Here is a 72,089-nt window from a genome sequence, read left to right on the forward strand (position 1 = left end):
AAAATCTTCAAACTAGAAACGAGGTATGCCCAGGAATTATACAGATAGTCCTTGCTTATTGACCACTCAATCAGTGACCTTCGCTGTTACCATGGAAATAAAATACCAGTTAAAAATAATAATTGTATGACTAATTTACAACCATAGCAACCTTCATAGTATCCCTGTCACAATATTGGCATTACAGGGAGTATGTGCTGTCCTGTATATGACCTGTATTTTTATTTTATTTTATTCCCCTTTGCAAAACAGGGATATCAGAGAGGAAGGGATTGCAAGACAATAAGCTGTTTGCTCTTCCATACACTGAAAGCAATGTAATCACACTGGCAGCCTGGGGCTGGGAGCCACAAACGTGCTACACAGTTTACAGTACTCTCTTGAAATCCCTTTCTCTCCAATCTCTCTTGGGAGGAGGGAGGGGAAACAAAGCAAGGTAGGGTATCTCTCCTAGAGAAGAGATTGGAGAGATTTCAAGAGAGTAAGCTCTCTTGAGCTTACTTGTAGGAAAGAGTGCCTACAAAAATCACTTGGTTCTTTTTCTCTCCATTCTCCTCACAAAGCGGAGAGATTAGAGAGATTTCAAGAGAGTACTGTAAGCTGTTTCCATAGCTCCCCGCCCCAGGCTGTGCCACAATCGCATTGCTTTCTATGTGTACAAAACAGTAAGCAGGCAGTGGAGCATTCCAAAGGGCAGGGGAGTGGTTAGGAGGCAAGCGACAGTTGAAGGTGTGAAACTGCATTTTACTATGTAGTCCTGTCTGTTTCCAGCCAGAAAACACAACCGTGGTCATCCGGCTTCGCACTTAGCAACTGCTTTGCTTAACGGCAGAGTTGCTGGCCCCAATTAAGGTTGTTAAGTGAGCACAACGTATATTTTTTATTAAAGAAAATCTATAGGCTGCCTCTTCTACCACATCCACCCTACCACCTTCCATCCACAATATAGAGTACAAGCCTACATGAGACTGAATTAACTTTTGTTTTACGAGTCTGCATCGTTTTACAAACCTCTGTAGTTTTATTCATCTTTATTACAGTTTAATTTTTCTGGTTTTGAGCAGATGTGTTTTTAATGACTCTACATTGAAGAAGTAAAGACTAGTTTTGTTCTCAGATGCAAGTAAACCTTTTGGGCTACAAACCTGAAATACTCATTGATCTAGTATCCATACTGCTGCCTGTTTGTTACCTTTGGATAATGAGAGTCTCTCCATTTCCAGTGGATGGGGGGGAGGAAGTGAGGGGGGGGAATAGAAAGGCTGCTTCCACAGGAACATTTCTGTTTTGCCTGCACTATATAGCAATAGCTGTACACTATAGTGTACAATAGCTGTACACTATTTTAAGAGTATGAACAGAGAAAGGGGGTGGGAAAAAATGGCAGCATGCTCTGAATTCTAAAACAGCACAAACCTTGCAGCTAAAACTTACTTAGCTTCTGTTCTCCTTCTAAAGAAAAGCCTTTGCTTTTTCCAGTGTTATGGAAGCAGACCAATTCCATTAGGTAGGAGAAACTAGTGAAGCCATGTCTGAAAAGATCTCATAGACAATGGTCTTGCATGACAGCTGTTGGAGCAGGAAACTCCACTGAGCCAACATCCTTCCTTTTTGGGTTATTTGCGGAAGGGATGTCAGATATGGAAGGACAGTGGAGTAGAAGAGAGGCTGCTTCAATAACTGGACAGTCCTGGGCCTTGTGAAAATTTCCTGAAGGGAAACTCTTGACTGTAAAATTAATCCTATCTCAGGCAAGAATTTCCCAGCTCCTCCTCATTCTTCATATACAAAGATCATCCATCACTAATTTTCCTCCCTTTAAACCTTAGTTGATATTTTGCAACTCCACCCAATATTCAATTTACTCCCCTTCTTGTCTTAGCCCAGTATTTTATTTTATTAAAAATCTCACAACAGCTGGAGCCCCTCAAGTCTCTTCCTGCCAGGCATTCCTGAGTACATTAGCTTCTAAATTATATCTCCAGCATCTAGAGTACATTTTATGCATTTATTGCCTTTATTTCATCAGATTTGTATTCCGCTTTTGGTAACAGCAGCTCAAGAGGGTATACGTAGTGTGCTCTCCATTTTTCCTCACAATGCCACCTTATGATGTTTTGGCTGAGAGAAAAATCAGCCACACACTACCAGATTCCTTCTGCTTTTGGGCTACAACCTCTGAGCCAGCATATTAAATGTGGGAAGGGCTTGATTCAAAAAAGCTGCTCCTAGAAACAAAAGTAATCTGGGAAATACAGGGTATATTAAGTGAACTGCAGGCCTTGGCTGGAAACTGGCAAGAGCAGAGGATAGGAATGTCCTGGGCCTATTGCTACTTAGCTTTAAAGGGGCAGATTTTAAGGGCCAAATAACTACAAATAATAGCCTTTATTATGTTGAGAATTGGGAGCACACCTATCCTGTGTCTTCAGTTATTGCATCCAGTTAGAAGGAGCTGACTTTCCACATTTGGAAAGAATCCTGAAACTATCCTGTCTCCTCTGTTTTGCATACCCACGTTTTCTGGAATGTTGACATACCTATATCAGATGCCTTTTAAGGTCTGATACTTCTTGGAGGAAAAAAACACAAGGATGCCCTAGGGATACTGGAAGGGAAATACAACCTCTGTAACTTAGTCTGACATAGCACAATAACCTCCTCCTAGGAGCCTTATTAGTGTGTCACTTCTAAACTTAGGCAAGGAAGACCGAAACAAAACAAAACAAAAGCCCTAGGGGTGAGGGGTGTCAAACTGCCGGCCCGTCGGGCAGGTGCATCATGCCGAAACTGCGCCCACCCCATTGCCGGCAACGGGGAAAAAAGTCACGATACGTCGCGGCACGTCACACGACGTTGCAAGTTTGACACCCCTGTCCTAGGTGAAGAGGTTCCTCTATCCTGATCCACCTTTTTCCTTGCAGGGTATGGAAGTGTAAGGCCCCTTGAGTCCAGGTGCCAGAACTCACCTTCCCCTCTCATCTACCACTCAGTGTCTAGGCTTGGGTACCAGGCTGGGCCCTGGAGTATCTCAAGCCCTGTGGGGAGGGGCTCAGTATTCCCAAAACGTTGCACAGTTTAGGGTATCGGCATCAGCTCGCAGGGTTCCAGCTGGGTCTCCTCGTAGGTATTTGCCATTCTTCCCTTTAATGGCCACTCGGCTGCACTCACGAAACTCAAAGAAGAAGTCCTCAGATGTCTCGCCATCACTGCACACGGTGCCATTGCTGGCCACGTACCAGAACCTGTCACTGAGGCCTAGGAGCACCAAAGAGGCACAAGTCATTGGAGGGCGCATACACTATGGAGCCACATTCATCCTAAACACTTGCCTGGATGTTTCCCTGATAAACACACACAAGTCAGAAGCCATAATGCTGCCGGCATCAACTTCCGTTCGTCCAGTGCGCTCCCACAGAGAGGGCCTCCTTAGGGTGCCGTCGGTCAAAGAGTGTCGACTGGCGGCCCCCAGGGGGAGGGCGTTCTCTGTGGGCGCGCCAGACCTTTGGAACCGTTTACCGGTGGAGCTCCGGACGGCTCCCGACCTTCGCTCCTTCCGACGTGACCTAAAAACATATTTATTTGAACAAGCCGGCCTGGTCTGATGGGTTTAGGGGTATTTTAACGCTTTGTATTAATTTATTGAATTGGGCTGTTGTATTTAATATTTTTTAATTTTTATATATTGTATTTTATTGTATTGCCCTGTATACCACCCTGAGTCCTTCGGGAGAAGGGCGGTATAAAAATTAAATTAAATAAATAAAAATAAATAATGGGCCAGCATGTTCAAACTTCGTAACGTGATGATTGAAATATGAAAAGGAGCACTTGTGCCAGGACGATGAGTGGTTCTTTAGAGTGGGGGAAAACTCTAAAAGAGACAACATTTGTCCAGTTTGCTCATTCAACAACCAACACACTCAAGATCACTGCACAGAATCTAGAATGCAGAGAGTTCCACCATAGGCAAGGCCATGTTAGGAAAAAGAGAAAACAAAAGCCCGTGTTAAAAAGTAACATGAAGCCCCAGGCTCCCTAATTAAAACACTGGCATACGCATCCTTTGCCAGGGCTAGTCCTCTCTTTAAATGTCTTCTAGTTGGACCTCTGCCCATAGCTGGTTATGGTAGAGGAACAGAGAGCAAGGAGTTGCCCATCCCAGTTGGTACCTGGAAGACAGAACACACAAGACACTCTCACTTGGTCACCATCTTCCTCAATACAGGGCAATTTGATTCCCATCACCATAATTATTTCCCAATAAGCATCCAGAATCAGGGACGCGGTGGCTCAGTGGGTTAGGATGCTGAACTTGTCGATCGGAAGGTCGGCAGTTTGGTGAGTCGAATCCCGAGTGCCGCGTAGCAGAGTGAGCGCCTGTTACTCGTCCCAGCTTCTGCCCACCTAGCAGTTCGAAAGCACGTAAAAATGCAAGTAGAAAAATAGGGACCACTACGGTGGGAAGGTAACAGCGTTCCGTGCGCCTTGGCGTCTAGTCATGCCGGCCACATGACCACGGAGACGTCCTCGGACAAGCGCTGGCTCTTCGGCTTTGAAACGGAGATGAGCACCGGCCCCTAGAGTCGGAAACGACTAACACGCATGTGCGGGGGAACCTTTACCTTTACCTTTTAAGCATCCAGAAGGAAAAATGAGCATGTGCACTTTTGGGTTCTTTTGCGAAGCAGTATCTTCTTTTCCTCATATGGAGTAGAGGGTAGAGATGATGGAACAGTTGGAGCAAGGAGGAAATGTTCTAAATCTATTTCGTGTCTACCAACAGCAGCACAGCAACTAACCATGATAGCCCAGAGATAGCTCCATATGGCAAGTCAGACGTGAGGTTCCCTTGTGACTTGGATAACTTTCAATAATTTAATCTATTGTGTGAAATTAGCTGATGGATTCTAAAGATTCTATATAAGATTGTTCTATATTAATTTTTTTTTAAATGCTGTGAGGCTCTTAAGCTGTCCATTATAGCTGTTTCCCTTCCACTTTTAATTTTCTTTCTCCAACAGTCTGTACCCTTTGACTGTTGATCATATTCAGTTTTCATCAGACCTTTTTCTTAAAGTCTATTTCTCCGCTTGTATAAACCCTGGAATCAAAGGCAACAATACTTCTTTCTTGTGGATGGTACTACAGGTGGTCCTCGACTTACAACCACAATAGGCCCCAAAATTTCTGTTGCAAAGTGAGACATTTGTTAAGTCCATTTGTCCCATTTTTACAACTGTTCTTGCCATAGTTAAATGAACCACTGCAGTTATTGAATTACTAACGTGGTTGTTAAGTGAATCTGGCTTACCCATTGACTTTGCTTGTCAGAAGGTTGCAAAAAGGAATCACATGACCCCAGGACACTGCAACTGTCATAAATAGGAGTAAGTTGCCAAATGTCTGAATTTTGATCATATGCCGATGGGGATGCTGCAGTGGTCATAAGTGTGAAAAATGGTCACAAATCATTTTTTTCAGCGCTGTCACAACTTCAATCACTAAATGAATTGTTTTAAGTCAAGGGCTAGTGTGTTTTTGTTTACTGAACATACACTTAGGATATTTAATTAACTATTATTATATAGAATGGAAAAGGGACGCGGTGGCTCAGTGGGTTAGGACGCTGAGCGATCAGAAGGTCGGCAGTTTGGCGGGTCGAATCCTGAGTGCTGCGTAACAGAGTGAGCGCCTGTTACTCGTCCCAGCTTCTGCCAACCTAGCAGTTCGAAAGCACGTAAAAATGCAAGTAGAAAAATAGGGACCACTACGGTGGGAAGGTAACAGCATTCCGTGCGCCTTTGGCATCTAGTCATGCTGGCCACATGACCACGGAGACGTCCTCGGACAAGCGCTGGCTCTTTGGCTTTGAAACGGAGATGAGCACCGGCCCCTAGAGTCAGAAACGACTAGCACGCATGTGCGGGGGAACCTTTACCTTTACCTATATAGAATGGGGATGAACTGCAGTCGACAAAATGGATATGTTTGCATATGATTGCATATGGGAACTTCAAAGCATTAACACTAAGCAACCTTTGAGTACATACCAGTTTACACTCACATGCAGGAAGTGGCCCACTGTGTTTCGTGTAGTATAGCATTCCTCGGACATGTGATCCAAATTAATTCACTGTGTGAATGAAGAATGTTCCCCAGCTCCTTCTCTCTTCCAACCACCCAGTTTGCAGACAACTAATTACCTTTGATCTGGTAAGCACCATCACTGAAATTGAGGTGGAAGACATCGTAGATGGAACGGTTGGCATCCAGCAAGTTGGAGTTGCGATGGTAACAAACAAAGCCATGGGACCCACGAAGAACTAGAATGGGTCGGTTGATCAGCTTGAGAACAAATTCTTCATCTTTCCCTGTGGCAACAAACTGTAACTCAGTGCGTTCTGAGGTTAATGAGGCTACCATAACCCTGAAGAATTAGGAATCTAAAAATGAATTCAAGGTTGCTCCCTTAGAAATGCCTATTTCTAAGAACTTGTTCATGTAGATATTTGGCAAACAGAAGGGAAGATTTTAAGTAGGGCTTAAAATTGGGGGTCATTTTATAGTCATACCTCTACAAGTTCCCTGCATGTGCCAAAATTCTAGAAATGTTGAAGAATCCCGCTTCTTTCCATGCTTAGGTAATCCAAATATAATAGTCCCTTAATTCTAAGACTAAATAAGCGTTGCTTTAGTATTCTCGTTAGCTAAAATTGTTTTGCACATACAGGATATATAATTATTTACCAATTTAAGAGTTCAAGAGTGTTCTAGAGTCAGCTCAAGAATATAACAATGTCCTCTTGTCAGCCCGCATTGAGCAGATATGTCTCTTTTGGTTTTCCTGTTCCCTTAAACATCTGCTTTTCTAACTACGGCTTCAGAACTATCTGGCCAGGCTCCACCAACTCAATGATAAGGTTCCCATAATTGCTAAGCCCATGGTGCTTAACCATGCTTGGTTCACGATGCCACTATTACCCAGATCCACATAACATGTTTAACTCAAATAATGATATAACACAACATTCAGCATACTGCTGAACCCAGCCAGCATCTCTAGAAACAGAGTGGGTTTCTTCCAACTTCCTTGGAAACTTCAGTTTACACCAATTCTCTATCTAGCTCTCCTCTATTACACACCAAGACTTTTCAAGATTTATTCCAGCTGTCTCCAGTCTCTCCTGATTTCTATAAGCCCCAAAGCTTATTGCTTGCAGTGGGGGGGGGGGGGAGACAGAAAGACAGATAATGAGAAGGTAGTCCAACTATTTGGAGGGCTCCAGATTTATACTCTTTCTTTTGGCGACTAATTAGAGCTATATGGAAACTTCAGCCATACTTTCAAGATATTGCTACACTAGGTCCATCTGGCTTTATTTTGTTTCACCATCTTCTACATTCCACAAAGCAATGCAACTGTGTTAAATATTTGATGTCTGGATTTGGTTGGATTATTTGTCTTTCAAAGCCATACGAAAGCAGTAGAAAATGAATGAATTTGACTAACCCACCTTCTACTAAAAGTCCAGTCAGCATGACAATTGTCAGAGATGCTATGGTCCTTCAATAACCAAAAGAAAACAGATTTCTCATAGTGGCTTCCTATTTTTATTTTTATTTTATTTAAAGGGACTGAACTTTTGAAATAAAGCCCACGGGGAGTTTCCTCTTCAGGAACCAGAGATAAGACTTACCCACTCTGTCACTGACAGCTGCCAGTTGCCCATTCTTCTTGGTACAGATGTATTTGCCATTGTTAGCTTTAAGGGCAACACGGCGACCCCGCCATTCAAGGTCGAACATAATGCTGGCAGATCTGAGGAAACCAAAGCAGAAAGGAAGAGCAGAAAGGATTGATGGGAGAATCAGAAAGTAGGAACTATTCATTCCTTCCAAAGATTTTGTTCTTTCTGGCCTATTAGGCATTTATTACACATATAAATCCCACATACAATACACCCACAAAACTCCACAAAACATGGGAGGGAGATTTATGGAATCTTGATACAGTTGTAAAAATTGTATGTTGGATTGTATTGCCCATCTGCTAGTATTTACAAAGGTTCATCATGCTCTGTTGCAACTGTTTCCTGAAGGTTTGGAGGCATTATTACCCTGCCTTAACTCATTGGCTTTTCAAGTTGTTCCTGTGGAGAGCAAACGTGTCTTACTAATCCTTTGCATTACATATTCTGTTAAATAACTATTTTTTCCCAAAGCACCAGAAGGCAAGACAAGAAACAATGGATGGAAACTAATCAAGGAGAGAAGCAACCTAGAACTAAGGAGAAATTTCCATGACTGGAAGCTTTCAAGAAGAGACTGGAACAGCCACTTGTCTGGTATGGTATAAGGTCTTTTGCTCGAGCAGGGGGTTAGATTAGATGACCTCCGAGGTCCGTCTATTCTATTCTATTCTGTTCTGTTCTGTTCTGTTCTGGTCTGGTCTGGTCTGTTCTATTCCTATTCCTATTCCTATTCCTATTCCTATTCTGTTCTGTTCTGTTCTGTTCTGCTCTGCTCTGCTCTGCTCTGCTCTGTTCTATTCCTATTCCTATTCCTATTCCTATTCCTATTCCTATTCCTATTCCTATTCCTATTCCTATTCCTATTCCTATTCCATTCCACATTCTCCACTACACTACACAGTCCACAAATTGAAAGAAGGTATGTGGGATGGGGAATTTGCCTTACTAAATGAAAAATGAAGGTCAGGAAACACATTTGTAATGCACATTCCACCCAAACAGGGGCATGAGATGACACATATTGCTGAATATTTTCCTTTTTCTTTGGCATTGAATTGTAGCATAAAAGCATCCAGGCTATTTTCAGGGGCAGAAATAGGATTTTCCTAGATGTGACAAGTCTCTATAAGGAACCTCAGGGAATTTCAGTGCCTCATTTCATTGCCAAGTCTTTTTTTTTTATTGAAAAGTTTTAGAATACATTTTATCTTTAACAATCCCCCCTCCCCCCACCCCTACCTATCCCTCCCTACCCCTCCCCCCCTTTCCCCCTCCCCCCCCCCCCCCGACTTCCCAGAGCTAAGTACAAGGTATAAAAACAAAGAACAATCATAAACATCCATATGCTACCAACAATAAATTCTTAAATCTATCACTCTCTAGCTCAGATAAGATAACTACAAGCAATACTAATATTACATATAAAAGGGAAAAAAAAAAGAAAAAAGAAAGGAAGACTTATTCAAATGCTAAATGAAACTTTTTAGTCCCATATTTGTTCTGGATATATTCAATCCATTTTTTCCACTCCATAATATAACGTTCTTGCGAATGATCTTTCAAATAAGCCGAGATCTTTGCCATTTCCGCCAGGTCAGAAACCTTTAAAGTCCATTCTTCTATAGTCGGCAGTTCCTCCTTCTTCCAATATTGACCTATTAAAAGTCTTGCTGCTGTAATTAAATTCAACATCAGCTTAGTGTCCACAACAGTAGCATCTGTAATTATACCCAACAAAAACAATTGCGGACAAAACTTTATCCTTTGCTTGAAGATCTTCTGCATATTCCACCAAATTTTTATCCAAAAAGCCGTAACCTTTTTGCAGGTCCACCATATGTGAAAATATGTTGCATCTTCGCCACCACACCTCCAGCATTTTGGCTGATAATTCGGATACATACTTGCAAGCTTTTTAGGATCTAAATGCCATCTATAAAACATTTTATAAAAGTTCTCTCTTAGGTTTTGAGCTTGTGTAAATTTTACGTTCCTCACCCAGATCTTTTCCCACGTGTCCATTGTAATAACTTCTTGGATATTCTGGGCCCATTTTATCATACAATCTTTAACAAGTTCTGTTTCTGAGTCAATTTCTATCAATGCAAGATATATTCGTTTGATATGTGCTGGACCCTGATTTCTAATTTGCTTTATCAAATTTTCGTCAGTCATTTCATTGCCAAGTCTTATTCAGCCCTAGTCTTTGAATAAAGGTTCAAGTCATTGAAGAAGAATAGGGGGGGGGGACTTTAGCGTCTACATATATGTTTCCAACAGTTAATCCCACTAACTGTCAAATATTCTAATTTTAATCTAATCTACTTTTGTCCAGTTTTAGCCTGCAGCCTGGAGCTCATGCTTGCCTGGATTAGAAAGTTCTTAAATGTTCTTGCTTAGAAGTGTCACATGTTAAAGGGGAAGTAAGGGCGCAGTTGGAGACGGAGAAGGCAGAGAAGCTGTTGTTGGATCGCCCAGATTCTAAAATTAAAAACAGCTAAAAACAACCAAGAAGGTGGTGCTTGTTCTTTATTGTATTGAAACGAGGATGCTGAGAAAAGATGTTATTCTTTTCCCTCATGTTGTTTTCCCGAACTAAATTATCTTCCTGAAAATATTATTTGCCCCAGGGAATAGAGAAGTTAAGAGAAATATATTCAAATACCCACATGGATTTCTACTGAACAAACAGCCGCTTCTGAAAGGGATTTTTTTTAACCAGGAAATTATAAGGGGAAAGGCTGACCCCCTTCACTGCAACCCCCTCTTGAGGGTGCTTTTAATTTCTCAGCATCCCAGATCTTCCACAGATTTGGTTATGTGATCCAAAGATGCCATTGCCAGATTCTCCAATCCTACTATTAAAAGTTCTCAAGCTACTGAGAAAACATTTCAGTAAAATAATAACAATTTAAAAAAAACCCCAGACTTATCAATTGTTGACAAGACAGTCTAGATCAGACATGTCAAACACAAGGCCCGGGGGCCGGATGCGGCCCGCGAAGTGGTTTCATGTGGCCCGTGCAGCCATCCTGGAAACTGAGGGAACGGCCCCCACTGCCTTGGCTCTGGCCCAGAGACCCTCAGATTTGTCCCACTCCTGCCCAGGCCCCCCATAGGCAACCTTGATGAGAACAATGTAGAACTGGCCACGCCCACCCAGTAGGCCTTAGGCATTCTAGTCATGCCCACCCAGTAGGCCACGCCCACCCTGGCCATACCCACCCGGCCCCCTGAGAGCAACCGCAATGCTGATGCGGCCCTCAATGAAATTGAGTTTGACACCCCTGGTCTAGATAGTGGATGTGGCAGTACCTGGAGACAGCAGAAGAGAAAAGAAAGAACTGGAAAAAGTCACAAAATACCAAGACCCACAACCCCGTCCAGGTTTGGATGGGGAGAAACAGGCTTCGTCTCAATCCTGCCAAGACTGAGTGGCTGTGCATACCGGCATCTCAGACTAACCAATCTTTTCCATCGTTAACTATGGGGGGTGAGGTGTTACCCCCCATTGATAGGGCCCGCAACTTGGGCGTGCTCCTGGATTCACGGCTCAGTTTGGAAGATCATATAGGAGCCGTGGCCAGAGGGGCTTTTGCCCAGGTTCGCCTGGTGCGCCAGTTATGGCCCTATCTGGACCGAGATGCCCTACGCACAGTCACTCATGCGCTCGTGACCTCCCGGCTAGACTACTGCAATGCTCTCTACATGGGGCTGCCCCTGAGGACCACTCGGAGGCTTCAGCTGGTGCAGAATGCAGCCGCGCGAGTTGCGATGGGAGTCTCCCGATACTCCCATGTAACACCTCTTCTCCGCGAGCTGCATTGGCTTCCAGTTGCCCTCCGGGTGAGATTCAAGGTGCTGGTGATGACCTATAAAGCCCTAAATGGCATGGGCCCGGATTATCTAAGGGAGCACCTGCTGCCAGCGTCAATTTCCCATCGTCCTGTGCGCTCCCACAGGGAGGGCCTCCTCAGGGTACCGCCGGTTAAGGATTGCCGACGGGCGATCCACAGGGGGAGGGCATTCTCTGTGGGCGCGCCTACCCTATGGAATCAACTGCCAACGGAACTCCGGACTGCCCCCGACCTTCGTTCATTTCGCCGGGACCTAAAAACCTGGCTCTTTGAGCTATCTGGTCTGGACTGAGGGGTTTAATGTTTTTAAATTGTGATTTAATTTTTGTGGCTAGACTTAATTTAATTTATTTTAATTTTATATTGGATTGTTTTTAAATTTTGCCTTGTAAACCGCCCTGAGTCCTTTGGGAATAGGGCGGTATATAAACTGAATAAATAAAATAAATAAATAAATAAATAGAAATAGAACAACTGTGGCAAAAGAAAGCAATGATAATGCCAATAGTGATTGGTCCAAAACCACTGGACTAACACTTGAATGTAACCACCATTAACAAATTCACCATTACTCAAAAATTACACAAAAGGCAGCTTTCCTTGGAACAATTTAAATTCTGCTATATCTTTAACACCACCGAAACAGCAACACCTGCCTATCCCAGGTCCTTGGGAAGGACTCAATAGATGGATAAAAATGCCAAATCCAGTCTGAATATCTGGCTGACTGTGCAATAAACAAATTATAATAAATTTAATAATTTATTAAACTTATAAGATGCCCAACCTTCAATGGCTCTGTGGCTCACAACCATCGATTAATCAAGCAGACAAACAAAATGTAAAATCAATGTAGACCAATGCAGAATATATGAAATCAGATTCTGCAGAAGGGAATTATGAAATGAGTTCTGATCAAGCAGTTGAACTATTTTAACCTTCCACCAACCGACTGGCTGTTATTTGTGTAGAAGCAGATGAACGTTTCGTACAGGAATAACTTTTTAAAAACACCCACACCATCCAAATGTCCAACCCTGGATTCTCACATGAGGGGTGTGTGTGGGTGTGTGTGGGTGTGTGTTTTCAAAGAGAGGGAGTCATTTCCATAGGACATCTTTCAGCCTATTCCACTGTTACACGTTTGCCAAAGTTACTGGTTTGGGCAAGGGAAGGGAGGGAGAGAAGCACAGAGACTGTATCAGAACAGTTGCTGCCGGAGGAGGAAGGGAGATGTTCTTGAGAAACAGCAATTGTCTAAATGCAAACTCTGCAGAGGAAGATAAATGGGGCAGCAGATGCCAAAAGCAGCATCTTGCCATCATGGCACCAGCTTCCCTCCTTTTGCACAGGCACAGTTACTCTATAGGTCTGCAAAAAAGAGACAGAATCTGCTTTGTGGTGGTGCAGTGTTGTTTTTGTTGTTTTGATGAAAACCTACAGTAGCTCTTTGTTAAACCTGGTGCCCATTTCTTCATTATGATGTCTGGTACACGCAATGGACTCACTTCTGAAATCCTGATTACTTTAGGGCAAGACTATGCAATCTTCTTATGCTTAGGGGCTGGAGACCACATTACCACTGGTGCTTTGCTTGCTGTTGCCATCACCAAAATGGCTGCCTAAGGAGGTGGTGAGTAATCCATAGTGATGTCTGCCTGACAGACAGAGGTGGAAATATACATATTTCTTTTGAACCATATTCAGTCCACCGAGCATAGGTTATTGATCCCTGCTTTAGGGACCTACCAGCGAAATGAAGACACAGCACAACTCACATTTCAGTAGCCGTGGCTTGAATCCCTCCATGCGCCACCAAGGTCCAGTAGTTGCCTGTGTTGGAATAGAAAATGCACTTCTTGGTTTCTTTGTCAATTTGCATCTGGAAGGTTTCATGGTGTGTCTCTTCATCCTGATTGGCCGAGACATTAACACCTAGAAGAAAGAACGTATTTTCAAATCATTTAGTTACCAAATATCCCAATTCACCTCTGATCGAGCTTGTGAGAGAAGATGCCAAGATCCTTAGAAAAGCACTCAAGTAGTGGTACTAATTTGGATAACTGGAGCTTGTAAATAATTATTTAAATAATTAAATAGTATAATATGCTTTATTAACCACCCATTTTTAGCAGTAATCAATACAAATTTTATATACAATTTATAATCTCCTCTCAATGTGCAACAGGCTCAATTCTGCTCACCTTGAGAAAAGCCTTCAAGACTACCAGGCCAAGTTGGATGAAGGTTCCTGATTCATCGCTCTATTATGTTGTGGGGATACATTTACATTTGTTTGTTGTTTATTATAAAACATATTTATTTGTTTATTGTTATATGATGTCCTTTTCTGTCCCTTGGAGTATGTATTTATTTAACCAATTTATAGGGCCAGCCATCTAACAATGGGCAATGAAAAAAGGTAAAAAACATAATTGTTCAAACTAATTAAGAAAAAAAACTGAGTCGAGGCTCTTATAAACATCTAAATCAAGCATATCACCTACACCTATTCCCAAACTCTATTAACATCCTGGCCTTAATGCTTTGGAGAAAAGTCAGATCTTCATGGACCTCTGGAAAGCCAGCAGGTTTGAAGCTGTCTATAGTATCTTTGAGAGGATGATGTTCTATAAGATAGACACCATGACAGACAAGACACACTTCAAGGGCGCACCAGGTGACAATTTTACTACTTTACTGAAGGGACGTACACTACAGCATGCCTTTGCATTGCAGATAGGCAGTCCCACAAACAATAAGGACCCATGCTACATAGGTGACGACCAACACCTTGAATTGTGCCTGGAAGTCTACTGAGAACTAACATAGTTCACATAGCAAAGGTGTTATGTGGGTGTACCTTGGTATACCCAAAACTGAATTTATGGTTGCATTCTGGACCAGCTGAAGCTCTGAAAGATTTTCAACAGTAGCCTCATATACAGCGTGTTGTAGTATGTTGCAGTAACCCAACTGGGCGGTGACTAAGGTTTGAGTGACTGTGAGTAGTGCTTCATGATCTAAGAACAGGCATAACTATGTGCACATGAAATATTTATACAAAGGCTCTCCCAGCCACAACTGCCACCTGCTCCTCAAGATGCAAATCTAAGAGGAGTCCCAGAGTGTGCACCAACTTTGCCTGAGGCAAAGATGGAAAATCAGTAGATATGAGGGGCCCTAAAACCCTGAGCTGCACATTCTCTTTCAGCTAGTTCTTCCCCATCCAGATCCATACCCCATCCAGGCATTGGGAATTTACCTTGATGGGATCATTTGGATAACCGAGAGCGGAGATATGTAAGGTATAAGAGGCTATATTGATTATTTTGACCCCATGCCAATAGATTATCTTGCCCACTGGTTTCATGTAAATCTTACAGAGGAGTGGAAAGAGAATTGATCTCTGTGTGGTCCCACAAAGCAGAAGCCTAGGGCTGGACCTTTCCCAAACTACTAACACTGACTGAAATCTGGAGGTCAGAGAACCACTGAAGAATTATTCCCCCCTCCCCCTAGTCCTGGCGCCCTCAGCCAACACAGAAGGATACCCAAATCAAGTGAGGGATCAAGGAGGGCCAGGATGGATACACTATCTTCATCCTAGCAGCAGAGGTCATCCATATGTATAGTCAATACTGCCCTGCTACTACATCTTGGCCTTAAACCCAACTGTAAAGGGTCCAGTTTATTTACTTATTTAAACATTTCTGTAGCTGCCCATTTTAGAATCAACTCTGGGCAGCTCACTATCAATAAAACAATATAAACAATCATAAAACAAAGAGCAATAAAATAATAAAGCTAAAAACCAGAAAAACCTGGTGCCACAATTGCATTACCCTGATGAAACCCACATTCTCAACCCATCCTGACTTCCCACTTTATTTAGGAGAAGAGCTAAATTGTAATGTTCTTGGGAAGGATAAAAGGTTAGGAGACTATTGGATTTCATGGAGCAGAGCTGCAATGGAATCTGCCTCCTCCTCGGCCCTTTGGAGCTTTATAAGCTATAAGCCAAAAAGGAAAGAAAGGTTGGAGACTGGACCAAAATTGTCCAGTAGCGCTAAGCCAAGTGATGACCTCTTGAAGAGTGTTATTCCCTGCTGAACTCACATGACTCCTCGCTGAGGGTGGACAAAACATTTTGAATCCAGAATAGATTTTGGCGTTCCTGGAGAGACTTCAGATGGCTGTTTTTAGTTTGAGGCAACTATTTCAGTCTCAAAACCTGCTTAATTCAGAATGTTTTGCGCGTTTAGGTTCCTCACTAGCATTCTAGTCATGCCAGATTTGAGGATTATATTTGCTGTCCCCAATCCTGAACATCTGGGAATAAAAGGAATTGAACTACCCAAATAAACTGATGTTACATCTAATAGAAAGCCTGCATGCTGGGTATATTCGATATAACATCTTCCCTCTCACGGTCTTGTTTTACGTACTGTTATTATTTTAATGGGTTTGTAAAATGTTTTAACTCCTAGTTTTATTATATGCCGCCTAGAGTCACTGTGAGGGAGATGAGTATTGGTAACCAAGTTACCCAATATGTTTGTCCTTAATCCAGGTCCAACTTTCTTGGCATGGTAAATAGTAACCTAGTTCTCAATGCTGACCATAATGATGAAGGTTTGGTACAGGCGCCCGGCGTATTATGTCAAAAGCCCATCATGTCCATTTGCACAACAGGCTTCTCCACCTGATCCAAAATGCTTGGTAATCAGTGCTCCAAAAGATGGAGAATTCTGAAGCATAGTTTTTTATTAACAGGATAATTTTCTCATCAGCTTCTAAACTACAGCAATCGGCCTAATAACATGCCAGGACAAGAACAAGTAGATATATACTGTACTTGCTACTTACCTTCACTGAAAGCATAAAGGAAGGTCTTTCATTACTCTTGAACTCAATTACAAACATCTACCGTATATACTTGTAAAGAGAAAGGACCCATTCAATACAGCATAAACTTGGAAGGAGGAAGGACCCATTCAATCCTGTTCCACCTGCCAAATCTGACCACCCCTAACGTCCCCATGTTAGGAGGTCATTGGAAAGGAAGTCTGCCTGCAAGCATTAAGGAGTGAAGCTACTTTACCAATATTGCTGCAGCCTTTGCCCAATAACAATAGCTACATTTGCCAGCAGGCATTAGCCCAGCTTCTGAAGTGTTCAAATGGAAATTAAGAGCAGGAGCGCATTGCCGGCATTAAAAAAAAATGCAGGTGACAGACATCTTGGACTATTGAACAAGGAAATGTCATACATGCAATCAGGGACCATGACTAAGAGTTGTTTTTATTTTATTTTTTCAGCAGTGCAGGAAACAGAATAGAAAATGGAATCCTGATAGCATCTCCTGTGGCTAGATGTTTTATACTGCATATCTGCTGACAGCGGAGGGCTTCTCATCTGACCAAATAGAAGCTGAAAGAACCTAAGAGATGCTGAGACGAGGGAATGTGACAGGCAGCCAGAGGCTCCTTGAAATGTTAAATGACCTGGCAAAATTTTGCAAATTACAGTGAACACAACAACTGACACAAGGGAAACTGAATGGGAACGGTCAGAAAATCATTGGCAAGCAATAGAGTAAGATTAAAGACAGAATATTCAAGATCACTGTACTCTGGTTGTGGAGCCTAGGAGAACAATTTGTATCTCCGAGGGGTGCCTCAGAGAGAACACTAGGAGTTGCATTGTTATAACACCAGCAGCATCTCACGTATGCTAGAGAGCCTTATCTGGATGGGAAGGATACTTCAAAGAGTATAAAAGAACCATAGGTTGTGATGTTTGGGAGGACACTGCAAGTAAAATTAAATCATAAACCCGGAAAGCACTGCGGAGTTCCCTAAAGAGGCTTTAGAGGTTGTGGATTATGATGTGTACATTGAGCTACCTGGGTAAATATTTCTGAGTGGCAAATTCTTTAAGCAGTGCCTTCCTCTATAAATCCAGTGATAAGTTTGGTAGGGAAACAGAGCTGATAGCAACTTAAATTTTATCGTAGGGAAGTGGGGGGACATGCAGACTAGAGCTTTACAGATCATTGGGAATATGGATGATGGGTAGTGTGAGATGAAACATGAAGTAGTAAACTACATCCTCATACTCAGAGGGATAAGTGTAACATTGGGGATGGGATTGTTGTGTTATTTCCACTCTCTGAAGGACAAGCAACAAAAGGAAACTTGCATTTCCACAAAACGCTGTGTCAATATTGGAGAAAGGTTAAAAAAATCTAAAGGCAGGAGAAAGTCTGCCTTATAAATGGAGATTGCTATTCTAATTTTTGGCAATCATACTCTGTTTATATACAAGATTTCAGGTAGTCGTAAACTACAGTGTCATTTTGACTCTTACAGATTAGCTGATATTTGTACAATATTCTCAAAAACTGGTCACAGTTTGTATCAAGCGAACTCAAGGCCTTTCAGGGAATCTAAATATCAAGCATTTTCACCTGTTTCTCCTCAGAGTGATGGAAAAGCAGAATAAATTGGACTTGAAAGTCAAGAGAAGAGGAAGGAAAGTGGGACCAGATCCTTAGCCCTGCTTTTCTGTTTTGTTTTGTTTTGTTGTATACAAGCTAGAACAATCAGGGTGCAAAACTGGAACAATCAAAGTCAAACAGGGTATGTGGTGAGCCAAGCCATTTCTTGGTACCATGGCAATCATAATCTTTAAAGGATTTGGATCAGGGATGATGACTTGCAGCCTGTGAGGTAATCTACTACTGGCAGGGGACTGCAAGAGACCCACTGCATTTTTAGCAGTTCAAAACCTACAACAAGCTGAATATGATCTTAAGTTGAAGAGCTGATGAATTGAGGAGAATACTGTCCACAGCAAGGGGGTTTTCCACTGTTGATCTCCTGTGTGTAAACAATTTGATTTAAAGACAGGTTAAGAAATCTTTCCCCAGATTTCTGGGTTCCTATATTGTATATTTGTATCTCTACTGAAAAAAATCAGATGTTCCTCTGTCTATTGTATTTCTTTATGTATTTTTTGTTTGTTTTTGTCACCTTTTTAAATTTTCCCTTTATCACACCCCCATTTGTGCTATTTTTTATTTTATCACTTCTTTGAAATTCAGTACAGGTAAATCCTCAACTTATAACTATTTGTTTAGTGATTGTTTTAAGTTACAATGGCACTGAAAAAGTGACTTGTGACTGTTTTTTACATTTAAGACTGTTATAGCATCCCGGCGGTCACATAATCAAAATTTGCGAACTTGGCAACTGACACGTATGTATGACCGTTGCAGTGATCACCTTTTGCAACCTTCTGACAAGCAAAGTCAATGGGAAGCTAGATTCACTTAACAACCATGTTACTAAATTAACTATACTGCAGTGATTTACTTAACTGTGGAAAGGTCATACAATGAGGCAAAACTCACTTAACAACTGTCTTGCTAACTAGGCTTGTGTTTGTAAATCGAGGACTATCTGTATTTTATATACTGAGCTTTTACACACACAAAGTGTGTGTGCATGGATACATGTAAGTAGATGGAAGTAAGCAAAAAGAAGTACTGAAGCAAACACAAAGATTAAGAAAAGCATATAGTAGAAGAATACAGGTTGCAGGAACAACTATCAGAAAGTATCAGCCAACAGCTGGAAAGGGATGGAATATAGGGAGAGAACAGACATAGAATATATAAGTGGTTATACGTTGATTTTTGAACAAATGCATGTGCCACTTGAAATCATAATATTCTAAGAGCCTGTGTGACATACTAGTTATAGTGTTGAGGAGTGGCATTTGGAAAACCAGATTCTAGCCCAGAGGTCCCCAACCTTTTGGGCACCAGGGACCAATTACGTGGAGAGAGGTTTTTCCACGGACGGGAGGGTACGTGGTTTTGTATGCTGCCTGCATCTCGCGGATGGGGCTTTGCTTGTTTGTGCAGACCAGTTGCTGGTATGCCACGGCCTGGTACTGGTCCACGGACCGGGGGTTGGGGACCCCTGTTCTAGCCTCTGTCTCACCAAGTGAGACTCTCACTGGGTGATTTGAGACCCATTACTTCCAGCCCAATGTATTCCATAGGATTGTTAGGGGAATAATGCTACAAAGCAGTGTAGATAAGATATAAATCTAATCAATACAAATTTAAAAATCACAGCAGTGATGGGTATCATTTGAACACTGAGGGGTGGATAGGAAAGAGAAGTTTCTCTCCTTGTAGGCACAGAGTTCTGTTCTCCTTTTAGCACTATTTTGCAGGATACTCAAATTGACAGGAAGGTAAAAGCCCATTGGTCAGGTAATCCCCCTGGCCTGATCATTCCATTGGCAACCTTTTCCAGCCAATCAGCTTTGCTCAAAATTTAGCTCCTCTCTGACCTTTTTATATTTTCATTAGTCTGGTCTTCCTGCATTTTCTAATGTGAATTTAATGGGATCTACTCACACAACAATGATTAGAAGGTGTGGGAGCCCCATACGGCATGGAAAATTTATACAGCATGCATTTTTTAAATGTTTGTGCTATTAAAAATGAAGCAGATTTCCCCATTTTTCTCAAAGCAGCAATAATAGCAGAGATTTTTAACTTTTTGTTATTTTTCTTTCAAAATTGCTCCTGAAGCTGCTTTTCACTCTAGAGTAAGGGATATGCAGTTATTTCTCATGGCTGCATTAATATGTAATCCTCCTTTCCCCAAGAGATCCGAAAAATATATTGACATAAATAGCACTGCCTCAATAGCTAAATCTTATTCTGTTACAGAAACAGGGAAGATGGTGCTACCCGAACATATTAAATGGCGACAAGGAAAATGGCGGATATTTCTGGATCTTCCTACTGAATATCACCTGATAGGGAGAAAACTTCCTGCTAATCAGTCTCCTTAAGCTATAGTGGGGCTGAGAAGGTGAGTTTTGAGACTTGAATAGCTAACAGTTGTCTCCTCTCTCAAAGTTAATATCAAAGTGTGATTTTGATTTCTCTGCTCTTCTAGATGAAAGGATAGGAAGAGAACTCCTGAGGTTCCTACCAGCTTAATTGAAAGAAAGGATGAAATGTTATCTGCAACCTTCCCCAGCTCTCCTGCAGATGAAGAGAGGGAAGGGGCTGACAGCATCCACATGCACATGTGCACACATATCCAGCTGCTTAAAGTAGCCAGCGGGAGCTAAGAATATTCCAGCATCTTCAGCAACATCAACAAAGCATAGAGATTGCATGGGGAGATTTATGAAGGAAGAAGATGAGAAGCACTATACCCAAACTTCCTTCTAGAATTCCTCTGGGTCTTTACATCCTAATTCTCCCCCACCCACCCCACCTTTTTTTGGGGGGAGGGGGTAGTAGCTTAATAGCGCCTGTTTCCACTACCTCTTCTAAAAGATGTCTCACAGGGCATTTAGCTTCTAATCCCAGTGTACAAGAGGGATAGTATGCACCTTTTTGAAAATTCAAAAAATCAAAATACAAACATTTGAATAATTTTAATAGAGCCACCTCTTAGCCATCTATTATAGAGGTACGGTAACTGGAGGTTTCAGTCTTTCCTTCCTAGGCTGCCAATTAGTTTTTAAAAATCTAAGGAAAGGCAATATTCCAGGCAAAAATACAAAAAAAAATATCTCTCCAATCTGGAGTGTTCAAAATATTACAGGGCACCTGAAAATTCTCGTTTTCATGACTATGCCTGAAGTATACTTTGGTGTTAAGTGTATGCTGCATATGTTGTGTTTTTGCAGTTTTATATTTATAGCTTTTATTCCTTTTTGTTGTAATTCTAAATTAGCCATCCAAGAATTGCAATCTGCATATTTGAATAGACAGACAGACACTGAAATAAAATGCTCAATTCCATAACTTGTCCAGTGAGATAAAGAAAATAAGATATACAAAACACACAAAATAGACATTTAAAACTGTAGTGCAGATATTTGATTAGAGGGCGATTGTTCCTTTCTGCAGAAATACAAGGCTTCCCAAGACATATGGCCCTTTGCTTCAAATTTCTAGACTTCTCCAGCTTCTCAGCGATTCCCAACATTAATCAGTGTCTGCTGAGACAGTGAAAAATCTGACTTGTACTCAGCCTCTTTCCATGGACTTCTCTGTTTCCGTTTCTCTTTGCAAGATTACAACACAACACCATTTTCTATATGTGGCACGGAGAGTCTGGGATAATCTGACTCTGGGTCTATATACATGACTAACAGCATCCCTTATTAATGAGGATATGGACTATCTGATCTGCAGATTGATATTTATATTACATTTATAACAATGAACTTTAATGTTAGAATAATTAGTTTTTCTCCATTTTATTCTGTTCTATGCTTTGCCATAGACACCAGCAAACACATTTCATCAATCCTTCGATCAGTACCAGAGTCAATTGAGGGGTAGGATTGATGTGGTGCTTATTAGTAGACTGGTGCATATTCTTTTGTTCCTCCAACATCACCTCTCTTTACTGTCTTCCTCTGCTTTGGGCAGTGGGAATATCTGGACCTTCCTTCAAACCAGATTATCCTTCTGGAGCCACCTGGTCTCTGGACCAGCAGCTTCTCCAAGAGAATTCTCTGCTGCTTCATGGCAAAACTGTCCAGTCTTTGCACTTGTCAATATTTGTTCCGGCCCTTTTTGAACATAGAAATAGCACTTTTCCAGCCAGGGTTAAATATGTGTCAGCTGATGACCAGACTCTGTTTACAGATGGTTTGTTGTTGTTAGTTGCGAAGTCGTGTCCAACCCATCGTGACCCCATGGATGACGTTCCTCCAGGCCTTCCTATCCTCTACCATCTTCCGGAGTCCATTTAGGCTCACGCCTACTGCTTCAGTGACTCCATCCAGCCACCTCATTCTCTGTCGTCCCCTTCTTCTCTTGGCCTCAACCTTTCCCAGCATTAGGCTCTTCTCCAGTGAGTCCTTCCTTCTCATTAGGTGGCCAAAGTCAGTTTCAACTGCAGGATCTGGCCTTCTTAAAAAAGTGCTATTTCAACAATAGTCTCCCTCTGAATGCACCTGCAGTTACATAAATACAGGGGGTGTCTTGACAAATACTTACTTACAGGTCCAGCTATCTTTCACAACTCACTCTGTCCCTTAGCTCTAGCCTATGCCAAAGCAATTGCTTGATGTTTTTTCTGGACTGGTAACATCTGATGGCAGGAAGGAGTAAAGGCTTGAGGATTTCACCATTTTCCTTAATATGTACTGTATGCTATTAATAAATGCCGTACAATTGCCGACATTGTGCCTGCAGGCAAAATAAGAGACTGCAAAGGAGAAGAGCAAATTTTATTCATGTATAGTTTTCTGTTGCCTCTAGGAATGGTAGATATCCTTTTAACTCAGACATAGGGAAATGGTCTATGTTTGTTTGAGGGGGCAATTTTCACCAAACTATAGCTTAGTAAGCATGCTAAATGTTACAAATTTATCCAAGTTCATTGCAAACCTTTTCAGACACACACACACACCATGCATATCTCTGGAAGACCACATTCATACATGCACATAGACACAGACTGCAGGAATTTGGTTGAATCCACATAGTTGACTTGACCAGTTAATCCTTCTAATTGAAAACATTGCTACCTTCTCCATTGTCTCCTTGAAATTATGCCTCTCTGCAGCAATGAACCATGGATACCCCCTTTCCCCAACCTCCTTGGAATAGCCCAAAGGAGGGCTTTTTGTAAATGTTGTGCGCTTACCAACATACTGGCATCTCTGGTGTCCTGCAGCCCTGGTGGAAGTGACTCAGATATGCCAAAAAGATAAAAACAGGCTAGTTGAGAATGGTGGGCTGTGACTGCTATTGATTTGACACCCTAACATTGCTTTTCTCAATATGGCATCCTCTATATGTGTTGCAACTGCAGCTCTCAGAAAGTTATTCTGGCTGAGAATTGTGTCGGTTAGATACACTGCCAATGTGACAAGTTGTGAAAGGCCGATATCTCGTCCTTGCAAGAAGAAGCTAGCTTCATAGCTTTCCAACATACATTTACACTTTTGTCCCCGAAAGCATATTTTATTCATCAACGCAAAACAGATTTTCTCTCTCTTTCTTAGGTGAGCAATGTTACCAACATGCAGAAAAAAGAGTAAAACACAGCAAAGAAACTAAAGGCATGAGATAAGAGAAAGAAAGAGAAATAGCTATAACTACTTCACATTTAACACCATATCTCTCCATTCCATACCTTTCTGTCCTACAAATCTCCTTGCTTTAAGTACAAGGTTCATAGGTTGCCTTTTAAACTTTTCACCTCTCTTGGAAAATCTCATTGGCTCCATCCAGTCATGCCTTTTTTTGGTCCATCCTGCTCTTCTGCTGCATTTATTCTCACTAATGATCAAACCATCTTTGTTTATTTCTTTCATACGAGCTAATTTATTTTGTATTCAATCCAAATTCATTCATCACCCTTAGAGTGTTTAAGCTACCTCCTGTTTCTACAATGCACTTCATAAATCCTCCTTTTTCCTTTGCATTTAATTTACTGTTTTGTTTCTCCTCGTATATCCAGTGTTTGTTTCCATATAACAAAATGGGAAGAAGCATGTCCTTATCCACATCTATTTTTGCTTCAGTCAGCCCTTCCTACCAACATGTGCATGTCTTAAAATTTTTCCATCCATTTCCCAATCTTTATTAAATGTTCCATCAAAGTAGACTAATTAATCCATTTGCTCTGAGGTTTTTTTTCAGCTTTTATGTGTAACTTGCTATTATTCCATTTTTCTATCAAACACTTAAGATGTGTAATGTTCCCATGATCATCTAATATATTTATGGATGCTTATATTTAACTCTGGAGGTATGTTGTTGGCAAATCTGTATTACTCTATGGGTCTATTTGGGGTATAGATTTTGCTGCATTGTTGACTGAAGGATTTGCTATGAATGTTAGATTGCATGATGTAACAAGGAGTATGGATCTGAGGTAGACACATACTACTGTATATACAGATCTTCACACAGACCTACAAACAACAACATACCTCTACAGTTACTACAAGCATCCATAAATACATTAAATAATCAAGAAAACATTGCACATCTTTGTTTTACTCCTTGTTCAAATGCTGACTAAACTTGACTAAACTTTTCATTAATTAGGATGCATGCTTTGTTTCCATTGTATAGTGCACTTATTGCATCCAGCAATTGCTCTTCAACTCAGTATTTGTGCAAAACATCCCAGGCTTCCTACTTAGTCACATGATCATACACTTCCTCTAAGGCTAAGCCAAGCTAAGTACAGAAAGCATGCAGAGCATGGCTTCTGGAATTCATCCCAACTTCTTAGAAATAGCAAAGCTCTAGAGTCATTTGCCTAGGAAGGAAGTGGGCTTAGAACGGAAAAGCTGAGATGGCAACATCTTCTTTCTGTGGTGTCCCGTTTCCATTCATTCTACTGTGAGATTAATCTATCTCATACTTTCTCTTCCTGCCGTTGTGCTACTTTCACTCTAAGTTCTTTCGCTTCCTTTTCTTTCATACTCATTATTTTTTTTTTAATCGAGATCCACTGTTTCATGCTGTCATCATCCTGGTATTCTTTGCTAATTCTCTAAATCTTTCATCATGAACAATCAAACCAGTCAAGCTTTTTAATTCATTCCTTTGCCATGAGTACACGTGAATAGACTTACGCCTAAACTTCACCTACAATTCCTATTTCCCCCCTCCTCCCCCCATAGATCGTATTCATTCAGAATGTTGGACATCTTTTCCTCCAAACTTTTGTTTGTTCATTAACACCATTCTCTGCAGCATATCATACAGCTATTGCCAACTTGTGAAATGGTGTTATTTGAATTGGATTGAATTTAAAACTGAGTAACTATTTTGAAACAAAAATGGAACTGGCTTTCTGAAAATGAACTATATGTGTAAAGCTGGTAGACGAGATTGGGAAAAGGAGGATCCAAAGTGGATTTAAAGCGATACAGAGGAAATATGTAGGAATTAAGATTAATCTGCTGTTTATGGGAAGGTCTTCCCTCCAAATTCTCATTTCAGAGATCTTTCTCACACAACAGCTGGTGATAATGGCCCTGAGGGTGAGAAGAGAGAAAGCATATCTTTCAGGTCTGTTATAAAGCCAAGGGTAAACAAAAAGAGTTTAGCACAATTGGTAAATCCAGTCTGTTTTCAATTGCTCAGGAAATGCAACATTTCTCCCAATTCCCAGAGACATATAATAGCAAAAGTGTCTGGATCCCATGCAACCAAGCCAGCTGCAGCTCTAATTGCAGAAACTGACTCAGCTATAGACAAGTTCATAGACAGACATTAAGGACACTGCAATCATGTAAAACTATTGGAATTGTTTGGTTGACAATTTCCCCCCCCCACACACACACACACACTTCACGCTCAGCATCAGAACTCCATGTTTACAGTAGGCAATGAGTAGTTTTTCTCCAAATTGACAAGCCACTAACCCCAAGGTTTCATTTAATTTGAAAGGCAAAATTCCAACCATTTGTATGATAACCTCTAAAAAAAATAATAATTTTGCCACTAACCATAGGAAACAAATTCCATAGCACATTAGATATCACAGGTTTCAAATGAATATAGACGATACTATCACCACATACTTTTGGATAGGGGCCTCCATGTGGTATGGTGATCTTCCCTCCATGCTTTGTTTTGCTGTCCATCTGAGATCAACTCCCCAAGGAAATTGGCATACAGCAAATTAACATTAGCCCTTGGGCAGTGTGGTACTTCCTGTTTCTACTTACTGTGTGCCAGTAAGCCACTGCAGTTTTCTTGGCAAGGTTTTTCAGAAGTAGTTTGCCATTGCCTCCTTCTTAGGGCTAAAAGAAAATGACTGGCCCAAGATCACCCAAATGGCTTTGTGCCTAAAATGGGATTAGAATTCAGTCTCCCAGTTTCTAATCTGATGTCTTAACCATCACATCAAATTGGCTCTACATCAATATATAGAAAGATGTATATAGATGTATATAGATATATAGGCCTATACATCTATATGTATGACGATAATCACAATGAGGTGGTCACTGACCTCGAGCCAGACATCCTAGAATGTGAGGTGAAGTGGGCTAGTGGAGGTGACAGTATTCCAGCTGAGCTATTCAAAATCTTAAAAGACAGTGCAGTAAAAGTGCTACACTCAATTTGCCAGCAAATTTGGAAAACTCAACAGTGGCCACAGGATTGGAAAAGATCAGTTTACATTCCAATTCCAAAGAAAGGCAGTGCCAAAGAATGTTCAAACTATCGCACCATTGCACTCATTTCTCATGCTAGTAAAGTCATGCTTAAAATCCTACAAGCTAGACTTCAGCAGTATGTGGATCGAGAACTACCAGAAGTACAGGCAGGATTTCGAAGAGGCAGAGGAACTAGAGATCAAATTGCCAACATACGCTGGATCATGGAGAAAGCTAGGGAGTTCCAGAAAAACATCTACTTCTGCTTCATTGACTATGCTAAAGCCTTTGATTGTGTGGATCATAACAAACTGTGGCAAGTTCTTAAAGAGATGGGTGTACCAGACCATCTTATTTGTCTCTTGAGAAACCTATATGCGGGTCAAGAAGCAACAGTGAGAACTGGACACGGAACCACTGATTGGTTCAAAATTGGGAAAGGAGTCCGGCAAGGCTGTAAACTGTCGCCCTGCCTATTTAACTTATATGCAGAGCACATCATGAGAAAGGCAGGGCTAGATGAATCAAAAGTTGGAATTAAGATTGCCGGAAGAAATATCAACAACCTAAGATACGCAGATGATACCACTCTAATGGCAGAAAGTGAAGAAGAACTAAAGAGCCTCTTGTTGCGGGTGAAGAAGGAGAGTGCAAAACTTGGGTTGAAACTTAACATTAAGAAAACCAAGATCATGGCATCTGGCCCTCTCAATTCTTGGCAAATAGATGGGGAAGAAATGGAGGTAGTGACAGATTTTGTTTTCCTGGGCTCCAAGATCACTGCAGATGGGGACTGTAGCCAAGAAATTAAAAGACGCTTGCTCCTGGGGAGGAAAGCCATGGCAAATCTAGACAGCACACTAAAAAGCAGAGACATCACCCTGTCAACAAAAGTGCGTATAGTCAAGGCTATGGTCTTCCCAGTTGCAATGTATGGCAGTGAAAGTTGGACCATAAGAAAGGCTGAGCGCCAAAGAATTGAGGCCTTTGAACTATGGTGCTGGAGAAGACTCCTGCGAGTCCCTTGGACTGCAAGGAGATCAAACCGGTCAGTCCTAGAGGAGATCAACCCTGACTGCTCTTTAGAAGGCCAGATCCTGAAGCTAAAACTCAAATACTTTGGCCACCTAATGAGAAGGAAGGACTCACTGGAGAAGAGCCTAATGCTGGGAAAGATCGAGGGCAATAGAAGAAGGGGACGACAGAGAATGAGGTGGCTGGATGGAGTCACTGAAGCAGTAGGTGTGAGCTTAAATGGACTCCAGAAGATGGTAGAAGACAGGAAGGCCTGGAGGAATGTTGTCCATAGGGTCGCGATGGGTCGGACACGACTTCGCAGCTAACAACAACAATATGTATGACTGAATTTGGGTAGGGGAATATAATCTATAACAAGAGGTCCCCAACCTTTTGGGTACCAGGGACCAGTTCTGTGGAGAAAGGTTTTTCTGCGGACTGGAGAGTGTGTGGTTTTGTGTGCTGCCTGCATCCCATGGATGGGACTTTGCTTATTTGTGCAGACCGGTTGTGGGCATGCCACGGCCCAGTACTGGTCCACGGCCCAGGGGTTGGGGACTCCTGATCTATAATACAGTTCCTAATACCTTCACCAAAATGAAAAAGGAGTCAGAAAGCTGGGATGCTGGATAAGGCAAGTTTTCCTGCCAATGGAAGAACCATCCTGCCCAACTCCAATTCTGAAAACTCTGCTTCACAGCTACATATTCTTCCTGCATCCACACTTCAGCCAGAAGTTAATTGGATCAGCTGCCAAAGACAGAGGACAACATTGTGAAGCCAGGGACGTGGCACCCATGTTATGTGCAGAGTCTCTGTGTGGGTGTTCTCTTCGAAACCATGTGATCTGCTGTATTCCTGGCTTCACTAGGACCAAAGTGAGCAACAAGGAGTATTTGCTAGAGATCGGAGTTCTGTAATCAAGAAACCTGTGTTTTTTCAGAATATCTACTGATTTCAGTTGTTTCTCTTTTTTTTTAAAAGTAAGCTTTTAGGCTTCATGAACTACACAGTTTTACAAAGAATAAGATAAAACATATGAAGACTATCTGCAATAGTTTTCAGAGCTCTGATTAGTACAGTACTGGGAAGAAAATGTGGCATGCATATTGCCTTTTGTTTTGCTTTTCGCTTTCATAGCTTATCTTTCAATATCTAATGTACATGTTGGACCTCCTAGATCTTTTCTTAATTTTCTCATTCATATATCATGTTCAAGAAATGTGAGAATAAAATATGTAAATGTCTGAGCAGAATAAAATATATAAACCCTGGCTCCCAAAGGATTTTGTGTGCAGAAGCCAGCAAGTGATTTCTTTTCATGCAGAAAATAACATTTTATACCCTGTGAATTGCCATACATCACTGCCATGAAAGAGTAGTTATTGGACTCCAATTCAGAAATTGGCAATCTTATATGCCTTAGGTCTTCTGGTTGTACAGCTGTGGCTGTAAGCATGGAATTTCAATTTGTTTTACCCTGGCCAAAAGATCAGAAAAAGAGAAGCATTCAACTCACCTGGACTCTTAAAAATAACATTAAAAAGAACAATGATTCATGTATGTTTCATTTTTCTATGGGAAAAGGAGCAAGGGTTCTCTTTTCCAAGCAGATTTAAATCAATTATATGATTCCTTTGGTTTGCTGGTAACATGATTCAGTTATTACCATTTTAAATTGCTGACTATTTCTTCTTTTTAGGTTTGTTCTCAATGATAAGGAATGGACAATTTACCATAGTGCAGGGGTAGGCAACCTCGGCTCTTTTATGACTCATGGACTTCAACTCCCAGAATTCCTGAGTCAGCTATGCAGCTATGCTGACTGAGGAATTCTGGGAGTTGAAGTCCATGAGTCATAAAAGAGCCAAGGTTGCCTACCCCTGCCATAGTGTGTTAAATGGGTTGAATTTGCCCATTCAAACAGCAATTGTCTTTCATAAACTACAGGAACACTAAGAATTTTTTTTCCTTACAGCTGTGACAGAGAAGATGCAAACTAGAGCACAGTAATAAAGGTCTACTAAGTAGTTAAAGAAATCATCAGCTGGGTTACCTGCATATTTCAATGATACCTTAATATAGAAAGTGAAATGCCCATTGATCTTCATGGCACAAAAAAAGTTTTACTTACAGTACTTTGTCCCCAAAGTGCTTTTTCAAGAGGCAACTAGACTTTCTTGTTTTTCTTTGAAGACGTTTCGCTTCTCATCCAAGAAGCTTCTTCAGCAATGTCTTCAAATGAAAACAAGGAAGTCCAGTTGCTTCTTGAAAAACTACCTTGGCGACAACCATGACCTAGATGACTGAGAATCTCCATAGACTTTTATGTACTTTGTTTCTTCCTACTAAGAGACTTTAGAGCTTGAAAAATCACAGTCAGATATTTGATGATGGAGATGACAGATAGCAAGAAAACATTTATTCACATCAATTTGGTTAGCTTTGGGAGTGGGGAAAGAGATAGTCTGCTGTATTTCTATATCTCTTCTATATGTGAAACAACAGATAATTTTCCCAGTGTTCCATCACGCTCAATGTTGCATGATGGAATTCTGTTATAGCAGAAAACTAGTACAAACATAAAAGGGGGCATCATACTGGAAACGGAGTAGTCTAATGCCCAATCTTTTGGGCACCAGGGACCAGTTACATGGAGAGAGGTTTTTCCATGGACCGGAGGGGGCGTGGTTTTGTGTACTGCCTGCATCCTGTGGATGGGGCTTTCCTTGTTTGTGCAGACCGGTTGCTGACATGCCGCGGCCCGGTACTGGTCCATGGACCGGGGATTGAGGACCCCTGGTCTAATGCATCATATGATCCATGCTGTTGTTAGGCAGACCAACTGAGGTAATTATTGCTCAGTTACTGTGAGCGATCAAAGTACTGTGGTTAATAGCTTTCAACTCACCAATCCAAATGGGGTGCAATTTTGGATTCATTACTCAATATAAGGTGCTCTTCTCCATTAAAAAGATGAAGACAGCACAAAGAAAATCCCATGTATGAAAATTATTTGAATATTTATGTAGAGTTTCTTTTTAAAAAGAATTTCCAGAAGTACAAAACATTTTTAGATTGCTATGTTCTTTGAAAGAAAGCTCATGATTTTCCTGAGAAACAGTAATAAAATAAGCTGGCAGTTGTATAAAACTTTTAATAATCACATCTATCTGGTCAGCTAAGACATATTAATGTAGAAAGAAATTGCGCATAGACAAGAGTGCTTCAAACATTATCTGCTGGAAATTGTGTGGTTGACTTTGTACTCCTGCTTCCCTTGGAGAATCAGCATTGTCTTATGGGCACGTGGGAATAAGATTTTCTTAGAAACATTTGTTTTCAGGTAGACCACCCACCTCTGGGTACCCACAGAAAAAATATCCCTTGTGCTTTGAAAACAAAAAGTATTGAGTTAGCTTCAGAGTGGCATTTGGAATTTTTAAAAGTTTTTGGAATTCTAGGAAAAGGAGATACCATATGCACACAGTAGACATGTTCAGTTGTTCTTAGGATATTGGGTGTTCAGGAGAAGAAATGAGGAAGACAAGGGATGAAGGATAGGCAATAATTTCACTGTTCATATATAGATGATCAAGCTGAGCTGAGCTGGAAGGCAAGGTTAAACATATCAATTTGGAATCTTTGCACTCCCACAGGAGACCTAAGGTTAGCTTTCCATGAACCCTAACCCTAACCCATTAATTGACCAGATTCTTGTATATAGGTAACAATAATAAACTCTTCAGTGCTTTGAGCTCAGTGAGTGTTCCTGGTTCTTTGCGCCTGACATCACATAATATTCCCACACATTTTTTTAGAAGAAAGCACTACAGAACATTTAAATCTGCAAAAGGTTTTCTTCAACAGATTATTTTGTTTACGATTAGGAGCAGAATGGAAGCCATGCCAGGGAGGCATAAACTATGGGTTGATGACTAAAGGAGAATATTGCTCTGGGGTTGATCAATCAAATTACCACAGCTACATAAGAGTTGTCCTGTAGCCATATGAAAAAGTTATTTCATGAGCTTTGGTTTCTCATATTCCAAAATTCAGCTCTGAGATGAAAGAGGAAAGCACTTTCAATAATGTTGGGCACTTTATATTTAAGCAGGTAAATGTCATAATTCCTCAGTAGATGGTAGAGGGATAAGAGGAAGATGGGTGGTTAAATAAAATAAAATATAAAATAAAATAAAATAAAGTAAAATAAAACATAAAATAAATAAAATATGAACTAAATAAAAACCCTCTTGATTCATCCTGAAAAATTTGTAAAGCAAAAGTATAAAATGAGATTGATTTTTAGGCTGATTTTTATGATTTTTATGGCTGATAAGCTCTGAGTTACGGACAGCACCCAAAACAGATAACCAGAAAAGCTGATCTCAAGTCTCACTGAGATTATTGGACTGATTTAAATCAGGAAGGAAGGAATTGGAAGATATTCTCGAAGATGGTAGAAGACAGGAAGGCCTGGAGGAATGTTGTCCATAGGGTCGCGATGGGTCGGACACGACTTCGCAGCTAACAACAACAACTATCACTTAATGGCACAGAAGTAAATGAAACATAATGAGCATATTCTTTGTGCGAAGCTGAAATTTATAGAAGCTTTGGGACAGCTGTTGCACAAATCATACTTACGCAACAGCTCTTGTACCAAAGAATGCCACACTAGGTGGGTGATATCTAGGGACGCATTTGTTTTCCTTATGTGTCAAAGAAAGCCAGATGATGTACCAGAGAAATATTTCTTGTACACGACAAACACTTCAGATCCTAGATCCTTTATCAAGGGCTCTGAAATCTCTCCGTTTCTCAATCAGGTTCTCAGGCACTTTGAGAAACACTTCTATTCTCTATTTGATTTTTCAGTCTTTTGTGTCTGGACAGAAACAGAGGCCAGTTAATGAGATCTACTCCATCCAGAGAGAGCCTCACACCTATTTCAGACAGCAGCCCCTCCATTCACACACAGAAGCTGCAATCTGATGGCTACACAGTGAAGACAGGGAAATCCTCCCAATGTTTTTCTGTTATCGGAAAACAAGCTTTCCCCCCCTCCTGCATGTGTTTTCCTATCCTTCATCTTTCCTATCCTTCATTTTGCCTTTGGAGAAACTGATTCCCCCACTGGGCTGGGAGTGAATCCTGAGAGTTCCCAAAAGCAGGTATAAGCCACTTTAGCTGAGGCTGATTAGCAACAACTTGCTAATTCAAAAGAAGGTACTGTGGCAGGACTCAGAATGTCACTTTCTTGTCTAAGAACCAACAGCAGAAATGCTAACTGATACTGTGGAGTTTCTAACATTATTGCACAGACCGGAGAGACTCAGTTTAACACACAACTAGCTGACAGCTGCAACAAACCTCCAAGACGCTCTATGGCTGCTCACTTTGGTGAATGTCCTTCATTCTTAAATCCTAGCCCAGCTCTTGCTGATAATACCTCTTGGATTCACATCCCCTTTGTACAATTGAGGTAATCTGTACTTTTCACAGCTCAGACACCCGTCCCTCACATCCATTATATTAAAGCTATGATTTGTGGTGTCAGGGTTCATACATCATGTAAACCAAAAGTTACAATTTACAGTGATTGGATTCAAGCAACATGTCAAATATTCTATGCTAGAATTTTATCACATTCCGTGAACCAATCAGTGCACTGATGAAAATCAAGAATTGTTACAGAGTCATGAAATTTTATGCCCTTTCCCTTCAGGTTCAGAGATGTAGTGAAGCATAGAAAGATGACTGCTAAAAAGCTCTAGAAAATCAAATGCCAAAAAATCTCCAGAAACTGTAAGTACTGCCAGCCACAGTTAAGCAAAGCCAAGCATATTTCCCAATAGCAAGGTAGACAAACCATTAGGCACATCTAAGCATGTTACTGAAATGGGAGAGAAACATTGCCTGGCCAAGGGAAGCCCCACAAAGCAGAAAGGGATGGATTTATTACCTTGACGGATGGAGACGTATCTGCCATTGGAAGCCATGAAAATGACTTGTGGGTGACTCTCTTCCAGATCAAAGAGTTCGTCTTTGCCTGGCTTGGAGCTCCTGCCAGATTTAAGAGTGCCCGTAGGTCCCACTGGTGCTAGGTATTTCCCATCACAATCCTTGAAGGCCAACTTTCCTGCCTTGAATTCCAGGGTATAACCTGAATGGCGGTCTGGCTCCTGGACCAAGATACCATCGTTGCGCAGGTAGCGATTGTCGCAGGTTCGTAGGCAATACTTCTTGTTCTGGAAGGTAAGGGTGATAAGCGAATCCACCCCCCAAGGAATATTGCTGTCAATAGAGATCTCATCTTCTTGGGCACTGAGGTGAGCATACCTTCGCCTGCTAACGCTCAGAAGATTAGCTTGGGGGTGGATGGCCAAGTGTACAACCCAGAGCTCAGTTTCAGTAATGGTTTGGGCGAAACAGGACAACCTGTCTTCAGAACCACCAAAGAAGCGCTTGTATGGTTCTGACTGGAGCGCCCAGCGTCCATCTGACTGAGTGACAATGATAAAACACCCATCAGTTTCTGGCTTCTCAGCTTCACAGGAGACTTTGCCATCCTTGTTGGCAGACAAGTACCGACCTAGATGGCTCTTTAAGAAGACCACTGAACTGTCTCCATCCTGTTCCAGGCTCCATATTTGCTTCCTTTTCAGACTCGGTGCCGAGGCATTGATTTTATAGCCAAAGTGCTCTGCTGTTAAATAGCGATTATCAGAATTGATTAAGCCAAACTGGATCTTCAAGGCCTGGTGAATCCCATTGGTTGGCATCTTCAGTTTAGACAGCAAACAATCCTAAAGTCTGATGTGGAAGTCAAGTTTTCCCAGTTATTAATAGGTACAAATGTATGCCCAGCCTCACAGTTGAGGAATCTGGATTAAAACAAATGAGCGTTTACATCTCAGTCAAAGCACCACGGTGACCTGCAAATGCCCTAGTTCCAGGTCTGTCTGCAGCAGCTTTTCCTTCATCTAATCTGCAGCCCATACAACCAATCTTGTTCATTACTTTTCCCCCGCCCTCCACACCTCCTTGAGCTGGCAGCATTGCTCTCTCCTGCACTGTTCACATTAACTTCTACTCCTGCTCCTCCTCTGTGCAAGCACAGCAGGGATGGGGGAAAAAGTAGGCACTTAGCACTGCACCAGCTTTGCTTAATTAGCACAGCTAGGATTACAAAGCTTTCAATGAGCTGCCAGCCTCCTGTAACCAATAGTGGAGCTTCTACATAAAAGCCACAACGAAAGGGGGCTGACAGGTGGTACAATAGCCTTTTGATCAGCTGTGTTCTTCAGTGGGATCTTGTATTCTACAATAGTGGCGTTCTGCACTATAGCTCCATCTCTTTTCCTTTGCGGTCTCAGTATCTCTAAATGTTTCATAGATTCCCTACCTAACTCCTTCACATCTCAGAGCTATGGTATCTTGCAACCAAACCTGCTGCCTTCATGGTTGATTTTCTACGTGGAGGATTTATTCCTCTTTGTCTCTGTGTAAAGTTACATGGTTCTGATTCCACGTGGTAGGTCACCTTCCAGCTGAATGCCTGTTTGGTCCAGCTTCTAATCTCCTTAACAATTAAAAGGGCCTTTCTATTAGTGTAATTCTTTTATCCTCCTTCAGAGCCTTTGCCTCCATCTGTTAAGTAGCCCCAAATCCATAGCTTTTTTAAAAGGAAAGTTGCAGGATCCCTTAAGTTAAAGGAAATGGTCTACCTAAAAGCTGAATCAGGGCAGTCTATAAAGCAAATGGAGCCAGCTAGGATAGCAAACCCAAGTCTTGAATAAGTAAATCTCAAAGAAATGCTGTTTAATTTAAACATAAAATCTCAGAATCTGCTAAAGCAGAAATTATTCAAAATACAGAATGGAAGCTACACCAAATACTATATTTATGGAGTTGCTATGAAGCAAATTCTTGGCATCTAATCAATCAATCATCTGCAATGGATTCCAACTTTCCATTAGGTAAAATGTGACTGATTCTTTTGCTAGCACATCCCAAAATATCTGGCATTTCTCCTAAGCTTCCAGGCTAGCTAGTTGCTTTCAGGTGCACGTTCCCAGATAAAAAACAAAAAAGCACCCACCTGCTTCTAGGTTGAAGAGGGCAAGGGACGCGCACCTTCCATTTTGCCCTTTGTCTCAGTAGCAAAATCGCTTGGCCTACTTCATTAGTTGCTTTTTCACCCCTTCCTTCCTTCTGTACTATCTGCATCCATGGAAAAATATGCTTTTCAGATTAGAAAAACTGGGGAAAACTCTAAGGATATAAAGGCGGAATGGGGAATTGGTAGAGGCACAACATGAGATCAGAGTTGAAATTGGTGGTAAGACACGAACAGGAAAATTACTCTTGGGCAAAGTTGAAGTAGGGCAAAACAAACAATTCACTGCTTGGGTGCTGCATGAGTTAAGTCTAGATAGTGGGGAGTAATGCTAGTACAGACGGTCCCCAACTTACAACCATTCCTTTAGTGACCATTTGAGGTTACAACATGGAAAAAAGTGAATTACAACTTCGCATTTACAACTGTCCCTGTAATCCCATGGTCACCTGATCAGAATTTGGGGGCTGGGCAACCGGCATGTATTTACAATGGTTGCAGCATCATGGGGTCATGTGATCACCATTTACAACCTTCCCAGCAGGCTTCTGAGAAGCAAAGTCAATGAGGGAAGCCAGATTCAGTTAACAACAGCATGATTCACTTAACATCTGCAGTGATTCACTTAACAGCTGTGGCAAAAAAAGACATAAAATTGTTTCTGACTCACTTAATATCCACCTTGCTTAACAACAGCAATTTTTGTCTCAATTGAGGGAACTTTCTATTAGCTGCATAAATTGCAATACATTACAGAAGTTGTCTAAAACATCAAATTTCCAACCCATTCAAGGGAACACTGAAATGCCAAACAATGGGCTTAGACACACCAGTGATACACCAGTACTTTGCCACAGCCTGCTGTAAAAACCCTTTTAGCTGGATAGGAGGCTTCAAATAACCCAGTTCAATAAATGAATAAAATCCACTTATTTTTGCTACAATGCCCCTATATAATTTAGTAAACTTTCCCCTCCTACAAGTGCCATCAAGCCAGGCAACTTTGCAGCTTGTTAAATTCAGCAGATATTTCAATCTTCAGATAAGAAACTTCTAGAGTTTGTTTTTCTTGGGGATTTTGTGAAAGAAGCTGCAGAAGGAACGAAGAATAGTGGACATTCCTTTTTAAATATAGGAATGTTTAAGAATGATGAGTATAGGATTGATGTCATACATCATGATATGGACCATCCTTGTTTGGTTCCAGTCAAAGAGCACAGACTGAACCCTTTTATAGCATTCTCTAATAGCCAACTCTGGGATGGGCCTCTGCTCATAATACAAATACATCATCTTTTTTCAACTGAGTGCCTGATTTCATTTCACCCCAGCCCATGTTTGAGATAGCCTTAACTCATCCTTTATTAAATTTACTTGCCACCCATCCTGACTTGTACAGGTGCTAAAAGTATTTCCCTCCCCCCATTATTCCAACTCAGTCCACCTTAAGTTGTGCAAAAACATGTCACCTCCTAACTTAGAGGGAAACCTGTGATAAAAGTGGGGGAGGATACGGAGAAGAAGTGGGGGAGATCTCAGCAATTGTACCACAGTTTCCAATGGAGGTAGCACATGCCAGAGGGGAAAATATTCTGGAAGAAAGTCCAAAATAAGAAACTGCAGTTCTGAACTGAATTGGAGAGGGAGGAAAAGGTTCAGGATAGCCACACCCTAGAATCGCTCAGGATATATCTTTCAGGTTAGAAGGTAAAACCTTTGGTCTGGCAAGAATCTGTCTATTAGGTTTTAGCAAATAAAGAATTGGACTCAATTGGATTTCACTGCATGAATTGGACTTGGGTTTGATATACAGTAGCTAGATAACTGGTGCCTTTATCAGCTGCTGAACTGTTATCTATCCAGCCTTGCATCAGAGGAAACTATACCTCCATGAAGTTTGCTGTCCCCATAACCAATCTTTAACAATGGTAAAGGCCCTCATACCAACTTCTATAAATCTAGCAATTCTGCACTCTTCATCAGAGGGGAATCTGAATTTGGCAGGAGTGCTTATTAGGGCAGAGGTCCCCAACCTTTTCGGCTTTGCAGACTGGTAGGGTGAGGGGATGGTTCCACGTGTGCGGCGGGCAAGTGTGCACACGCAGCTCCATTTGCATGAGCGGTGGGCATGTGTGCCCACTGCTGGCACAAATGGAGCACATGTGCACGTGCTCACCCATTGCTCATGCAAGTGGGGATACGCATGAGAGTGCACTCACCCACTTCCAGGGCCCAGTTCCGAAAGGCTCAAGGCCCAGGGGTTGAGGACCCTCGTATTAGAGGATAAGCTTCTGAACATAAGCAGAGTGCTAAATAACTGCATACCAGAAAGTCCCATTAAAAAGAAAATACAATTTATAAGGTATTTTTTCTTTCATGCAGACTATGGCCAACTGTCAGTGCATGGAAGACCTGCTTTTGTACCTGAACTTGATTCTTACCTATGTTATCTACCTATTAGGGCCAAGACAAATTTCCATGGAGATACTTTTCATCACCAAATGGTGATTAGTGTAGATCATTTTTAGGATAGAAGGCAAAGCAGATACAATGAGAATTCTGCTAGTGTCTATATAGTTCTGTTTTCACTTTTGTTCATGTGACATAATACTTAGAAATGTGGAGGACAACCAGATGAATCACTGATTCACCATACCATTAACAAGGGTGATAATGGCAAGCACTTATGCATGGCACTCCAATCTGCAGTACTTTATATCTATGAAAAATAGCTTCTTCGGAGTTCAAAGTCCAAACAGCTGGTTGATCCTTGCGTCAATCATTAGGCCATTGCTTTCAAGGACAACTTTTTCCTCCCCAAAACATAAGAATCCTTTAAAATAAATGCACTGAATAAATGTTGTCCATCTGAAACATTTTAAAAAGGGAATCTTGTCCTTTGAGAAATGAGCAAGAAAGCCTCACTATGAAGAAAGAAACCCCATCTGTTAGAACTAAGGACCTGTGGGCCCCTCCCCCATATGTTGCTGAATTGCTACTCCCAACATGATTACGTGGCTGGGATGGCTTTCAGATGTTACTCAGCATCATCCAAAGGCCCACAAATTCTTCATTCCTGCCATGTGTGGAATTTGGTCTTACAGAAAACAGGACTGCACTCTACACTATGCTTCGTGCCTTTCTTAAAAGAAGCTACAGGGCCATTTTCATCCCAAATAAAATCTGGACTGTAAAAAAAAATCCAGAAGACCCCTAAGATGGCAGCAAAGAGATTCTCTGAAGCTTTGAAGGCCAAATCTAGCAGCTTTACCCTCTCTTCCAGCACATCTGGGTCCCTATCAAACTAGCAGAAGCTGATCTTTCTAAGGGAGCACTAGCTGAGCTGACTCAGCCTCACCAATATTTCATTGTTCCTCAAGGGCAAAAGGAGAGTAACTGAGAGTTACTACACAGCTTCCCTAGTTAGAAACGCTTACTGCAGTAATCTGTGTGTGGTTCAGGATATGCCCTTTCAAACCAGAGAAGGCATAAATAGATCCTGCTAATTCACCTAACCTGCACCTTTCTAGACGGGAGCAAAGAATATATATCAGGTGACCCACTCCATGAATTGCTCCCCACTTCATCTACCACATAATGCTTTTACTTCTAGAGCACGCATGTCAAACTCGTGATGTCATGTGACAGTGCCTGATGTATCGTGACTTTTTCCCCATTGCCAGCAATGGGGTGGGCGCAGTTTCAGTATGATGAATCCGGCCTGTGGACCGGCAGTTTGACATGCCTGTTCTAGAGAAAGTGGTTAAATGGAAAGAACAATTGTTCCAAGCATTATTTCACTAAACCCCATTTCCTAAACCCCATTTTCCTGGATGTTGTGGATACATGAATTTCTTCCATAGATCAGATCCGGTTCCAGATTTCTGGGATATCTATATATAAAGAAGTATTTATTTGCATAAAGCCAGCATTTTCCAGCCAATTTGCTACATGTTCTCCAAACAAGTTTACCTTCATTTACTTCTAAATAATCTAGCTGTGTACTCTTACAATTTGAATTTTCATTTCATTTCCTGGTTACAGAATGGAAAAACCAGCTTTTGTTCTTGATGGATTTGAACAATTTATCTTTACGTATCTAAAATATAAGCAGCCGTAGCTAAATTTATTGACTCTTTTCATTCTGGAACTAACAGGAAGTGCCTCCTGCACGTGTGAACCAAGTACTTGCGGAATCAGTCCTGCAGCTGTAAGTGGGAAGCCTTTGTTCTGACAAATGCCAATTCCTCTGCCTCTGCTTGAAGGAAACCACAGATACTTCCTCTAGCCCTGTCTGTTTCCGTTCTTTAATCTTTTTCTCTTGTATAACAGATTTGGAAAGGCAGCTACATATTCTATTAGAATTAGACTGACTTTTCAAAATGGTGGGTCAAAGAACAAGGCCCACACCTTTTAACCTGCTGCTTTCCGCTACAGCAAATGGCTGGAAAGTTTCAGAGATCTGAGACTCCTTTAAAGCAGAAAAAAACAGAATAGATTATTAAAAAATAAAATTATTTTTGTCTCCTGGGGTATTTAATCTCCTTTAGCTCAGCTGGAAGATGGTTCCCCTCTGAGTGTTGCTGGCAGTGCATTCATTTAGGCCAGAGTATAGTCAATTTTCTGCAGACAAAGAATAATTTGGGAGTCCGTAACAGGAGCCTCATAGCTAGCACAAGGCTGGATGACAGAAAAGTGTTAGAATTAACTATGCTGCACAGTACAGTAGCTCTTTGCTGCTATTTTGTGCTGGTAGCCTGAAATAAAACCAGAGAAAAGTTAAGCATGGGTGGCTAATCTTTGATTTCACTCAAGACTGAGTAACTTTCATCTTACCAATGGGGTTAGTCAAATTCATTTATTTTCCATTGTTTTCATATTAAAAATGGATATGAAAGATGAATACTATGTATACGTATACATACATACATGTATATATGTATGTATGGGTATATCTATATCTATATATCTATATCTATCTCTATCTATCATCTATCTATCTATCTATCTATCTATCTATCTATCTATCTATATGGAACTTTGGTCATTCGGGTTTTTCCCCACGTAGAATTGAAGGTGTAAGAGCAACGTTTCGACGGAATCCCATCCGCTTCCTTCTTCTGGGAGAAGCTTCTCCCAGAAGAAGGAAGCGGAAGCCACCAGCCTGAGGATGACGGATGGGATTCCGTCAAAATGTTGCTCTTACACCTTCAATTCTACGTGGGAAAAAACCCGAATGACCAAAGTTCCACATACAAACACCCGCGAAAACCTCAGAAAACATATATATATATATATATATATATATACACACACACACACACACACACACACACATACAGTATGTATGGGTGTATATATATAGTTTATAGGTGTGTTATGTATGTGTTTCATTTTTAATATGTGCCAGTGTCCTTACAGTAAAAAAATGACAATAAAGGTTATCTTATCTTAATCAGAACCAAATCCAGACTTCAAATATTTAACACAATTGCGTGCTTTGTGGAATCTAGTAGATGGTGAAACAGAATAAAGCCAGATGACATCAATAAAGGAGATGTTCTGTACCAGCCTGCTACCGGCCCTGCAGAAAAAGCAGGGACAACCCCTCTTACAAGAAGGCAAGAGGCTGGAATTATGCCTGCCAAATTTATTGATTCAAAAACAAATAGAACAAGACACAAACCAAGAAACAGGAGCTTTTCAAGCGGTTGCCTTCAGCAAACCAGCCCTCCCACGCATTCCCCCTTTTATACAGTTCAGGGCATGGCTTCTCTCTGCCTCCTTCCGAGGAGCCCCATTGCCTTCCTCCGTTTACTCCTGATTGACTGCCTCCTGCGTCGGGCGTCCTTGAACAGGGCCAGCTGTGGGTCATCTTCATCCACGCTGTCAGGCTCACACAGCTGCGTCTGCGTCGTGACCAGGTGAGAGGGGCCTGGCTGAGGGCTCTCATCAAGCTGTCCAACCCCCTCAGCAAGCTCTTCAACACCCCCCCCCCTCCTCCTCCTCTGAGTCGTCCGACCCAACTGCCGAACCCACAGGCTGACCCTGAATCACAACAGGAGAATGTGTGTAGCTCTGGGTTGAATTGTGGGATCCTTGGTGCTCTCTGAGCTTGGTTGTTTTCTTGCAGATGGTTCATCACCCAACTACTCATGCACTAATGAAGATACCTAGCTGGGTAATAAAACATCTGCAAGAAAACAACCAAGTTCAGAGAGCACCAAGGACCCCATAACTTTATCTTCATCTCCACAAAGCTTTTCCAACCTGGTAAGTCCATATGAGTTAGACTTTCCTACCAAGATTGGGAACATTATTCTTGGTGGGTTTTTTTTACTTTTCCCCAAATTTATGCTTGAGTCCAGTGTCAAGACTGTACACTGTTTTCAGTTTACATTTTGTAACAGATCTAAAAACTTGGTTTTTTAAAAAAAATGGAGGGAGGATAAGATTAAATAAAATTGATGTGAATTGTGAAGACAGCTTGTCAGTTTCATCTACCCATTTTTCTTTTTCTTTTTGTTTCCCTCCCCCTCTGTGCTTGTGTCCTGAATCTTTGACTGGACTCTTCTGCCCATTTCTTTTTCCACATTCTCATTTTCAATTCTAGGTTCAGAAATAATTCTATGAGTGCTACCCATAGGTCATCTTTTCCCTCATTTTTTGCCATTGACATGGACTCACTTCTTGTGACCTGCAATCTTCTCAAATCACACTTCATTCATTTCCCCTGATCTCAGTTCTGTTCCTGCACCCAGGAAAAGCAACCAAAAGCAATAAGCTTATGTGCTTCAAGCAGAGCTGCAGATAATGGCATAATTTGCGATAGGGCTTGTATGTGTTATATTTAGCTGAAAGGAAGACAGTCTGAATTCTCCAAAAGGGAAGACAGACAGGGAAAACCTGTGTGGTATCTACTTTCCCCATCTTATCAACTTGGTTGCCAATTTCAGCTGAAACCAATCTTAAAGAGACTCCACCCTCACCTAATAAATGTACACTTATGACACAATTGTATGTACACTATGTATGAATGTTTATATTTACCCGTCAAAAGCCATACACCAAGGAAGGGCAAGGCCAGGATGGAGGGGGGAAAAAGTATGCTCATTGAATTACTGATTAAAATTAATTGCCTGTAAAATGAAGTGCCCATTTACAAAATTAAATCTGCATACATCAGTTATTCTGTCTTACACAGAGAAACATTCAAGTTCAAACTCTTTTCTCTTTCTAGGAGAAGGAAAGAAAAAATAATTCAGGATTTCTGGTGGGGGAAGAAATAGCTGCCTTTGGGCGTCAAAGAAAGAGAAAGAGGGAGAAATTGGATGGAAATAAGATTAGCCAGGAAGATAATTGGATGAAGGAAAGCAGTTTAGGCATTACAAAAAAAGATTTACTAACTTGACCAAGCAAACAGCCTCTAAATTTCAAAAGCATCCATCCATCCATCCTCTTTGCTAAATTCACATGGAATCATTTGGGGGAAAACATATTCTGTTAAGTGAATTGCTGAGAAGGGATAGGCCCTAGAATTATCTACAGGATGGATATAAGGACTATTTATCTGGCCAATAAAATTGCTTGGATTTGTTTGGAGCTGGTCTCAAGTAGGCAGATCTGCTTTACTCAACCCACTATTACAGTCAGTACTTGTTTTTTGCAGTAGTTCTATAAAGTTGCTGCAAACTCTGAATAGGAAAATACTTAACCATTGTTCCTACAGGAAGCCCAGGGTTAGGTTCCTGCAAGCTTCTGGTCATAACCATTTTGTAACCCAGATAATACAGTAAGAGAGCTTGCTTGGCCTGGTGGTTAAGGCAACAGGCTAGAAAAACCGGAGGCTAGCAAAAGCAATTACTCTTGGCTGCGTTTCTTGTCTGGACTACCTCACAGGGCCAACACATTATGAGAGCTGAAGCAAGAAAGCAGTGAATTACCTTCTTCAACCTCAGCTGTGAAGGTCCACATCAGGTGACTGAAATGTTTTGCTACATTCTACGTCATGGGTGTCAAACTCGCTGCGTCATGTGATGTGTCACAACGTCTTGTGACTTTTTTCGCATTGACGGAGCTGAGGTGGGCACGGCCTCCACATGATGCAACTGGCCCGCGGGCTGGCAGTTTGACACCCTTGTTCTACGTGTTCAGAAATGGCCATGAAAGTATTGCAAGTACAGATAGTCCTTGACTTACAAGCACAACTGATCCCAAAATTTCCATTGCTAAACAAGACAGTTATTGATGAGTTTTGTCTCATTTTACAACCTTTCTTGTTAGTTATTAAATGAATCACTACAGTAACATGTTAGTAACGCAATTGTTAAATGAATCTTGCTTCCCCATTGACTTTGCTTGTCAGAAGATTGTGAAAGATGATCACATGATCTCGGGACACTTCATCCATCATAAATACATGCCAGCTGCCAAGCATCTGAATTTTGATCATGTGACCTTGGGGATGCTGCAACGGTCATGTGAAAAACGGTTATACATCACTTTTTTCAGTGCCATTATAACTTCAAACAGTCATTAAATGGATGGTTGTTAAGTCGAAGACTACCTTTATTGATTTGGAGATTACAAATAAACTTTAGCCATTAGGCGAATTCGCAAATATGGAATCCTAAAATAATGAGGATTGACTGCATTACTCTTCCCGAGGAAGGGCTTCCAAGCTGCTTGCAGAACAGTCTCCCCATTCCTTCATTTGCCCCTTCCTCAACCTTCTTCCAGGTTTTATTACGAAAATATGGATGGGTGGGTGGATAATGGGATCTATGTTATACTAGATAAGTGGTACTTATAGGAGTTCATGCCCAAGTCTGCAGAGTAAGAAATTAAGTCCTTATTATTATGTATACTTTAAAGCTGTATAGACTTCTGCATTCTAGGCCAAAGGGGTTAAAAGCACTTGGGAGGGCACATATATAGCAGGTCTAACTTGCTGTAGCCAACCCACTGTGGCACAACTCACCATGGCCAACTCAACATGGGACCACACGTTGTAGGACAAGAGTTACACTAATATCGAAGTAATGGTGGAATAGAATTATTAAAGAAAGGATGCCAAAGAAGGGACAAAATGAAGTACGAAGCACAAAAATTAAAATAATTTTTAAAATTACCGTATTTTAAATAATTGAATTGTTGAATTGTCCCATGGCGAGTTGGTCATGACGAGTTGTCCCATTCCGACATAGAGCACCTGTCATGGGAAGCGTGTTAAAGCAGTAGGAACTTTTCCTGGATTGGCACAGCTGCCCTTTGCAACTGATGCATTATTCTTGGAAGAGACATGTCCGGTTTAGGGTACTTCTGATAGATGCTACATCTATGACTGTGCAAGCTCACTAGACCTCTGCACCTTCCTATTATGGTCTATACTCTATTCGCTGGGACTAACAATGATAATTTTATATTGCCTAGAAATGATAGTATAATTTGTGTCCATAATATAAATATGGATAATTTCCATAATAAAAAACCCTCCTCAATTTAAAATTATAATATGAAACCCACTCCAATATTCTCTTGTGCTTCAAAAGCCTGTAAATTGGAAATTATCATGAATTCTTCAACATAAGCTATAAATATTTTACTCATATGCTCTTAGGGATTTAGAAGTGACACGCTTTCAAGTCACAGCTTGCACTGATATTTCAGGTCCAGCTTAGACTGGGGAGGGACATCCAGAGAAAGACAGAAGCAATACAACTAGCTTATCACTTCACAGAGATGCCTCTAAGGAAATTAAGTCTGCAGGGCAAAATTCCACCCAGAACAATAATTTTGCAGCCAGAATTTCAACTCCTAGAAATACATATCTTGTACTTCTACCTGATATTGATTTAATTCTCATTATTCTAGGCAGTTTCCATTATTATAGAATTTACACAGTCAGCTATTCAACAGGTGTACAGTTGATTCATGATAATTTTCTAGAAGTGTAACTGATGTTTAATTGATGTGTACTGGTACAATTCACAGTATTGTGAAATTACATTCCATGACTTTCATGCCTGTTTGTGGAACAGAGCAATAAACATTCAGAAAATCGTAGTCAATGTTATTATTGCTTAGGATATCTGAGCAACATATCTACAGTTATGTATTAAGAATTTCTGATACCTAAAGGGAATATTTCAACTATCAAGCCTTTCTGTTAAAAAAACAGCTCTGATATTTATCACTCAATAATTTTCCAACTATTTTCTATGTGCGCTCAAGTTACTGTTCTGTTGATCTTTCTGTCCTCAGTTGTTTCATTAACTCTCCATTTACTATTGTTTCATTGCAAAATGGCCTTTGGAAATGTTTTGGAATTTGAACTATTCGTATATGAAATCTTATGGTAGATCAACCCCAGGAATAACTGCAAAATTGCAACCTTTACAGTGGTGTGGAGTTTCTGTTTCTATTACAGCAATAGTTACCCCTTGGCCTTTGCTCTCATTGTGCTCATTATGTCTGGTGTACTGAGGTATGAGAGTTCCCAATTCGGGGGGTCCCCCTGGGACTCACACCTCCTGTTCAATGGTCAGAGCTGAAGCTTGGCAGGCTGTTGCATAGATAGCTTCGATGTGCCGATTCTAGCCATTTCTGGTTCAGGAAGTCCTACACAGGCCTCGCACCACAGGTAACTTCTGTTTAGAATCTATCACAGACATGTCAAACACAAGGCCCAGGGGCCGGATTCGGCCCGCGAAGTGGTTTCATGTGGCCCGCGAAGCCATCCTGGAAACAGTGAGGGAACGGCCCCCACTGCCTTGGCCCTGGCCCAGAGACCCTCCTTCTGCCAGAGACCCTCAGATCTGTCCCACTCCTGCCCAGGCCCCCATAGGCACCCTTGATGCGAATGATGTAGAGTTGGCCATGCCCACCCAGTAGGCCATAAGCACTCTAGCCACGCCCACCCAGTAGGCCACGCCCACCCTGACCATACCCACCCGGCCCCCTGAGGGCAACTGCAATGCTGATGCGGCCCTCAATGAAATTGAGTTTTGACACCCTGGTTTAGATAATACTGTCATGTCCTACATACGGGGCTGCCCCTGAAGAACATTTGGAAGCTACAGCTAGTATAAAACAAAGCTTCCTCTGCAAAGATGGGTCTATATTGATATACTGAATGATCCCAGTGCTGAGGGAGCCGCAATGACTGCAGTTGGCTTCTAGGTACAATTCAAGCTGCTGGTTGTCAGCTTTAAGGCCTTGCATGGCTCCAGCCTTGTTATCTAAGGGGCAACGTTCTCCTGAATTCCTCTGCCTGCTGACCAGATCAAAGGAGGCCAGCTTCTTCCAGGCCCAGCCTTACGTGACAGGCATCTCATAGGGCCTCAGTAGCAGGCATTTTTCAGTAGCTGCTCTCATAGTTTGGAACTCTTTTTCTCCCTGGAGAATTTGGCCTCCTGACCCTCCTAGGCTTCAGAAATGCTGTTATGACTCATCTGTTCCCTCAGGATGAGTTCGACAGCAGAGAAGGAGAAGATGCTCGGATGGGAAGGGAGGATTGCCAGGGCATACCTTCTGGCCTTTCTTGTTTCCTTTTGCTTCTGTATCTCTTTTTAATCTATTTTGAGATTCTTATCCATTCTTATGGATGCTTTTATTTTATGATGCGATTCTTGGTTGTATAAATATGAGATCAATAAAGTCCAAATATAAATACCTCCTTCCTTCTCTCTGCTCCCCTCCCCACTCTTCCCTCCCCTTTTCCCTCCTTCCTTCCTTCCTTCCTTCCTTCCTTCCTCCCTCCCTCCCTCCCTCTTTTTTCTGTTCTTTAACTCTGAAGTACCATTTACAATTCTACTGCTGTAGTTTTGGTGAGCTAACTGTTAACATCAATACTGACAAGTTATTACTTTTCTTAATCCATCTGTAGATTTGCTACTGTGGGTGGATTTTATGTTCTACACATATATTAAACATAATAAATTTAAATAATAATTAAATAACTTCATCAGGTCTACACAAGGTGACTTATGCAGTTACACCTTTTCTGTTTCTGTCCCATCTCAGGCTGGACATGAAATATTTGTGCCAAAGATGGTCTTGAGGAATTAGCGTTTTTAAATCCATATTATCAGTTTAAAAAGCACTGCATTCACCATTTGCATTGTGAGATTACTAAATTCTTAACTTCCAATTTGCTAAAGTCAGCTTAAAAAGAAGGTTTATTTTGGATGTGCAACACTTACTAATCTGAGAATAAACAGTACATTCTCGAGAATGCTCCAGAGCATTTTGTTTCTCTCAGAAAATGTCAGACTTCTACTCTGAACGTGCCAGATTGATAGTTTTCAGAAGCAAGTGACTTCTGGAATTAGAAGCAGTCTGAGAACTTTTGAATTCATTGTTTATGAGCAAACAAGTGTATCTGGAGGTTGCATGTCCTTGAAACATTTCAAAACTGCTTCCAGTTCAGAAGATTAACTTCTGGAAACCACCAAACCTCCCCCAAATGGGACAATCTGGAGGAAAATGTAACATTCTCTAAAATAAGGGTTCCCAACTGGAGGTGTGAGATGATATTCCGGGGGGGGGGGAGGGAAACTTGGGTTTAGAAGTTTCAAAATTATAGTGTATATGCTTAATTTGTTACTTTTAACTTTTGTAAGGGGTGCGAGAATATATCTGAAGCATTCTAGGGGTGCAGGATATAGAAAAGGTTGGGGGCTGCTGCTCTAAAATCTTCCATTTCCAGATCTATAAAATTTTGCATATTTAAAGTGCTTATTCAAATGGAAACATATGTCCTTTGTAAAACACAGGGCTTGTTCTGTCTATCCTATGTAAACCCTGTTACAAAAATACATTGACGCTGATCTGGATGAAAATCGAAGTGAGCATTTTGAGTGTTTTGCACACCTGAAAAAGAAAGCTGGAACAGCTCTTGCCCCCCCTCCCCCACACACACACCTCAAAAGTATGGCAGATTGTGAATTAATAGATTTGCAGTATGACAAGGAAGGCAGCAATATAAGATGCCTGGTATAAACTCCTATGCTGCCATACAAACAAAGCGAACTCGGCATTTGTCAGCTGTGTTAAGAGTGCGAAGCCTATCCTTCTCAGCTAGCAGGGGAACAACAGTCCCAATACTATTTGGTTGTGGGAGGCTTGCTTGGATTCTGATTTCTCCTTAAAGGAGCAGTTCAAGTTTCAGTTGATACCAAGTGGCAGATATTGTTGCTGAAAATAGGTCTAGCGGATTGGTTGCCTAATAATTTTTTCATGCTTGAGAGCATCCTTTTTCTGCAGCGTCTCCATTTACAGTCGCCTGGAACTGGCTGGTTTTCTCTCTGAAGGCAGGTATAAGTTACCTAAGCAGCACAGCTACAGTTTAGTGTAACAGACTCTTGTTAAGGCTTAAGGCAATCAAGTGAATTCTGTAATTGATACCCCCCTGTGGGCGGTTTTTCCAAGCTTGCCGCGAGGACAAACTGGACTTGGTGTCCCATCTGGATTGCCATCTTGCAATGGAAATCTGGCCCAAAGGATTAGAAGGGCAGGAGAATGAGAGGAATGTCATTCTTGGTTCTCTGCCACCAAGGAGTTTTTCCTACCTTGGCAATAGTTTTGGCCTCTCCCTGGCTGCACATTCAAAAGGGCTCGCTGGCCACGAACCGAGTAAACCAATCTTAGCAGGAAGCTGGTCATTACCTCTTCTGCTTCCTCTGACCACACCGTTTACATTATAACTTGATAGAATCAGTCATGATATACAGAACATTAAGCTATGTCTACACAGCTTCGCCCTTCACTCACCAGGGTTTTGTGTACCGTGAGCAATTACCGCCATCTTCCTCCACCACCAGTTGAGCTGGCCAGCACTTCTTCCAGCTAGCCAACAGAGGAAGAGCTAAAATGGCAGCTTGCCGGCAACCACTCTCCCTTTTTTGTTCTTCCCTCCACAGTAGGGAACAAAAAATGTGCGAAAACCCAACAGGCTACCTAGTGGGGAAGCAGCACAATTTGGAGCAGTTTGGAGGCGAGGGTGCAGGCTGCAAGGTGCAACACTTTGTTGCTATCTGATGAGAGAAGGGGAAATTCCAGAACCAAAAAATGGGAAATCACACACACACACACACACACACACACACACAAACAGCTCAAGAGGAAATTGCAAAACTGTCTTTGCAGCATTTCTCTGGAAGAGCTGGTCTAGCTACCTCAAAGTAGCAATTGTGCATAGCATTTATGCAGCACATATTATGCACTTAGGAGGATTGAATCTATACAAGTTCAATTACGGTCACCGTAATCTGCGAGCTGATCCATGCTTTCCTGGGTGTAAGATGGGGTTTACCACTGAGGAAACGGAGGTATTAAGTTGTTTGATTGTTGCCAATCTAGGTTGTGCAAACAAAACTTGGGAAGATTCTTGCAAGGCATCAGATTAACCACTGTGTGGAGGTTGTTTGTGTCTTTCTGTCCTGTTACAGACCCTTCTGTCTCCACAGAGCTAGCCAGGGTTCAAGTTCCATTTATTTATTTATTTATTTATTTATTTATTTATTTATTTATTTATTTATTTATTTATTTATTTATTTATTTATTTAAATTTTTATACCGCCCTATTCCCGAAGGACTCAGGGCGGTTTACAGGGCAACATAAAATACAATATAAAAATAGTATAAAATTAAAATAGATTAAATTAATTAAGCCCAACAATTAAAACAATATTAAAAGCTAAAACCCCTTCAGTCCAAGCCTGATAAATCAAAAAACCAGGTTTTCAGGTCCCGGCGAAATGAACGCAGATCGGGGGCGGTCCGAAGTTCCACCGGTAAATCATTCCAAAGGGCAGGCGCGCCCACAGAGAATGCCCTCCCCCTGGGGATCACCCACTGGCACTCCTTAACCGCCGGCACCCTGAGAAGGCCCTCCCTGTGGGAGCGCACAGGATGATGGGAAGTTGATGCCGGCAGCAGGTGTTCCCTTAGATAATCTGGACCCAAGCCATTTAGAGCTTTATAGGTCATTACCAGCACCTTGAATCTCACCTGGAGGGCAACCGGAAGCCAATGCAGCTCACGGAGAAAGAGGTGTTACATGGGAGTATCAGGAAACTCCCATAACAACTCGCGCGGCTGCATTCTGCACCAGTTGAAGCCTCCACGTGGTCCTCAAGGGCAGCCCCATGTAGAGAGCGTTGCAGTAGTCTAGCCGGGAGGTCACAAGTGCATGGGTGACTGTGCATAGGGCATCTCGGTCCAGATAGGGCCGCAACTGGCGCACCAGACGAAGCTGGGCAAAAGCCCCCCTGGTCACGGCTCCTATATGGTCTTTGAAATTGAGCTGTGAATCCAAGAGGATGCCCAAGTTGCGAGCCCTATCGATGGGGGGTAACACCTCACCCCCCATCATTAGTGATGGAACAACCTGGTTAACCCGAGATGCCGGTATGCACAGCCAGTCAGTCTTGGCAGGATTGAGACAAAGCCTGTTTCTCCCCATCCAAACCCGGACCACCTCCAGGCAACGGGACATCACGTCGAGTACATCACTGGGTTGGTTCGGGGTGGAAAGAAAAAGTTGGGTACCCCCACCCCGAAACCACGAATGAGCTTGCCCAGCGGTTTCATGTAGATGTTGAACAGGAGGGGAAAGAGGACCGACCCCTGAGGGACTCCACAAACGAGAGATCTCGGGGTGGACCTCTGCCCTCCCGTCAACACCGACTGCGAGCGGCCCAGGAGGTAGGAGAACCACCGCAAAACAGTGCCTCCCACTCCCAACCCCCTGAGACGCCGCAGTAGGATACCATGGTCGATGGTATCGAAAGCCGCTGAGAGATCTAAAAGGACTAGGACAGAGGAACATCCCCTGTCCCGAGCCCGCCAGAGATCATTCACCAGTGCGACCAATGCCGTCTCCGTGCTGTACCCGGGCCTGAAACCCGATTGGTACGGGTCAAGATAATTAGTTTCCTCCAGGAACAGAGGAAGCTGATGCGCCACCACACTCTCAACAACCTTCGCCAAAAAGCGGAGGTTGGAGACCGGACAGTAGTTATTTAAAACAGCCGGGTCCAGGACAGGCTTTTTGAGGAGGGGTCTCACCACCGCCTCCTTCAAGGCGGCAGGGAAGATACTCTCCTTCAAGGAAGCAGATATTACTGCCTGGAACCAGCCTCGTGTCTCCTCCCGAGCCGCATAAACCAGCCGGGAGGGGCACGGGTCCAGTAAACAAGTGGTGGAGCTCAGCCTTCTCATGATCCTGTCCATGTCATCGGGGGAAACAGGATCGAACTCAGTCCAGATAACATGCTCAAGACCACTTGATTCCTCCATGCCTGACTCTGCCCAGTCAGAGTCCAAACCGGTCCGGATTTGCAGGTATCAAACACAAAGCCTGCATTTTCTCTCCTCTCTCAGGAATGCCTAAAGGCTCTCCCTCTGCCTTTTTAGTAGCTCTTCAACCCTTCCATTTTCAATTTTGATTTAATTCTGTTTGTAATGTTTTTAATTATATCTTTTTATATGATCATCTGATTTTATTTGTAAACTACAAATAAGAGGCATGCAAGTGTAATGGGTGGTATAGAAATAGGATAAGTAAATAAAATAAATAAAATAAAACATGGGGAGGTTGGGCCAGCCTTTATCAGGTGTGCTGCATTGGAGATGGCTTCCATCAGAATGGACTGTTGCATCTGGGACTGCCTCTGCCCAGGAGCCCACCTGCTGGCTTAGGAAGGAAAGTGCAGCACAGGTAATCAGAAGGGGGTGGTGCATCACCATGCAGGATTACAATGGCTTTGGGGACAATTTTCCGAGAAAAGGCAATAGGATGTACAATGCTTCAAAGCTGTGATTCACCATGTGTAGGAGCTGGGAAGACAGTGGAGTGATGTGGTTATGCATGCAGGCACATGTAAGCAGCTCCCAAAGCAGGCGTGACAACCTTGCAAAGAACAATTTGCCAAGAGATGCTTTGTATGCAGGAGAGGCTCCCTTGCAGCTCTTTTACAGGATCTGCACAGCCCTTAAAGCAGTTACCGGTACCTGATTTGGTATATGAGCTGAAGGTTTGAGGTAAGCACATTAAGTCATGTAGGACAAAGACACAAGATTAAAAGGGTACCCATTTTTTATATTCTTTCAGGGTTGAATCATCACAGAACATTGGGGTTGCAGCATAGATGACTAGAATTACTTGGATTTTGACAGCTGGACATGCTAAGTGGCACACATGAGAACTGCAGACAAAGGCCTCTGGAAATCACTGGGTTTCTATACGTTCCATAATATACGTGAGAACCGTAACTCAAGACAGTCTGCATACAAGAGCCTGTTTTAATGCTTATGCATAAAGTAATAAATGCATAAGGGTTAAACTGCTTTGCCAAATCTGATCCCAGTTAGTATGAAAGCTAGACTAAAATGGGTTGCCAGACCTGGGGGGCAGGGTAGGGAAGAACACAGAGTGTACTTGTGCTAGAGCTCCAGACAGCTCTATCAGTTCCTCTATCAAGAAAAATGAAATGCACTTATAAGCAGGCCCTTTTCATTTCAATCACGCATCTGTGTTCTCAAAAGCCACAACTGTTTCCAGCGTTTCTGGAATCTACAAGTCACCAATGTCCCATTCTGAATGTGTAGCTAAACTCTTGAGAGGATTAAAAACACACTGCTCAAATGTGTTTCAGGAAAGGGCGCAGCACTAATCAAAAGGCAGCACGCCAAGGGAAAAATCTATGCAACGCAAGCACATACTCGGCCCAAGCATCCTCTTTCTCTCTCTCCAGGGATTTTTCACAGAATTCTTCTGGCTTTCTCCATTTAGTACGAGAGAAAAGACCCCTCATGATCCAAATCAGAATAATTCGGTTTAAACTCAACAGAATGTGTGCACTGGCACTGGTGCATATCTGAAAGCTCATAGAGGACTGATCTGGAGTGGGTGAGGGGAAGTGGTACGTAATGAAAAGGTTTACTATGCCCGTTGCTCTCCCCCACCCACAGAGCCCATTCTGGAAAACGCTCTTTCCATTTTCAAAAAAGCATCTACATCTTTAATGCATCTTGGTGAGTGAGGCCCGGTTCAAATCCTTTCTGCCTTTCTGAAATATGCCTTGTGGGAATGAAATGTCTTGTACTGGATTGGTTGATGATTTCATTCTAATTTCTCCAGAATGAAACATTTCAGAGGATTCCCAACCCAAAGTAACCCTGGAGTGCAAGCAAAGCTGTTGATTAAAGGGTGGGGATAGAAAGGGATTTAGCTTGGCCAATAAAAATCAATAGCTGAAGCTTTCCACAGCAGGGAGTCAGAAGTCCGAAGATTTCAAGTCTGCAAATAAAGCTGCTCTTAAAGTTACAGTGGGGCCCTTTCTCAATACATTGTGGATTCTCTCCTTTTCAGATTTCAGTCTCCATATGTTGGAATTAAACATAATGGCTCCTCGTACACATGACATTGTTTGGTCACACATTCTAAGACCTTTCCACAATTCAAGATTCAGATAAAAATGAAAATGAATATATGTAACAATCTGAGACTAGGACAACAATCCAAAACGACAACAATGAGAGGGACACACAGGCTGTGCTCCCACAGCAAGCTAAAGCATGTCAAATCTGATAGCCTTCACACACCATGCTAAGCGTGATTAGTTTTAACATTGGTTGTTGTTTTGTGGTGAAGCTTTTAGCAGGAATGCAGGCCATTGGATTAGTTTATGATTCCGGGTATTACACAAAGATAGAAAATGGGTTAGTTCCGTATCTAGGCCATAGGAACACCCTGTTTTATTGACTAGCCAAAAAAGTCCACATCAGCTGATCTAAGATCAAATGAGAAAGTTATGCACTTATTACCAGTCATTGCAGGCAATAGTTATAAACTCTCCCCTTTACAATCATGAACAGCAGTTATATTTCATTATTACTTCTGTGTGGATTTGTGCAAAGTAATTTTCCTTAACCTTAAGAACTAGGTGACTCCTGATAATAATTTGTGTGACTGTTTGCTCTGCTAATATTTCCTTACCTGAATCAAATCTACTCGTATCATCAGAGAAATCATCTGATGAATGGGGAGATACTGAGAACTAAGGGCCATTTAGATTGCTGATACATCTGAATGAAATGAAATCGATTACATATATTTTACCCCATTTCTGCTAACTACTTTAGCACATCATCCTCCCTTTCCTGAAATTTCTGGACTTTTAAGAGTTATCTAGGAACAAATGTAACTAACCCAGCTTTCTTCCTCAATAAAAAGCACCAGGGTCAGCCCAACGGAGTGGACATCCATAAAACATATCAAGAAATTGGCACTAATACGGTACACATGATTTTTTTTTATCCCATTTATATCCCGCCCTTCTCCGAAGACTCAGGGTGGCTTACAATCTAAGAAGCACAAATCAATGTGCTTAGCGATAGCCTTCATTCTATGTATATGCCTGCTTATTAGGGCTTTCGGGGGCCCCCAAGCGGCATTATTACAAAGTCAGCTTAATTGCCCCCAACAATCTGGGTCCTCATTTTACCTACCTCAGAAGGATGGAAGGCTGAGTCAACCTTGAGCCTGGTGGGACTCGAACCTGCACTAATTGCAGGCAGCTGGTGTTACTTAAGGAGGCATTAGCCCACTGCTCCACCAAGGCTAATCAAATGCAAACCACATGACTTTGTTCCTTAAGGATCAAAAGTATAAACTTCTACTGTCTACAGACTACAGCCAAAGATTACAGGTGGTCCTTGAGTTACGACCACTTGTTCAGTGACCATTTGAACTTGCAACAAAGCTGAACAAGTGGGATTCACAATAGGTCCTCAGAGAGCTGACCTCACAGCATCCCTGCCATCATGTAATCATGACTTCCCACGTTCCCTGCCAGTTTCCCACAAGCAGAGTCAATGGGGAAACTGGCAGGAAGTTGTGGCTATGTGAGGTCCTCATTTAACAATGTACAGAGTCTTCACTTAAGGACGGAAATCAGGCTTGGTGGCCTTTAGCGATGCAGTTACCCAATTTCACACTTTACTAGTGTGTTGCTTAGCAATGGCAGTTTTGGTTCCAATTGTAACCCAAGGACCATCTATATGCTCTGTTTTCTCCACAAAACCATCCAGTCAGTGGGCATCCTTTATAGCAAGCAAAAACTAATCACCAATGCAATCTCTATTCTGGATATTCAACTACATTAGGACTTCACCAGGGCAAGACAATGAACCTACTCTACAGAACTCACCTCCTTGAAGAAAAAGAACACAAATGTTCAAATGTCTACAGGTGAAATGACTTCCCACCAAGTTGTGAATCTGTGTGCAGTCACACACTCAGTCAAACTGAAGAGTCCATTCTGGGACAAAGCCTCTCCTTTCTCCCCACTAAATCCAAACAAAATATGCAGTTTTGGTGGGGAGCTTGAAACATTTTCTTCCTGCTTGAGAGAAAAGGGAGTATTTTCAAGACAAGAAAGAAAACACAGACATACAGCCATCAACCCAACACACCTGGAACAACACACAATTAAAGATCACGCCAAATCCCAAATGCATTAAAAAAACAAAACACCTTCTATTGCATGGATGCCCCCAGGTGGATGCAACACTGAATTGGATTTTTATACTGAATACTTTTGCCAACAAGCTAAAGCCAGAATTATCTTTTTAAAAAAATAATAACAACAACAACCCTTTTTTATACAATCTCAGCACAGCAGATCAAGATGCCACCTAGATGCCATCAAGAGGCCTCAAGAAAATAACAATGACATCATAATCAAGCAAGGTGATAAGGGAGGGACAGTTGCAATCATGAATAAGATGGGTTACATAAATAAAGATGAGAAACAATTCTCTACCATCACATTCTTCAGACGGATGCTGAGCCACTATATATACCAACTCCCCCACATATATGAACTTCAATCTATGAAGAACATAAACAGCACAGCTTGCCACTAGACTTTGAACTCCTCCCATAATAACTATTTCACTTTTGCATCGACATCACAAAGCTGATGTACCTGCAAATCACTGGCATAGTCATGGACGCAGACATGGCTCCATATTAGGCCAAAATCTTTATGGCTGACTTAGAACCTTGTGAACATCTGTTTTACCTGAGATTCATTGATGACATTTTCATCATCTGGACCCACACAAATGAATCAACAAATTCCATCAAGACTTCTACCTTACCATCAACCTCAGGTTGGATTTACCAATCAAACAAGTCCATTTCCTTGATGTAAAACTACACAGTAAACACAAAAACACCATTATACAGGAAACCTACAGATTGCCAAAACATATTTTGCATGCTTCCCCCAAAGAAGAGCCGTGGTGGCACAGTGGTTAGAATGCAGCAGGCTAATTCACTGCTCACTCCAGGATTTCGATTCTGAACAGCTCAAGGCTGACTCAGCTTTCCATTCTTCTGAGGTCGATAAAATGAGGACCCAGATTGTTGGAGGCAATGTGCTGACTCTGTAAACTGCTTAGAGAGGGCTGTAAAGCACTGTGAAGCGGTGTGTAAGTCCAAGTACTATTGCTTCCAGATTCCATCCAGATCACACCACCAAATCTATAATCTAAAGCTATGCTCTACACTTGAACTGTATTTGTTCTAGCCCACTTCACAGACATTCTTAACTGTGTTTTAAGAATTAAACCAGGCATTCAGGTGGCTGAACTACCCACCCAGCAACATCAATAGACAAATAAAGAGAGCCAGATCAATTCCCAGGCAGGACCTATTAAAAGGCAGACCACAGAAACAGAACAGCAAAATACCATCAGTTGTCATTTACTGCTCACAGCTCAAACCACTGAAATGCACAATTAATAAGCTTCAGCCCATACTGAACAATGACAGTACACTTTCTCAGCAACTGGGTGGCATACCGATACAGCATTTGCACAGACAACCATCCAACCTGAAGCAGATTCTCACAAGCAGCAAGAAATAGGATAATGATGCCAATTCAGGAACTAGACCTGCAACAATTCCACATGTCTACTTTGCCCCCCACATCTACACCAGTAGTACTATTACAAGCCCCAATAACACATAAGAATTGAGGTATACACATATGTACTTCCTCCAAAGTGATATATCCCGTCATCTGTCAGTAATACCCCTCTGCATTCTACACAGGAGAAACAGGACAAACATTGTGCAAAAATAATTACTGCACCCAAGTCTGACACTGAGGTTCAAAACCAGGACAAAGTAGTATCAAGCATTTCAACACATCACGACACTCCATAGCAGAATTCAGAGGGGCTGCTTTGGAAAAGTGGGACTTTAAAAACACCATCAAGAGAGAAATTGCTGAATACACACATACTTCAAAAGTTTTCAGGTAACCTCAAAAGGTCTCAACAAAGATAAAGGGGTTTAATGCGTTGCAATCTATCTCACATGTGACCTGCTTATTCATCTTGCCTTTCCCCCATGTTCTCACCCACCTCCCCTCAATTTATTTCATTTTATTTACTTGTATACTGACTTTATTATTTTTACACATAACTCAAGACAGCAAACATATCTAATATATTTTCCTCTTCCTATTTTCCCCACAACAACAATTCTGTGAGGTAGGTTGGCTGGAGAGAAAGAGACTGGCCCAAAGTCACTCAGCTGGCTTTCATGGCTAAGGCAAGACTTGAACTGCTTTTTAGCCTGGTGCCTTACACACTACATATCCTACATCTGTCTACTGTTCTATGCATCTGATGAAGTTAGCTGTGGCTCATGAAAGCTGACACCTTTTAATGTAATTTGTTAAGTAAAAAAGGTACTACTGTACCAGACTCCTGATAAAGTATACTCAACTCCATCCATCCAATGAAGTGAGCTGCAGTTCAGTTTATGCCATCCAATAATATTTGTGTGTCTGAAAAGATGCTACCAGATTCCTGCTTTTTGGCTATTGCAGGCTGATACGACTCTTCTCCTACGAGGTCTACTCACAAAGGAGACTTTTTACAAAACAGGACTAAAAACATGTTGGAAATGTAGTATTTGCTTGCCAAGGCTCCTCTTCTCATTTCCATCCCCAAAGAGAGGGCAAAGAGATGAAAGCCAACAAGTGGTGAGGAAGATACACAATTCATGGGAAATCAATACCCAGCCAATTTCTGGCTCTATATACCTCAAACTGGTTTTGCCAAACCTGACCCCCCTCATAAACAGACGGACTGTTTCTTTGAGTGTCCTTTGTCTACCATCAACCAAAAATCTGTCACTCAAATTGCAAATGCCTTTGGGATCGACTATATCTGAAGATTATTGTAATTTAGGATTTACATTTTGTACAGATTCTGTAAAATACCTGAGTTGACTGCTTTCTTGAAGGTCTTCATAATGTGCTGATTTAAATATGTCCAAATGTATAGATTGAATTTCAATAGATATGTTTCTGTTAATTTTCAGGGCTATGATTAATGTTATTACAAGGAATATTACATTGAAGTTAATGTATATGTATATAAGAGGGATTTCAATGCTAATTCCTGTTAGACATTTCACACAAATAGATACGTTAATGAGAAAAGTTATGTGACAAGCTTAAAGGTCCTAAAATAACTCTTGACTAAATTGTGCCTACTATAAAAGGATGGTGATTTTAACCTACCAGATTTTCAACTATATACATTTATATTGGAGGGGAAAGATATTTATTAAGATTACTTTCCTCTTTGGACCATTTGAGAACTGTATTTTGAGGTCCAGATATACAAATCTTTGTTCTGTGCGTTGAAAGCTACTAGGCCTAGCTGGCTATTAACAGTAAGTGATTCCATTTTGATCCCAAATCTCATGAGAGGTTGACACTGTAATATTACTCAAATTTAACAACAGCAGAAAAGAAGTTCTAATGGGATATTTGGCCAAACAAATGATTAACTAAATTTGGCTTTAATTTTAATACTGAATATAAGTTTTGTTGGTCAAAGATCAAAACAAATGATACTTTAAATCACTTGAGTTTTGAATGATTGTTTTAAATATTTTGAGATATAGTTGTTTTGTGTGTGACTTACCTCTAATACTGTATATGCTTAGCTCTATCCATCCAACCATCCATCCTGGATTACATACTGTTTTTAGTTCCTCTAAGACATGCTATGTTTGAACAGAAACCAACAAGAATGTTTGTAAAGGGATAGATATTAGATTTCATATGTTGGTGATGTAAGATGGTTCTTTTACACACTTCATTTACTCTCCGTTGTCTATTCTCTATTTTAGTCTCCAGTGTCCTATATTCCAAAGTAGCTGAAGAAAAGACAAGAAGCAATGGATGGAAACTAATCAAGGAGAGAACCAACCTAGAAATAAGGAGGAAAATTAATCAGTGGAACAGCTTGTCATCAGAAGTTGTGGGTGCTTCATCACTGGAGGTTTTTAAGAAGAGATTGGACAGCCATGTTGTCCAGAATGGCGTAAGGTCTCCTGCTTGAGCAGAGGGTTGGACTAGAACAGGGGTGTCAAACTGCCGGCTCACGGGCCGGATGTGTTATCTGGAAGCCACACCCACCCCATTGCCGGCAATGGCAAAACTGTCCCGATACGTTGCGCGACGTCATGTGACGTCACGGGTTTGATATGTCTGGACTAGAAGTTCCTTCCAACTCTGTTATTCTGTAAGTCTTCTTCTGTTATAGTTCTAGTTTAGATTCAATTCAGTATGTATGCTGATATAACATTGGGAAGAAGTATTATATTTAAGGATATCAATGTAATCCTGAATTATATTCCCAAAACATGGAATTTATCATCTCATGAAGTTTTGGCTGAGATAAGACAAAATGGATATTTCATTTTAATTAGAAAGTAATTCTCCTAAATTTAAGGAATGATCTAGGTCAGATACAAGTTTATCTATTTTTAAAGAATCTTTGCTTTTAAAATTGAGAAGTTGCCACAGTATGTTGTGATACGATCAAGATATAATGACAAGGTTAACAATAGGATTATTTCTGTAAAGGTTTTTATAGCTATTAGATGGAATTTTTAGCTGTTCATAAGGGTGGGGTTTTGTTTAGCCCATTTAATCACAATAACATATTTGGGTTCATTTTTCCTCACCTTATAATAACTTTTCAATTTATATTCTTTTCTTTTGTATTTCACTATTTAGCGAATAAAATAAATTTACAAATTAAATCACAAGAGTAGGCATGCATGTCATTTTGCTTTTTGGTGTGTCTTTTCTTTGGAAGGAGCGAGAGAAGGACTTGTTTATTTGTTATTGTTTTATAATCGTTTTCAAGATTTTATTTAGATTAAATATCGAAAGCAACTCAAATTGTGAAAAAACATGCATGCACCTTTGTGTATGTGTGTGTGTGCATGTGTTTGTTTTAACAGAAAGATCACATCCAACTCAGGTAACACAATCAACTCTACTTACCGACAGGAATTCTGATGTAGACAAATCATAGCAGGAAACGTCCTTGTAATACAAAAAGTTGAGGACAAGTTTTTAAAATATTTAAATAGATACAGAAAACAAAACATTTTCCTACTTCAGAACAGGACCTGGGAAAAACTGGGTAAATGGGTTAAGTCTCTGAGGGCATATAAGGCATGGTTTGTTTGAAGACTGTCACAGTTTTACTTGTCTGACCACAGAGTAGAGGTGCAGAAGTCGCGATGCCTAAGCCCATGTTCTCTGGTTCTCTCCGGAAGTGTTTATTATTATTTTCACACTCCCAGCCATTGGGGAAAGCTGCACCAGACTGATGGAGCCCAGCAGCCACATGAGACAGAAAGGTTGGTAGATCCAATCCTTTTTACCTTCAGTAAATTGTTCCTTTATCTACACTCAGTCTACAGAAGATATCAGATTTATGAATTTATTTATATTCCACAATTATTATTTTTATAATTAGTTCAAGAGGTGAACTTATCTAATACACCTTCCTCCTCCTATTTTCGCCACAACCACCACCCTGTGAGGTAGGTTGGGTTGAGAGAGAGTGACTGGCCTAAGATCACCTAGCTGTCTTTCATGCCTAAGGCAGCAGGACTAGAATTCACCGTCTCCTGGTTTCTAGGCCAGCACCTTAATCATTAGACCAAACCAGCACTTCAGATGTCTGTTATCATATCATCCTGCAGGTCTATGCAAGGGGGCCCAGGAATATATTTTTAAAAAGCAAACGTGGCACCATACTTCCCTCCAACAATGTCCATTTTAAAACATACTTTTTAAAAGATGCATTTGATCAACTATCTTGTTCCTCCTCTCAGCCTCCTTCTCTTATTTTTGAAATGTGTCATGTACATTACAGTAAAAAGCAAAACATAACTCAGAATCTCGGTGGAAAAAACATTGTATGGAAGAGCAGACGATTTTATTAAGGCTAATGGTTTCAGCTCAGCTGTACATATCTATCTTCAGCTGTACTTAATCAACACCTGTTTCCTCCCTCCCCCCCTCCCCCCCAGTCTGGGATTGAAGATGATAAATTAAAGCAAAACAGAGCAGCTGGGTCCAAAACCTGCTAAAATCTGATTGGCTAATCTGTGGTGCCATATGGCAGGAAAAGCAAGGTTTGGTGTAGGTGTGTTGTGTGAACCCAGGGATAATTCAGTAACTCCTGCTTCAGTTAAAACGAGGATTACTTACTATGCAAACAGCCAAGGAGTGCAACTTCAGAATAGCTTTGCTATTCCATTCTACTGATGTATGTCTGCAATAATCAGTCACTAAAATGCCAATAACTTTCCTTTTGTTTTATGCATGCACACTTGAACTATTAATCTAAGTCTAATTATTTCGCTGCCCTCATCGCATCCGCAGATAATCACCCGGCCGCCCTGTTTAGGGTGACTCGCTCCCTCCTTAATCAGGAGGTGAAGGAGGAGCCCTTACAGGGGCGAGCCGAGGAGTTTAGCTATCATCTGACGGACAAAATCGCTCAGATTCGAGCCGGTTTGGATTCTGACTGGACAGAGACTGACGGGGAGGAATCGAGCAGTCTAGAGAATGTTACCTGGAGTGAATTCGATCCTGTGACCCCAGATGAGGTGGACAGGATCATGAGGAGACTGAGTTCCGCCACGTGTTTATTAGACCCGTGCCCCTCCTGGCTGGTATATGCAGCCCGGGAGGAGACACGAGGCTGGTTCCAGGCAGTAATAACTGCTTCTTTGAAGGAGGGTACCTTCCCTGTTGCCTTGAAGGAGGCGGTGGTGAGGCCCCTCCTCAAGAAGCCTACCCTGGACCCAGCTATTTTGAACAACTATCGTCCGGTCTCCAACCTTCGCTTTCTTGCGAAGGTGGTTGAGAGCGTGGTGGCACTTCAGCTCTCTCTGTTCCTGGAGGAAACTGATTATCTGGACCCATACCAATCGGGCTTCAGGACCGGGTACAGCACGGAGATGGCATTGGTTGCGCTGGTGAATGATCTCTGCCGGGCTCGGGATAGGGGTTGTTCCTCTGTCCTAGTCCTATTAGACCTCTCAGCGGCTTTTGATACCATCGACCATGGTATCCTACTGCGACGTCTCAGGGGGTTGGGAGTGGGAGGCACTGTTTTGCGGTGGTTCTCCTCCTACCTCCTGGGCCGCTCGCAGTTGGTGTTGACGGGAGGGCAGAGGTCTGCCTCGAGGCCTCTCGTTTGTGGAGTTCCTCAGGGGTCGGTCCTCTCTCCCCTCTTGTGCAACATCTATATGAAGCCGCTGGGTGAGCTCATTCGTGGTTTCGGGGTGGGGTATCATCAGTATGCTGATGATACCCAGCTTTTTCTTTCCACCCCGAACCAACCCAGTGATGCCCTCGACGTGATGTCCCGTTGCCTGGAAGCGGTCCGGGTTTGGATGGGGAGAAACAGGCTTCGTCTCAATCCTGCCAAGACTGAGTGGCTGTGCATCTCAGACTAACCAATCTTTTCCATCGTTAACTATGGGGGGTGAGGTGTTACCCCCTGTTGATAGGACCCACAACTTGGGTGTCCTCCTGGATTCACGGCTCAGTTTGGAAGATCATATAAGAGCCGTGGCCAGGGGGGCTTTTGCCCAGGTTCACCTGGTGCGCCAGTTGCGGCCCTATCTGGACCGAGATGCGCTACGCACAGTCACCCATGCGCTCGTGACCTCCCGGCTAGACTACTGCAATGCTCTCTACATGGGGCTGCCCCTGAGGACCACTCGGAGGCTTCAGCTGGTGCAGAATGCAGCCGCGCGAGTTGTGATGGGAGTCTCCCGATACTCCCATGTAACACCTCTTCTCCGCAAGCTGCATTGGCTTCCGGTTGCCCTCCAGGTGAGATTCAAGGTGCTGGTGATGACCTATAAAGCCCTAATTGGCATGGGCCCAGATTATCTAAGGGAACACCTGCTGCCAGCGTCAATTTCCCATCGTCCTGTGCGCTCCCACAGGGAGGGCCTCCTCAGGGTACCGCCGGTCAAGGATTGCCGACGGGCGATCCACAGGGGGAGGGCGTTCTCTGTGGGCACGCCTGCCCTATGGAATCAACTGCCAACGGAACTCCGGACTGCCCCCGACCTTTGTTCATTTCGCTGGGACCTAAAAACCTGGCTCTTTGAGCTATCTGGTCTGGACTGAGGGGTTTAATGTTTTTAAATTGTGATTTAATTTTTGTGGCTAGACTTAATTTAATTTAATTTTAATTTTATATTGGATTGTTTTTAAATTTTGCTTTGTAAACTGCCCTGAGTCCTTTGGGAATAGGGCGGTATATAAACCGAATAAATAAATAAATAAATAAATAATCAGCAATAGCTTATTTCAGCAGTACTTTGATTCTCCCAGTTATATTAGGGTGACAATATTCCCCTCAATCATTAATACTTGTATAAAATAATAGATTTCAGTTAAATGTCACTTACGTGATAAGAGACATTAGCTGGAACTCTGCCTTTTCTATAGCTGTTAAAAGAATAGGTAGCCTGCCCATTTTTTGCATCTGGCTTCCTGGTAAGAATAATCAGGAATGCTTCTAAAAAGATAAGAACAGAGACAATTTCCAGAGCAGTAGTTCCAGTTGTGCACTGTCCGCTATAATTATCCTTTAAAAACAAGGACTACCTGTACAGCAAAAATAGGCAGTTGTTTCTCTAAAGTTTAGATCATTTGGAAGAGAAACAACTGCCTTTTTTGCTGTACAGGTAGTCCTTGTTTCGTTACTGTTATGTATGCAGGCACCTGCATAGCAACAGCCACCAGGGGGTGTTGGCCTCAACGGTTTTGGCGGGAAACCCAGTTTCGGCGGAAAACCTAGGGCCAACCCTATTGGCTGTCCGCTTACCTGGCTAGGTATTTAAGGAGGCCAGGTAACCCTCATTCCTCAGTTCGCTACCCCCCTCCAATAAAGAGCTGAACTCACACACCGGCTGGCGTCTCTTCCTTGCGTCGGACCCACTACACAACAGTGGCGACGAGGATGGGATTGCTGCCGACCAAGAGCTGAAGTCACTGGGGAAACGCTCCGCGAGCTGAAGGGAAAGGCATTTTCCTTCCTTCTCCCCCACGACCGCCAGCCGACCGGACCACGCCGGTCACCACATCTGAACCCGAGACCGCACACCACACCGCGACCTAGACCGCAACCGCACTGCCATGGCAAGAGCCGGACAACCCCGCGGGTTCGACACCCGCCACCCCGAGACCTGGGCCCATTACCTGGCTCACGTTGAACTGTACATGCGGTTCAACCAGATATCAGAGGACGGTGCGAAGGCGACAGCACTGCTTTGCCTCGGGGGGCCAGCGCTGTTGGAGATCACTGCGAACCTGTTCCCCCAGGAGGCCATCAACACCGTCGCGTACCGGGACCTCGTGGCCAGACTCAACGCCCATTTCAAGCCCCGGCGCTCAAAGGTGGCCACGCGGTCACAATTCGAAAAAAGGTACCAGCGCCCCGACGAGACCGGTGCCGATTTCCTTGCCGCCCTACGAGAAGCCACCGTCGCCTGCAGGTTCTCGAACTTGGAGGAGCGGCTACGGGACCGGCTGATCTGCGGCCTACGTGACAGGCGGCTGGAAGAGCGCCTGTTCGAGAGAGAGGAGGTTTCGCTCCAAGAAGCTGAGGACGCCATCCTCGCCCACGAAGCGGCCTGCGGGGCCATCCAAGCCTGCCAGGAAACCCGGTCCGGCAACCAGGCGACCAGCGTTCACCGGCAATTTGCCTCGGAGGAGGACGACCAGAACATCGACCTCCTCCAGCGGAAGTCAACCCCAGACCAGCGAGCCAGACAAGCCCAGGCTTCCCAGCAATGCCACTAACCCTCAGAAGTGCGCAGGGTGTGGTGGGAACCACGTGCGCAGCCTCTGCAAGTTCCGATCAGCCACGTGCCGTGCCTGCAAGAAAACAGACCACATAGCCGCGGTCTGCTGTAGCCGCCGCCCCCGAGAGGAGTTCCACGAACTGCAGCCGGAGGAATCGCCATTCAAAGGTACTGGGGCCCCGACCAAAACGCGAATTGGCTATGTTGAGAGCCGGCTGGCCATTAATCACACGGGTAGCCGCCAGCTACTCAAGCCTAAAATTAGATTAACAATCCGCTTGCAAGGCATCCCTTGCAGCATAGAGCTTGACTCCGGATCAGCGGTCTCGATCATTTCGGACGAGACCCTTAACTACATAAATAGCCGGAGCAAGCAGCGAATTACGGCCTACAAATTTAACCCTGACCGATTTCCAGAACTCACCGGTCAAGGTAAGAGGGGAGGCCACCATCTCGGTGGGGTTTAAGGGTTTAAGAGCACCTGGGGTTTGTAGTAGTAGAGGGCCGGAGAGCCAGCCTAGTCAGCCTAGACTGGTTCGAGGTCCTGGAAATCGCAGTCACCGGGATCCACCGGATCCAGGGGAACCCCGTCGAGACCGTCTGCAAGGAGTTCGCAGACGTCTTCGACGGGACACTGGGCAGGTACACAGGGCCCCTCATATCGTTCAAGCTTAACTCGAACGTTCCCCCAATTAGGGTCTGGCCACGGCGAGTCCCCTTCGCGCTCAAACAAAAAATAGAGCGCGAATTAGATAAGCTAGTGGCCCTGGGAATCTTAGAGCCCATCGATGGGGGGGAGTGGGAAACCCCAATCGTCACCCCCCTCAAATCCAACGGGGAAATTAGGATCTGTGCCGACTACAAGTGTTCGGTGAACCGCCCCCTAAACCCGCATGCTTACCCAGTCCCCACGGTCAGCCATGTTCTCGCTTCCCTCCAAGGCGGCGCCATCTTTGCAAGGCTCGATGTTGCACAGGCGTACCAGCAACTCACGGTCACGCGGGCTACAGCTGACATTCAAACTATAGTGACACACAGGGTGAACACAACAGTTATTGCCTCATTTAGCAACCGTTCGCAGTTATAAAAGAGATGAAAAAGTAATGTTAAGACCAATCCTCGCATTTACTACCTTCACACGTCTGTAAAGCAGAGGAAGTTGAAGAAAGATCATAAGCATAGTTTCATTTAGTGACCACTTTGCTAATCGATTGAGTTGCTGGTCCCAATTGTAATTACTAAACAAGGACTGCCTGCAATAACATTTACCAATGAGTTAAAAGATTGTCAAATTTCTGTATGTTGGAATGATTCAACAGTGCTTCTATAAATAGACTAAAATGCTTCTTTTACTTCTTGATCCTCAGCATAAGCTCTTTTTATATGACAGATTGTCCACTAGCCAAACCTTTTGTCATTCAATCGATTTAGCTAGTAGATTGAGCTACTGGATACATTTCTTATTTGCTGGCTGAATCTCTGACATCAGAAGTGCAATATATTACTTAATAGTGCAAAACAGCATCAATCTCCTTTAAGTATAACAAGCTTTTTCCTGTCTGCATTGTTTTGAGTGGCTTTCAACTTAGGCAGCCCAGAATTGCTGTATGTGGGATGACCTGTACATTTATCAAACCAAATAAGTAAAAGAGAAATAAATAAAAAAAACCTTATAAAACAAACAAACAAACAAACATAAATAAGGAGGGGCTTTCCTTTATTTCCATTTTCTATATAATGGCTAGAAATTTTCTATATAATTTCTTAAAAAAAATAGGACAAATTTCAGTGATAAGCATCTAAATGGGAGATAAAGATGCTGTTTCTCAGACACACTCTTTGCAGAACCTGTCTGTTTTGAAACTTAAGATAATATGCAACGTTTAATTACCGTATACTGATTTTGTTTTTATTCTGAATTTTAAATGACTGCTGCCTTCCTTTGTTCATCTTATTCTGTCCTTTCCCAAGTAAGTTCCTTTATAAATCTAGAGCTGTATTGTTAAATTTCTCATTAAAATTTTCCTCACATACAAAACTGTGCAGTTGAACAGATACCCTTTATGTTCTTGGGATTTTCACACAGTGTATTAAATTCTGAGTTTGTGTTCATACCTCCCCCCCCCAATTTTGGAATAAAAGTAGGGGGGAGAGAAACCTTGATATGAGGGCTTGGGGATTTCTGATTGGACAGATTATTCTAATATTTTTTATATTGGAGAACTTTGAAAGCAAACGATCTACACGGGAAGCCATCTTTCTTCCAAGCTCATAATAAGTCCATTAAAGCTTCTGTAGGTGAAAACCCATTTCAACATGTCCAACGCGGATGATGGTAGGAGAATCTCTGGAAGGAATAAACAATCAGTGATCTTTAACATTCTTTAGCACAATCAGATCAATCAGATTTTTTGAGGAGGTACCATAGCATGGTAAGAACAGGGCTCCCATTTTAGTGCCATGGAGCTTAATTTATACAGAGAGGCCTAGCTCAGCGACAGAGCACATGCTTTGCATCTAAATGGTGGGAAAGAATGTTACTGAGCAACATAAAAGTGGGAAAACAACACAAGCCAGCAGATCATGATAGCTTTAGAGCAGAAAGGATGAGACATTATGCAGACTTAATCAGGCAAGGCCCTGCTTGGTGCAAAATTATATTGAATTGTACCAAAAGCTTTTAAAAATATACTTAGTTTGGTCTCCTTCCATGAATGAAGTGAATTGGTTGTTACTCAGATCCATCTTGTGGAATAATCAGAACCTAGCAACCTAATGAAAAACAAAAGATTTCCCTGTTGTCAAAACCTAAAAATTACTAATAATGGAGAAGATCCTCCCCCCTGAAAATCCAAGAGGTGTTCCGACAAAAGCATGGGCCAAAATTTGAATAAAATGGGGCCCATACTGATCACATGATAGCGATTGTAATTGTGAGCTATTTTGAAATACAGGCAGTCCTCAACATGCAAGCATAATGGAACCTGCCCATTACAGTTGTATGTTGTGACGGTCATAAAAACCAATTTTACAAACTTTCTGCAATGCTGTGGTCATTAAGCAAACCAATACTTCACTATAGACGTGATTTTGCCAAAAGTAGGAAGTCCTGGCTTTTGCAAAACTGTCATAAAATGTGGTCACATGACTGCAGGATGCTGCAAACAGCCATAAATCTGGTTGTGTTGCTGAGCACCCAAAGTTCATGACTGTGGAAGGTGTCTGGCCATCGGAACTTCAAATCCTGGTTGTAAGTGGAACACTACCTGTATTTTTATGCTAATGTCATATCTGTGATACACAAATATAATTTCAAAACAGCATATACTGCTGCAAAAGGAGTAACTGATGCTTGAAGACACGGTCTCTCTGCCCACTGGGAAGGACTCGAGTCCCCTTGTCTCCCACCTCCAGGGATCCTGCTGAGGGAAGTCTGCTCCCCAGAGAGGGAAATATTTAAAAGGGCAGGAAAATATATTTCCTAAAAAGAAATTGAACTAGGAAAACATGCCCAGGTTTCTTAATAGCCCCAAGTCTCCCTCCCCCAAGCAGAAACCAACTCTATAGAAATGCAGATGTAAACCATTCAGGAAGGTTGAAGCTAAGAAGACATCTAAAATCTACATACACCAGCCCCAGGGAGGTGGGCTGGGACATACAACCAGCAAGATTCCTAGAGTGGCACACCTAGACTCAGGACAAAATACGTGACACAGGAAATACAAAGCCTGAAACAGGAAATAACTCCAAACAATAGAGTCCAAGGGGTATAAAAACCAACTACGATCATGTGGTCAGTCCTTTTTTTTCTGTTGGATCCATCTTGCTATCTGGCTTTCTTCTACAATAAACTCCAACCTTCTTCCCAAAGCAGTTGCCATGTTTATTCCCCGCTTGGATGAACCATGATGAAGACTTTTCTTCCAACACAACCATACCACTATGGTGCTATGATTATGGAAAGGAGGCCAAAATTAGAATAGTCAGCAATTCAGCATCAGCATTTTTTGCAGGCAGTTGAGGTTGCCAACATGACAAGCACCAAAAATAAACCACAAGTACATTCATTTTGTTTGTTTGACTTTTGGTGAAGAGGGAGAAAGACAAGGCATAAAATTATTAGCTTGGAAATAAGCACTGACTGACTGACTGACAGTTCTGATATAAATCTGACATAACTGACTGACATAAATCACCATCTGTGATGATTGTATTTTATTATGATGATCATGATTATCCCTTGTTGCTCGCATCTACACTGGGAGCTTATTCACCAGAGACAAATTCCTTGTGTGTCCAATCACAGCCAATAAAGAATTGAATTCTATTCTGTTCTGTTCCGTTCCATTCCATTCCACTCTTATTCATTTTCTATTCCTATTCCTATTCTATTATCTTCAGCTATTGCCAGAAGGGACAAGCACTAAATCTGGGTATTCCTTTATTTCATACATGTCAATAGTATGCCCATGTATGGACAAGATGGTTCATGCAAGGGCAAGCACAGCACTTCTCCATTACTTATTAAAGCAGACTGTCTTTTTAAAAGGTTCTCTGCTGGCCATTTTGGATACTCCCCAAAAGTCAGATTTAATGAGTAGCACAAAGGTGCTCCATTCTAGGATCATTTTTTAAACATGCGCAACCCTAATAAACACGTCTTTGCTCATAGTACCCAATAACCAAACAAAATCTGAAAACAATCAACGTGGCATGGAACAAGTTCAGGACCATTTAAAAATGGGAATGCTCAGGAGTGCTGGAAGATGGAAGCACTTAAAGATGTTTTTGAATGGCTAAATTTATAGTTCACCAAAGTAGATAAGCACTGAAAATTGCTTGTATGTTTCACAGTGCTATAGAACATGAATATCAGCCAGTGCAACTTCTTATAACACAGTGTGATGAGGAAAAGGAGGACCACAAAGTGAGGGGTCCTTGGTGCTCTCTGAGCTTGTTTTCTTGCAGACATTTCATTAGTAACGTCACCAGTGCCAGACCTGATGCAAGAGCAAGCACAGCACTTCTCCATTATTTATTAAAGCAGCCTGTCTTTTTAAAGGGTTCTCCGTCAGCCATTTTGGATGTTCCCTAAGACTCAGATTTAATAAATAGTACAAAGGTGCGCCATTCATGTTTGTGCAAAGTCTGAAGCACTTTGGATCACAAAGTCTGCACTGGATGAAACAAGATTGTGTACATTAGTTTGAAGTTAAAGTCCTGTTCTCCAACGGGTCTGATTAATTTTGAATCCTATTATTAAAATCATCTGCTTTACTTCCAGTTTTCAAGCTGGAATTTCCACTCTTACTGCTATTTTGCTTGTTTCAGGATATAACTCTAATTCACTAAGGAGCAGGCAGTGCAGTCACCATTTTTATGTTGCTGAACAATGTACCTAACAGCTTCCAGATGGGGCTGTATTCTCTAATCATCTTGTTTCGTTTATGGAGTTTGAAAGGAAGTCCCTTCAGATATTACTGTCTCTATTTTTAACTCTTCTCTTTTTGCTTCTCTCTTTTTTGTGTGTACATTTATATGGAAAATCTATCAAAGAGGATATGACAGCATACAGGCAGTCCTTGTTTAGTGACCATTCACAGTTATGATAGTGATGGAAAAGTAATCTCGCAACTAATTCTCACATTTATGACCTTTGCAGCTCTGCAAAGGAAAACTGACATCAAATTAAGCACATAGTTTCACTTAGTGACTATTTCACTTAAAGACTGAATTGCTGGCTCTGACTGCAGTTCCACAAATATATTTGGACTAGGAAACATTACGAACTTTCCATCTGGAAGCGTCCAGTGTTTATTATTATGAACACAAGCAAATTGCTCCATGCTGATTGAGAGGGGCAAGTAGAAATCTCTTTGCTTGCTCTCTTAGGCTGTTTACCTCAC

The 72,089-nt window shown here is 42.0% G+C and overlaps 1 protein-coding gene across 1 annotated transcript; it reads right to left on the reverse strand.

The window, feature by feature from the left end:
* Window positions 1-3,052: 3,052 nt before the first annotated feature.
* FSCN2 (fascin actin-bundling protein 2, retinal) lies at window positions 3,053-34,608 on the reverse strand (the record flags this gene model as incomplete). The annotated part of the gene is made up of 5 exons (XM_081320926.1): window positions 3,053-3,258; window positions 6,207-6,374; window positions 7,701-7,822; window positions 13,390-13,546; window positions 33,789-34,608. 5 exons carry the CDS (start codon window positions 34,606-34,608, stop codon window positions 3,053-3,055), a joined length of 1,473 nt encoding a protein of 490 aa, XP_081177052.1.
* Between the last annotated feature and the right edge of the window lie 37,481 nt (window positions 34,609-72,089).

This window comes from Vipera berus (genome assembly GCF_964194415.1).
Source record: "Vipera berus genome assembly, chromosome: 2".
Lineage (NCBI taxonomy): Eukaryota > Metazoa > Chordata > Lepidosauria > Squamata > Viperidae > Vipera > Vipera berus.